We start from the raw sequence: 72,089 nt of genomic DNA, 5'->3' as shown, positions 1-72,089 counted from the left end.
TGCACAGTGCAGATACGTGCCGGAAAATGGAAACAGTTTAGAAAACACCACCTTTTCTATATACGTAGTGAAAAACACAATGTAGCCTGGCGATAACCTAAGGGGCACGCCCACCAGACCTCTATAGATACACAATAAATGTACTGATACTTATAGGCATCAGAAAGAAATGCACAGCAGACTCGCCATACACCATTCCTAAATGAATCCAGTCATAAAATGTTATAACCCAAAGCAGGGGCGTAACTATAGAGGAAGCAGACCCTGCGGGTGCAGGGGGGCCCAGGAGCTATAGGGTCCCCATGAGGCCCTAATTCATATACAGCTTTAATAAATATTAGTAAAACAAGTCAACCTCTAAACATTTTGGGGGTCTGAAAAAGAATTTGCTGTAGGGCCCAGTAATATCTAGTTACACCACTGACCCAAAGCCTTTCTAGGTTATATCCACACTGCTTATCCACTTCATATCCACTACACTGCATATCATGCACCACAGCTGATAATAATACAGTTACTGCAATAAAGTCTGTAAAGCTATCACAGTCGAACTTCGATTTTATGTATTCCCAGAGGTTGAGGGAAAAAAACATATATTTCAGGAAACCGTGAATTCCAGGAAGGAAAAAAGCCGTTTACCTGTATAGTACCCTATTTAAATTTGTAATATTATGTATTTATAAAACCCTGACATATTCGGCACTGCTACAATAGTGGGGTATAAGCATCAAAGCATCAACAGAGATTCCATGAAAATATTGACAAATACTAGCAGTAAATAGAGCCATGTGCAAATAATCTTAAAGAAGGGGTTAAGAGACATCTATACCACATATTTAATGTTTATTACATATATAAACCTTTCCCTTTAATTCTTCATTCTTGAATCTAGTAATTCATTCCATACCCATGCTGTATGGATCTCAGTTTATCCAAGCTGACAGTCCATATTATATTTGATGTTAGCACACATCTCCATCAATAATGGCACCCTAATAAATCTATATTCTTCACACGACATCTTCTTTTGACTCCATACACTCTAAAGCGCACTTAATCATCTGTTGAACAAAAACATCTCTCCTTTACCCTAATGAACGGCATATAAGTAGATCGCATATATCCGTGCTATAGCAATGTCACAGCTGACTGGGTGATGGGGGGCACATAGCTAGGAAAGAAGGTGCAGCAGTCACCTGCGGTTATCACTGTGCAGTGTTACTGTCTTAGCAACTAGACATTCTCCCCACCTGCTATGGATGGAATATGGAACAAGCCAGCATTACTCTCTATTAAGCCATGATTCAGAACATTGTCTTTGAAGCTATAATAGGCAAGTATGGAACTTTATACTACTTTATAATATTGTGAATAAAGTACCCCCTCTTGTAAAATATAAGGATATTATAAGTTACCGAGGAGTTTCATGACCATATAAAAACACAAGACCAAAGGCTGAGTGTTTTTATACTGGTCATGGAACTCCGAGGTAACTTCTAATATCCTCATATTTTACAACTGGGGGTACTTTATTTATTATAATACACACATTTCAGTGAGTCATGTGACAGAAATGACATCAGAACTCATCGTTTATAACTGATGACATCAGAACTCATCGTTTATAAGGATATCATTTACAAGATATTCATGGCTTTTGTGTATTATATATACTATATACTATATATATATTATATGTATATATATATTTCCTGTGCAGAGACATATCCTTTCCTATGTGTAATGAACCTACTGACTAACATTTCACTCCATTCCATTAGCTCCTATAACTGGGGCACATCTATACACTACACGAATTATCCCTATGAATTAAAGAATTAAAAGTCCCCACCAGTAACTGCAGATTAGGTTTGTGGCTTTTTAGGGTCAAGGTCCACGGAATGCGATTTTGCAAGAGAAGCCCATAAGTGGCAGTAATTCAGGATCTTATTAACTGGCAGCAGGATAGGAAATACGCCTCATTTGTTTCACCTACTGCCCCAGCCTTTGCCTCAGCGCACTCACTGCCCTCGTCTCCGCTCTCCAGCAGCACCTCACAGTGGAGTATGTTGTAGTTGAACATGCCGGCATCCTTATTATTATTAACCCCCCCCTCATACACCCGCACCCCAAAACAACTTGCTCCAAGCTGCCCCAGACACGTGTCTCACCTGCGGGCTGGGTATGTGGACTCTCCCACTCGCGCTCTGTCACCTCAGTCCCGGAGCAGTTTGTCTGTGAGTGAGGGAATCGCTCTCCCACTCCGAGTCTCCCCCCTCCTCTTTCCTCTCCCTCCCTCCTGTGTGTCACACACTGTCAGTCCCGTCCCTCGTCTCACAGACGTCTACTTCTCTCTCACCGTCACGTTCTCTGCTGGTTCCTCGCCACAGTTACTTTGACTTTCCCTCTAGTCTTATCTGTGCCATACACTCTTTCCCATTCATATCTGTCTCACACACACTGTTTATCTAACTGACTCTCCTGCCTCTCTCACACATTCCCTTGGCCTCCATATCAGAGGAGCCTGTCACCCCCTTTACCATTTGCCGTCACCTCATATGAGTCTCTGTACAACCCGCTCTTTGGGGTAAATTTACTAAAGGTCGAAGTGACTAGCGCTGGCGAAAATTCGCCAGCCTGACGTCATTTCAGTACTTTGCTGATTTACTAACTGTCGCTGGCGTAACTTCGCTAGCAAAGGAGATAGACTCTAGCGGTACTTCGCTCCCTAACTCCTGGCAAATTTGCGCTCTGGCGAATTGACGTAATTACGCAAATTCACTAAGATGCGGATTTTACGGAACATTACCAGACTTGCCTTCGCGACATCAGACCAGGCAAAGTGCATTGAACGTGAACTTCCTGCCGTATGCAAATTAGCCAACGCTAGCGAAACTTTGCCTCGCTTGGCACAGTAACGTTCGGCACCCTGGACGCAACTTCGGATTTTAGTGAATAAGCGTTGTCCTGGCGAATCTATGCCTTGCGAAGTGAGCAAAGCCGTCACTGGCGAATTTTCGGAGGTTAGTGAACTTGCCCCTTTGTTTCACAGCTCAATCCTTGGCTCCCTACATATCTCCTTACTCTCAACAGGTTTCACTGGAAATCTCTATCACATCCTCTCATGATGAGTGGCAGGGTGGGAGCTCTGCACCACTTTATATTACAATGATTTTCCTTTATTTATCAAGTGACTGTATATTCGACAGAGCCTCCACATTTAGAAGGAAACTCAGCTGGCTCTGCTTCTTGCCGATGAGATAATATTCACAACCATGAATAAGTACAGCAGGCACTCAAATGAAGGCAATCTTCACCAGGCAGTAGAATTCAGTAAAAAAGTTATGATGTCATTATTAGCCTTACAGTTTTGTGTTAAACACACTTAAGCAGGGTTGCCAGGTCTAGTTTTCAAAACCAGCCAAAGTCAGCTACAAAACCAGCCCAAAACTAGCCAAGAGGAACTTCAAAAGTAGTCCAAAAATGCACAATATGCAGTGAAAAAAAGTCTAAAAAATATATGAAAATATATGAAAATATGCCTTTTTCAAATTTTTCCATGAAGCAAAATGGGACAGATTTGCCGTCACAGTCTAAAAAATGTTTGGCTACTGAAGTCTCACATTTATTTTTTAATATTATTTATATGTTCTCATGCACGTTCCTTAAAAATTGTAATATTTAAATATATAAAAACCTTGTAAAAGTATGTAATATAGCTCTTTGCTTAAACCAGGCAGTTCCTTATTATTACTAACACAGTTTATGTAATTTTCAAAGTATTTTATAATACTTCCTATTTACGAAAATTATGTATTAAATGTGTCCTGGTTCCGTTTAATTGTATACGTTTGTAGTTTTGTAAGTTGAATCAATGATTTAAGATGAACTGAGATATAAAATAATGGTTCACTAAGCTGAACATTGAACTTTTAGGGATGACAAGGTTTCATATATACTTATATTATAAACACGCTAAGATTGTGGATTACATTTACTTTGATCCAGTCTTTTTTGCCACTATTATTATCACTTTTGATTTATCTTTGACTGACCCTTTTTGTGAGGCACTAATTAGTTTGTGTCTGATCCTTCCGATAATGGATCCCTCTCTTTTTAATAGAAACAGAAACTTGGAAAGAGTTTTTTCCACACTAAGTTGTATTGATACACCCTCCAGTTTACAAGATATGTTTTATAAATATGAAAATCTTTCTAAGATAGAGTTAAAAATGTGATGGGAGTTAGAAACCTTTGAAAAATACATTTCCCTCAACATGATACCTAAAGGTTTGAGGACTATAACATTTCCAAACTCTCTAAGGGATGATGTGAAATTTATGACTATACAGAATTTGGTATTATCAGACTGGTCATTCAGATTAATGCAATTGATGGTAGAGAAGCAAAGTTCAATGCATATGGAAATTGAAAGTGAACTAGTAAGTGGTCTCATTTAGTGAACATACAGACTACATTTCCTTGAAGAAACAAATGGAAGGAAAGATTAGACAATTTGAATCAGAAATTATGGATACTAAAACCAAAAAATTCAACAGAGACTAGGATGATGTCTTGGTCGGCACCCTAAATCCAGAACCAATGCTAAGCACCCTGTTCACGGCTCTTGCTTCTGCCTCTAACAGCTGCCTTTCACCTTGGGAGGAGCCCTCGGCTAATCGGATGCCGCGAGAGGTGCCAAGCTAAGGGTTCTGGACGAGCAAAGGGGCACGACGGTAAAGCAAAGTCTTTTGGGCAGAAGGTCACAGTACAAGGAGTAAACAGAAGGCATAGTCAAATCAGGCTGGGTCAGGGCAGGCAGAGTACAAGCGGAGTCAGACAGGCAAGGCTCAAACCAGGAGATCAATCAGAAGGGATACGGATACAGAAGAGTCGGTTACCAAGCAGGGGTCAGGATACAGAAGTCAGAATCGTCAAAACATGCAGGGGTCACAACAGGTATCAGATATCAGACAGGATTACAGCACAGAAGCACCAGGAACTCACTAAGAATGATCCTATAACAGGCAATCAAAAAATACAAAACGTCACTTTAAATACTTTTGAATTTCGCACCATTACGCACTGGCTTCATCACACCAGCGCAAATGCGCCTATAAATACAGAAGATGCGCGCCACACTTGCCCTTAGTTTGCAGCGCACAGAAGAAGAGGAGTGGCGTGCCCACCAATGGCGCGGCAGGCGTCCCCGCCGCACCACTAGACCACCAGGGTAAGTTATTACAGATGATTATGATAAAAACAGAGTTTATGGATGGTCCAGATTCCAAAGACATAGCTTTAGTAGCACCCCTAAACGATCAAAAACGAAGAAAAAATATGTTAGCTTTATATAGAATCATCAGATGACAACTATGATGTAGATATGGTAGTCAGCGCTTCTCCTTCTGTTTCCCCACAGCAATCCAGGAACGTACGAGCACTAGATGTGTTCACCTTGAATGAACCAAAGAGAAAGGATCCAAAAAATTACCCAAGGCAAAGACGTTTTCCACACTCAGGAACGAGGAGGTTTCATCAGAAGAGGTTACAAAGTAATACTTTAGGAGAGGACGAAGACACAAGACCCCCACAGAAATACACCCTTCAGGAGAGACACAAGAACAGACGTTTATCTTCACGTTTATTTACAGTCACTGAATTTCAGTTAGGTTTATTATTTTGCCCCAAACAGACTTTTGATTTGTTTCATTCACTAGTTGATGTGAATAGATTTGTAAGAAAACTCTTGTTAAAGAAACACTTTCTTCTTGCTCCTTCTATACTCTAACTTTGCAAAGGATTCTAGTAATTCATTTATTCCTGTTGATTTGAGTAGCTTTCAGGAGATATAGTATAGCTTACTAGATCTTACAGAACTTCAAAGGAAAAAGGATCCAAATGCGGGTAGGGTAGGAGCAAATCCCTCAATACTAAAAGATTTCCTTTTCACTTGCAAGATGAGACTATCAAATTATTCCAAAAACAAGTTGAAAGAGAACTCACTAACCTTAAACTTTGTACCAATACACAGAGTACTAAACATAATCTTCCATGGGCTGAAATGAAAGCCCTTGATCAACTTCAAAATGATTATGATAGACTTATCCGTCCTGCTGATAAAGGAGGTGCTATTGTAATTCTGAATTCTAGTGATTACATTAGTGAATGGGATGGTGGGAGGAACCGGTCATATTCAATGAACTCAATCCATCTAGGGGCGATATACTATTTTATGCTCCATTTATTGATGATATTATCCTTATATGGCCAAGCATGGATACATTTAATTTGGTGTATACCTGAATTATAATAACTTAAATTTGAAATTTACTTTTACTAGACATTCTTTGCTTATTTTGTTTTTGGATGTAAACCTACTTGCAGATGGCCATACCATCTCGACTTCATTGTATAGAAAAGAGTACAATGGCAACACTATAGTAAGAGCAATATCTTCACATCGCCCTCATCTGATCCGTAATATACCTGCTGGTCAGTTATTGAGATTGGAAAGATTATGTTCTAACTTCGATGACCTTCTTGGAAAATCTTGTACCCTAAGGGACAGACAGCTCCTGGCTATAAAATGCCTGAGTTAACTCATAGAGCTGTATACACCCCACGAGATACACTATTTGCTAAATGTAAAACTGGATCCAATGACAATGGTAAAGATACATGACCCCCCACACAGCACCCTCTGTTGGTTATATGAAATATTAACAGTGATGGCAATATCACACAGCGCCCTCTGTTGGTTATACGAAAGATTAACAGTGATGGCAATATCACACAGCACCCTCTGTTGGTTATACGAAAGATTAACAGTGATGGCAATATCATACAGCACCATCTGCACATGGTAGTGGGACAGTGGGACAATGCACACAGTAATCCGTTTGGCAATTCTCTGTCAACATCAACTTTGCAAAGAAGTCCAGTTGATCGCTGGGGGGGTCGCTTTGGCAGAATGTGCGCTGCTGGGAGACAGGGCTGTAGTTGTGTCTAGGCTTATACTTGAGTCAATAAGTTTTCCCAGTTTTCGTAGGTAAAATTAGGTACCTCGGCTTATGCTCGGGTCGGCTTATACTCAAGTATATACGGTACATTATATATGTTTTGTGCTATATATTATGCATAATACTTTTTCCTGATTTTACATTTTCCAGAATTTTACACCATTTTTTTCTGGTCCCCTGAAAAACAAAAATGGGAGTTCTACAGTATATCATTCTAAACAAAAGTTGCAAGTTTTACTCCTTAGTGGAAACAGCTAAAAGGACCCTCTGCCCTAGAACATAGGGTTAGACAAGAGCACAGACTGCAAGATGTATTGGGTCCATACCCAGAATTAATCTTACACAAACTGGGATAGTGGTCCACATCACACGTGGAGTATTTTAGACAATCTGATTAATTCCTAGCAGTTATGCCCAAGATTTCCTATGGCTTGCGCTTGTTCCCAAAAATTGCTGCACCAAATCTCTCCCTAATTTGCACCACAAAACCTTCACACTCTGTATGAGAATGTGAGTTTCCTATTTAATGAAAGGCTTAAGATTCCAGTCACACTGGGGCCACCTCTACACAACCCTGCTGGAAGGCATCTCGTGGAATATTTTCCTCTGGCTGTGGAATATCTAAGTGTCAGTGCCTGTAGTCATCACCCTGCCCAAGGTGGAAAGGTTACTGTTATGTTGTCTTGGACAAAAAGGCGAGAGGCTATTGTGACATTAATGAATCTGCGCTGCCCCAGGGTCTGGAATCTGCTTTTCCACTTCTTTAATGTACATCCTGCTGGGGCATGTACAGACTCAGTAGTCTAACTGAGCTAAAGACAAAGTTTATGACATTTGTAACCCTTTCAGTGTGGCAGGGTCAAGGAATGGGTCGCTCAACAATCCTTGGTTATCAGAACAAGCTGCAACACGTTGTAAGTTGCTTGGTGAAGTTAAAGTCACAGACAAAAAGAAGAAAAATACTAATCATGCCCTGGGAAGATGCACGTAGTGCTCTATAATGGTACTCATAACAAACCCTTAAGGGAAATAAAGGTAGGGGCCATAACCCTGAGCCCTGTTCTTTCCAACAGAAAGTAATTAAAAGTAACATTAAAATGGCTATAAGTTGGAGATCTCTTTTAATAATGATTCCAGATAGTGGGCCTCCTTCTTGTGTTGGGTTCTTGTGCCAATTTATTAAAGTCAGAGACTGAAGCACACTGTTAGGTTTAATGGGTGTAACTCCACAGTCTGATGAGTAAAAATACAGCTATTATTATTTTTTAGAATTAATTTGTATTTATACAATGAAAAAAGGAGAAAAACTGCTGGCTCCAATCCGACTCAATTAAATTATATCTGAGGTTCTAAAGCACTAACTATAGTTGTGCTTAACATTAGTAGTGACAAAACTACCAGGTAATAGCTCACCGAGTAGAAAGATTGACCTGAGTGTACAAACCCCAGGTCCGGCACTTTTGTGTACAACCAATTAGATGTTTAAACTGTATAATAGTCAGCAGAGCTTACACTCACCAAGTAGATCGGACGGCCCGGGTGCCGTGCCCTGAACCCGTAGCTTGGGCAATGTATCCAAAGAAAATAATTGTGCACGCACTCCTGCAGCCAAAGCGGTTTGAGGTAAAACTTGAAGCTTTATTCCATCTTGTTAAAAGAGAAGCGTCCTAAGGCGTTTCGTATCAATTGATAAGTAATCATAGGCACTCAGTCACTAAAATCTGAGGTTGCGTCCAGGGCGCCGAACGATGGCGAAGTTTCACTAGCTTTAGTTCGCCCTTTAGTAAATTTGCCCCTAAAGGTCTACTGGTATATCCCAATCTACCTTTTGGACACCCCTTATATATAAATATAATAATGCAAATTCATCTTGTAAAAAAGGCATACACAAAACTATATAGGAATATAAACACCTTTGTTAGCTGCCTGAGCAGTTCCTAAGGTGTCTGTAATATCCAAGAAGTCCTCACTGTTCTCAAAATTGGAAGAACTGATCACTTTTCCAATTATAGGACTGATGCAAACCTGTAGTCCTTTAGCTGTAGTGTATAGTGTGAATTTTTTTAAGCTTTCTTACATAACTAGGCTTTTCATTCTTACCTTTTCCAACAGTCATCAGGATTGCATATTTGTGTGAAAGTGTCTGCTCACATTTCCAGTGCTATACTGTGAGCTGGGATATGAAATAGTAATGAGACACCTCTGGAGAGAAAAAAAAGGCAATTTTGAGCTGGATTTATGGTGCCAACAATTATTTTGTCTCCTTTAGTAGCACAGACACAGGTAAATGCTGCCCATGAAGCTGCATGGCTGGAAAGACACATGGAAAGTCAGAATATTATTCACATCCATAAAGTGAGAATTATGTGAGATTTTTAATACCATCCAGCCCACTTAAAGGGGATGTTCTTATTTGAGCTAGCTTTTAGTAGGACGTAGAGAGTGATATATATCTTATTACTTGTGGTTTATGGGTTATTCAGCTTTTTATTCAGGGGTTCTCCAGTTTGCAATTTCAGCAGTCTAATTGCTAGGGTCCAAATTACCCTAGCAACCATTCATTGATTTGAATAAGAGACTGGAATATGAATAGGAGAGACTTAGAGTATTAGAAAAATGTGTAATAAAAAGTAGCAATAACAATACATTTGTAGCTTTACTGAGCATTTGTTATTTAGATGGGTCAGCGGCCCGCATTTGAAAACTGGAAAGAGTCAAAAGAAGAAGGCATATAATTCAAAAACTATAACATATAAATACTTAAGACCAATAGTAAAATGACTTGGAATTGGCCATTCTATAACATAATACAAGTTAACTTAAAGGTGAACTACCCCATTAAAGGCACAATGTGTCTGTGGTGGAAAAAAAAAACATTGGCAAATCATTTTAGGGTTAAATCCAAATGTCAGAAGGAGGATGTGTCTTTTGACAAATCTACAAGCAAGCAACAGCAGCAGATAACAGAAAACCACACTTCATTCAACACCTTTGTTGCACCGTGAAAACCTGTTGCCTGTAGGCGCCCTGTCATCAAAAAATAACACAAGTATGGGATCCAGAAAACTGCTATTCAGAAAGCTTCAAATTACAGGAAGGCCATCTCCCACAGATTCAATTTTTTTGGTAATAAAAACCCCTACCCCCTCCCTACTCCCCCCCCCCAGGCAACCTGGTTGCTCATGGCGCCAGCTGGCTGCGGCACGAATGCGCAAAATGATGGTCACGTCTCATATGCGTGAAATTCTAATCACAGCGCGCAATGACAAAATGGCAGTCGCTGTGTGATTGTGCAAAATGCTGTTCACAGCACGCATGCGCCTACCCCATGTCCAGTCCCCTGCAGATGGAGAGAGGGGAACGGACATGGGCAAGGCGACAGAGGAGGTATGTGCCTGGTGCCCCCCAGCTTTTGTGCCCTAGGCACGTTCCGGTTCTGCCTACCCCTAGTTCCGCCCTGCCCCCCAGCACAGGTATTAACACCTGTAAATGCCCATAAGCCTGTAATTACCCCCCATTGCAGAGTCAGCACAGCCCCCAACAGGGCCACCTTCAGCGATCGGTCACAGCTAGGCTGCATGAACCCAGGTGGGTGGCCAAATAACCCTGTTGAGTTTATTTGGTGTTTAAATGATTTTTTATTAGACTTAAGGATTACAGAAGGACCGGATATGGAAAACCCCAGGCCCTATGCATTCTGGTCTGGATAATAGATCCTATACCTATAATACTATCTGCCCTAAAATAATGCTTAATGTTTCTTAAAGTAGGATTGTTTGGGAGAAAATTATATCAGATCACTTACCTGCATTAACTGAGGGAGTGATTTAAATAAAAAATAAAAATATATATAATATATAAATATAACTATCTATATGTATATAAATATAACAGTATATCAAATCTTACCACTGCAAAATAAACTTTGTGACAGTTTTAAATACATGCAATTTTATCCACCCTGGATCTTCTTTGTAACACACATTGTTGGCCAGTAATTAGAAGTCAACATACAAAATACAGAGGGAAATGTTGAGATAATAGTATCAATTCCAATGTAGTTCTGCTTACCCCTTAGCTTCTCATTTGAGCTTCTTCCAAGAAAACAGCAGTTAAGCATAAAACAATTCACTCTTAAATTGCTTTTCTCAAAAACTCAGTAAATGCTTATTTTTGTTTTAATTTATTTCCATGCTGCCCAAGTGAAGGACCTCATGGAAACTCTTTCCTAACGGAAGGGACGTGTCTATTGACTTCAGCTGCAACTGTGAGAAGCACAATCAGCGTACAGGGAAAAGAAAAACCATAAGTTCCCATTTAAACATATGTATTTGTTTGACTCCTTTGTGGGTACTACAAGGGAAAAGGAAAAATCACTAGCACATATTACCGGGAATCAGCATGAACATTCAACTGGGTATATATTTATGAGCACCCGCAGATATGGAAAAATTACTTCCTAAAAATTTGTTTTTAGAGAAACCTCTAATGGCTAACCTTGAAGGAGGTAGGAGGAAGCAATGTCCTTGAGGCTAGACTCTGCAGCTCCTGGGTGCTTCCTGGCAGCTATTATAAATAACAGTATTGTTTGTAAAAACCTGTAACTTTAAATTTGATGGTTGTGTTTAAAATGGGTGAGGCCTCGTGTTAATAAGCACGTGAAGCTTTGGTGACGAAATGACCACAACTCAGGTTGTAGCTGCATTTGAGTCCACTTTAGAATTAACTTTTAGTATGACATAGAGCATAATATTTGAAAATAATTTGCAGTTGATCTTAATTTATCTTGATTTTTTGTCTTTTTTTTAAATAGGTTTTCTTTTATTTTTTTCCTAGTAGCACCCTAGTTTGGCCTTCCACCCACAATCTGGTTGCTAGGGTTCTTTTTAATCTATCAATAAGGAAGCAGTTTGAGTGACAAAAAAAACCACACTAAACCTTAACCGAATGGTGAACTTCCTGTTCAAGGAATAGGCTATATGATTTTCTAAATGTAATGTTTTATTTCCAGTATGAAATAGTAAATATCCATGAAATAGTAAATATCCATAAAACCTCTAAAATTGCATTTTCCAAATTCCAACATCTGTAAAATTGTCTTAAGTCATGATCTTAATATCCAATGTTTATAAACACTTTTATATTTCTGGTGTTCAGTATCAAGTCTAATCGAACAGTTCCAATAACTACTTCTTTAAATCAAAACTATACTCCCAAAATGAATACATGTGCAACAGATCATGTGACCTAACAAGCATTGTTTGTTTGGTTTGTTTGTGCGCACCGTGAATCCTACAATCCCAGGGGACGGCCCTTATTTTTTGAAATGGCAGTTTTGTAATTAGGAATACCCAATGGCAAATACTACTAAAAAGGTATATTATTATGAAAATGGTTTATTTACATGATGCAGGGTTTTACTTATGAGCTGTTTTATGCAATATATTTTTTTATTGAGACGTACATTGTTTGAGGGATATATTTTCATTTAACTGTTCAATCACCAGGCCTGTCCTTATTGGGGCTAGAGGTAAGCTGTCCAGTACATGACTCCCATATTTTGGAGGAATCAATTAGCAAGTGATTTGCAGTCAGTATGGGGTCCCCACTGTCCTTCTGAAGAGCAAGGCCCAGAGCAACTGACCTTGATTTTTACCTATAAGGACAACTCCAGCTATTTCAGATGTGGGGGGGAACAGCTTGCAAAGACCAGACCTTACTAGTTTCCCATTGGATAGATGTATAGACAAGAACAATATGGACACCACTCTTTATATGATTCAGTCCATACACTTGTTTCTGAAAAGATCGACTGCTTTTTATTTTATGAAAAATATCTTTCTTATTTTTTTTTGCCTTATTTTATTGCCTTTGTCTAAATGGCCTTTTGGTTCCATAATTAAAATGGAACGTCATTCAACAGAAACAAGTCCTTATTAAATAAAAGCAAAGCGTTTTTCCCATACCCACAAGGAGATGCTGACCACAAGACATGGATTCAATTACTTTTCACTGACAAGAAAGATTAAATGCAGACAACTGAGAACAAGATTTATATATCTGCCATTTCTTGCTCTTTGTGGGAATTTTGCCAGCTTTTCCTCTTCCCACCTCTCTATTGATTTCCATTGTAATTTTTCCAATTATATTTATATATATATTTTCTAATATCAAGCCAGTTACAGGAAGGGAGTTGATGTAATTAAAGGGAAGTTATTAACCCATTCATTTACATTTTAGCTTAAGACTTGCCTTAAATGACACTGGGTAGATCTTAGCTGAAGACAAGCTTACATACAATGTATATTTTACACTTTTGATTGTTCAACCCATGATTTTTGGTTAGGAAGTGAAACACTGTGGTAGCATAGCAACTGTGGGCTCAGATCACTGAGGGTGTGTGGGAATTCAAATTATAGCAACAGTTTGTGCTTAAACTGTTGTGACTCTTTGTTATCCCTTTACAAGCCACTAATTATCTTTAAGAGCAGTTTCTTTGTCTTATTTGTGGACTAGCCAAGAATGTGGATTATCATCTTTATGTCCTCAATTAATGGAACTTTTGGAACATTAGATGATAATTTAAAATATATATTACCACATTTTAAATCTCATCCACGATCTGGATAGGAATCTATAAATTCACATCCACTACATACTCTTATTATGGGACTATTTAATTTGAAATTTGATGTGATGCTAGCCATCGCCCACCAATTATAAACATTTTAGTTGAATAAGTTGGTATCGGGAAAAATTATTTCAAAGGGATTGTTCACCTTTGAGTTAACTTTTAGTATGATATAGAGAGTGATATTCTGAGACAATATACAACTGGTTTTCATTTTTTATTATTTAAGGTTTTTGAGTTATTTAGCTTTTTATTCAGCAGCTGTTCATTTTGCAATTTCAGCAGTCTGATTGCTAGGGTCTAAATTACAATAGCAACCATGCATTGATTTTAATAAGAGACTGGAATATGAATAGGAGAGGGCCTTACTGGAAAGATGAGAAATAAAAAATAGCAATAACAACACCTTTGTAGCCTTACAGAGAATTTGCATTTAAATGGGGTCAGCAATGCCCTTTTGAAAGCTGGAAAGTCAGAATAAAAATGCAATAATAATATACAATAATAATAATAATTATAAAGCTATAAAAAATAATCCCCATTTTAATCCCCAACAAATACACACTGTTGTTTATAATAAGATAGTGTTCGTTCTGCAGGATTTAGCACTACAATGTATACACAGTATTGATTCTGAAATAAGTAGCATTATTTTAAATATATCAGTAGGTGGGACTTGTGTGTTTCCAAATATTTTCCTTTGAGTGAATTCTTACAATACACAAGAGATTAGAGCAATAGCGCAGTTGCAAATGCATAACAAGCACCTAGCAAGCATTTCTAGAGTATAATTTAAATTGTGAGGCTGCTATAAAGAATTTGTACCTTTCTGAAATGTGTGAGCTTATTCTGTTTCCTTCTCAGTGGCCAATAACTATCTTATTTTATAATGGCAGATTTTATCTGGCAGTGCTTCTTTCTTCTTAGCACAGGAAGTAACTAACATCCTCATTAATGTCTCTGGAAGACCCCTGATTAATGTGACCCATTGGCAATGTAAGCCAAGCAATATTTAAATTGATTTTTCCCTCTTTTCTGTCCTTTCAGATTGTTCATATTTCCCATACTGACAATTAATAACTCAGAAGTGTCCTGGCTACTAATACCACATTGGAGCTTCTGTGCCATTTGCCTTTATACACTCATCGTGAAAGTGCTATCTGGATCCTGGCTCTTACAATATCTTGAATTCTGTAAAATGTGCTGAATTTGGGGTAGAACACATGGGGGATTACATGCAAATATTGTACCTTGCATTTGCTATGTAAGTAAGCTTTATACTCTTTATTTTCACATTGCTTTTAAATAACCCCCTCCCATACTGTACTTTAACTCTTTATTGCTATATTTAGGACAAATATTCTGACAAAAGTTTTCATGTCCTTTACTTTAATAGCCATTTACTAACCCCAATAGTTTTTATTCTGACCAGTGCCGGACCAAACCAAAGCAGCAGAGGTGATGCCCTGATGACCAGGGGTAGGGTGGTGGCTGGGGCGGGGTGTTAGGAATCAATTCAGCAAAGTCAAACTGGAGGCCCCCATACACGGGCCAAATAAAGCTGCCGACAGACCAAGGCTGCAGCTCATCGGCCATGTTGGGCAATACAATGGACTTCCCCGATCGTTATCTGTCCAAAAGTTGGCCAGATCTCGATCGGGCAGGTAAAAAAATCCCTTCTGATTGCGGCCGCATATGCATCTATGCGGTCCCGCGATCCGACCACCGTATTGGATCCATTGTGATCCAATCGTTGGGACCTAGGGCTCACAATCAGATCAGCCCGATAGCGCCCACTTCGCCAAACGAGCGGATCTCTACGTCTATGGCCACCTTAAGGGTACACAGATGAGAAGAAGTACAAGCCTAGCTTCCACCCCACTGTTGTGCCCAAGGCACGTGCCTCTTCTGCCTTCCTCTAGTTCCAGCCCTGATCCTAACCTAAAAGGAGATTTAGAAATGTTCATTTTATTTTATAGTTAAACAGAAAACTGAAGACCAGTAAGTGCATACCTCCCAACATTTTGTAAGTAAAAAGAGGGACATTTTTTTTTCGCACGTAGCGCAGTGAATTTTTTGACCACACACCTTTCTGTGGCCACACCTCCTAATTACCATGTTCATTTTACAAAATTTGGCAGGTTATGAAAGTTTGAAAATATTTCTCCTTATCTTAACTGTTTTTTTTGTGTCTGAGAATTGTTACAAAGTATCTTATTTGCACTTGTTAGCTGTTCTGTGCTCTCTGCTATAAGCCAATTAAGTTTTAAGAAAATAGGGACTTTCCAGTACAAATGAGGGACTGCAGGTTGAGCTGTCAAAAGAGGGACTGTCCTTCCGAAAAAGGGACAGTTGGGAGGTATGAAACAGTTATGACCCATATGACCCCCCCTCAAGTCACTTAGTGCCTAGTAACCAGTCAGTGGAAACCAAAAGAGCTGCAAAGCAGGACGTAGTGTTCTGGCTATTATGTTAGACATCCAGTCACTCCAGCCTTTATACATTACATTTTTGTCTAACTAACTAAATTAGAAAATTTCTTTTATTTTGCACAGCCTATTTATTATTCTATTATTTTTAAACTGAACAATTCCTTTAAGGGTTCTTAATTTGAATCTCCATACCTTAAGGCAGTGATCCTCAACCAGTAGCTCGCGAGCTAACCCCTTGGATGTTGCTCCCAGTGGCCTCAAAGCAGGTGCTTATTTTTGAATTCTTGGATTGGAGTCAACTTTTGGCTGCATAAAAACCAGGTGTACTGCCAAACAGAGCCTCTTGTAGTCTGCCAGTCCACATAGGGGCTACCAAATAGCCAATCACAGCACTTATTTGGCACCCCAGGAACGTTTTGCATGCCTGTGTTGCTCCCCAACTCTTTTTATTTTTGAATGTGGCTCACAGGTAAAAAAGGCTAGGGACCCCTGCCTTAAGGCTACTAAAAATTAAGGCTATTTAAACATTCAATAAATCCAATAGGATTGTTTCATGCAGCTGTTGATCCAGAGGAAGGCAAAAAAAAAAAAAAAACATTTGAAGCCTCTCCAATTTGCCTCAGAGGGGGAAAAATTCCTTCCTGACTCCAAAATGGCAATCGGACTAGTCCCTGGATCAACTTATGCCCTCACTTGCTAAAAAGACATCCAATCCCTTTTTAAAGCTATCTAATGTATCAGCCTGTAGGACTGGTTCAGGGAGAGAATTCTACATCTTCACAGCTCTCACTGTATTTGGGAGTGTTTATATTCCTGCTTTACCAAGGCTGTGGAAGACTATCCTGTTTGTAAGCTTCACATATAACCAATTGGCTGAAATAAAAAATATTTAGTGGTATTTATTTTCTCTGGGAATAACACAATAAACCAAAATTTTCATTTCAACCGTAGGTTGCATAAGAGTTTTTTGAAGATGCTTGGCAGGGAACTGAAAGATTTTTCCTCACAAATACCATTTGGTGCAAGGGGCAGTCCTGATTTTGACAGCTCAACCCACAGTCCCGGTTTGTTACTGAAAAAACTCTCTTTGATCTCCTGCACTGAACAGCCAGAAAAAGATAAAACTTTCTAAAACGTAATTGGCTTTTGGCAGAGAGCCCAGAATACATGACAGGTGCACGACAATACTTTTGTAACAATTTAAGATCAGTAAAGAGACAATTGTAACTATTTAAGATAAGCCGGTCTCTTGGGGGAAATGAGATTTGCAGCTTAAAGGGCAATTCGCCTTCTTTAGCAAAACTGTAATAACACCACAGAAATGTGTTTAAAATTTTATCACCTGCCAAATTGCGAAAAATAAACATGGTAAGTAGGGGGTGGGGTCAGAAAAATGGGCGTGGTCAAAAATAATGCGGCAAATGTTTTTGTCCCTCTTTCTATTTCCAAAATGTTGGATGGTATGCTGTTTGCTTTTGAATCTGAGCTGCATGATAAGGATCAATTGCAAACTCACTGAACAGTTATGTCCCATGTGCCCCCCCCTTAAAGTCACTGACTAACTCAATGTTAGAGAGCTGCAAAGCAGGAAGTAGTGTTCTGTTCTGTTCCACATAAAGTCACTCCAGACTCAATACATTACATTCTTGGCTAACTAACTATATTAGAAACATTTTTTTATTTTGCACATATTTACCCAGTTTTTATTTTTACACTGAACTGTTCCTTTAAGCATTTTTTGTATAATCCCATACCTGTACCATTCTGTGCATGCTCTAGTGCACCATTACCTACTAGTCAGTACAAAGCAGTGCCAATTCCATTGCTGACCCCCTCAATATGAATATGGAACTCTACATGGAACATGAAGTTTTGCTGCACAGCAGAAGTACACGTAGCCCTCCTACCCCAGTTACCTGAAAAAAGTATAGTTACGGTCCACCTTGAAAGATGGCAGTAGCGTTGATTCCACTGCATTTTAATTGCACCTCCTTACAGGTAATCCAGTTGTGTTAGTATGGTTGTGTGTGCTACTGGGAGCCAAATCTACAGCTCTTAGTTAAAGTATTGGAGTGTGCTCAGCAGTGGTGCTGTTAGAGACACATGTATGCTGGATACAGTTACAGTCCCTTCAGCTATGTCTTTGTCTTGGCTAAACATTGCACACTGTCCTCAAGAACTAATGCAAACTGGATTTTGGTGATAGAGCCTATTTAAGAAAACAACAGGTGGCAGGCAACAGCTTGGTATGCTTTTCAGCTTGGTCAAAATGTGGAATGTCTATGTCCCTTTAGAAACATATATCCTTTATATATCATGGCAGGGGGATGGTAAGTACACAATGAGCAAATTGTCCAGTCACACCAGCATGGATGAGGAAATGTAGTAGCTTGATGTGTCCATTTTAGATTTTAGATAATCCAAAATAAACCTTCTTAATTCCCTCAATCCTTTCTGACAATTTCCTGGCAAGGATCCGGGATGGACAGTGTCAGTAACAGTCTCAGGCCTCGTGTGTGAGAATTCACAGGAACCTCATGCAAACTGCCCAAAGCCCTTATATATCAATATACATATAAAGATTGTAGCAGATTGTAGCAGAATAATAAAAAGTTTAGAGAGCAGCACTCACATTCAAATGAGATAAAGGCCACAGTGTATTATAAAAAATAAATAGAGTTAAACATTTATCTCAAGGTATAACTTTCACAGGAACTTCGTTTTAATGCCTAACTAAAGCCTAACTAAAGAAGTAGCTAGAAATGCTGTATATCATGTTTTGGGCTTTTGTACCAGCCCAAGGCAACCACACCCCTTTAGTAAGGAAGATCTGTACCTCCAAAGATGCCTCAGAAACTCCCCATCTTCTTTTCTGCTGATTCACTGCACATGCTCTGTGCTGCTGTCACTCACTGAGCTTAGGGATCAACGCAAATATCCTGAATATATAATATGAATGTCACAATATAAGGCTTTATAATTAATACAGATAATTGCTACATATAGCACAAAAACCAGTACAATCAGCATCGGCTTATATTCAGTGGCATAACTACCGAGGGAGCAGGGGGTGCGATTGGGCCAGGGCCCGCACCCCCTCAGGGCCCCCGGCAGCTTGCGCGCCACTGACTCCGGCAACAGAAAATTGAGTACGGAGGGGGGCGGAGGCCCGGCTGCAGGTCCTGCCCCCTCTAGTTACGTTACTGCTTATATTACAGACAAACCTCATTTTCTACTTAATAATTAGTGACGACCCCTAAGCTTAGCTTCTCAACAGCTGCTCAGAGCTTGCACTTTAAGTATCTTAATTAATTTATTTTTAACACCTATGCACTTTAGGCAGTGGATCAATTGCAAATGAATTAATTGTTAATTAATGAATTGGTAGAATTAAATTGAATTAGTCTGCCCTTCTTCAATGAAAAATCAATGAATTAGCACTTTAATTTAAAAACTATAAATTCTGTAACTTAATAATGACATTTTAATGAATTGATACATCCACTATTTATATTTTTAAGATCACGTAATCATACAGTTAAGGTGTAATCACTTTCAATTATATGTATTAAGCGAGTTGATGAATTTGATTTTTAGAAATGAACCATAGGATTATTGGATAGAAGATGAGTCCATATATCTGAAAAGACACCCCAGCCATCATCTGCTTGGCCCACAATTTATTTATGACTATGAGATGTACTAAGCCAAAAGATGTACTGCCTTTGTTGGCTTTCGCTGCATGGGTGCTCTTGATGCCTGTTTGTTCTCCCCACGCATGAAGAATAAACCGCATTAACTATTTAGCTTGTAAATTTTGGGGTCCCTCCTCTGACCAAAAACACCCCATTTCAGATACAGCTTTGAAATGGTCAAATTACCTTTTATGTGACATCACTCCTACCCAGTTAACCTTGTCAAGTGTTAAATTTAATAAATGTTTTTCTTCGGAAGTCTAAAGAGCTCAACACTTTAAACTGATCCATCTTGGATATGGGAAGCTTTATCGTTCCTGTAAGGGCTTGGGTCAGTAATAGTTTTGCCCCAAAGGCAAACAGGAAAATGTGAATCTTTTCCATTACCTTTGGAGTTGTCTTCACATTACCCTAGTTTGGCAAAAATTAAGAGACTTTATCTGCTCAAAGTTTAAAATAAACTTAGTTCTATCCCCATTTTCCGGATATAATATAGTTATGGTGCTTATATTTATATTATTGTTATACACACTTGTGATGTAGGCTGCATGACTTATACATTTATTTCATCTTATCGTGCTTAAAATGATCTGTTACAATGTAAATCTTTTATGATTTGGAAAACCCAATAAAAGTGATGAAACACAAAAAAAAAAAAAAAAAAGAATCAACCACAGATTGGAGAAGGGAGGGAAAGCAGGTGCTGGCATCATCTCTCAAAAAAAAAAAGGAATGCAGTTGTTTTGAGGTGTCCAGTAACTTATGGGGGTGGGTTGGGACCAAGTTAAATGATATAGCCAGTAATAACAGAAGCTCCTGATGTTTGATGATGTTTGATGGCCTGTAGGTCAGGTGAGCCATATTTTTGGGGTAATCCTTTGAAAGGCATATTATACTTAAACCAGAGCATCACCTTAATCGTTTTGTTTGTTTTCAGTCTCTGGCAACTTTTTTGTTATAGCAGAGGGAATTCTGACTGTACATGTGCAGTCAGAGTGAAGTCTGACATTTATCAGAGTGAAGTCTGAGAACGCCACAGTCCACTAGAGTGAAATTCCACCTCTCTCCATTCTTTTCAATGGCATTTTAAAGGTGTATTTATCAAAGGGTGAACTTTCACTTTCATCCATTGATACTCATTTAAAATTGCCACAGAAATTAATGGAGAGTGGCGGAATTTCACTCTGGCGGACTGTGGCGCTCTGAGACTTCACTCTTTGATAAATACAGTATACCACTAAGTGCTTTCCTGATCCACCCAATGTTAGGAACGAACCTGTTCCACGGCCCAATGCAATCCCTCTAACATGATATTTTTTTACCACCATTCTGACCACTATTTGACCCCATTGGTTGGGATGGCCAAACTTGGCTCTATAAAAGGGCCCATACGCTGCCAAGAGCAGCAGTCAAGTGCAGTTGAGTTAGCAGCCATGTTGGCCTGTGTATAGCCAGTTTTAAAGGAGAAGAAAAGGTAGCGAGGCAGTTTATTGCCAATAGATGAGGCACAACAGTGCAAGCTAGAATGCTATATTTCTTCTGTAGAATTGTTTACCATGCCCGAGTAAACTGCTCTAGACACTCTCTGTTTGTTTAGGATGGCAGCTGCAGTATTAGCTTGGTGTGACCACTTCCTGCTTGAGTCTCTCTCCCTACTCACTTTACAGATTACAGCAGAGAAGGGAGGGCAAATTAAGCATGCTCACGTCCAGGGCAAGGAGGTTTAATCTGAAGGCAGGAAGTCTGATACAGAAGCCCATGTGTACACTTTGAGGGTTTACTGGTGTATTTAGGTGGGCCTTTCTGATAAGACTTAGTCTTAGTTTTAACCATTCCTTCTCCTTTAAGTATTCAAACTCTTCTATATATATATATATATATATATATATATATATATAATATCAAAACAGGGGGGTTGTGGGAGCACTCTAAAGGCTTTAAAGTATATATATATATATAAGTATAATAAATGCTATTGCATATGTACCCAAATAGGGGTTATTTTGTTACAAAGTTATGATCATAAAATTGATAAGCCACCATACCACGTCAAGGTAAACCCCGAATGGCGGTCCCTAACTTATTTTATATGTGCATTCTAGCATTACCTGTAATCAATGTCCATTGAACGCTGTTTTTACACTGAGGGCTAAATCCTCCCCAGCCAGCAATCAGGCTTTTAAAGGAGAGATATTCCCAAAACAAACGCCCAATTTTAAAAGCATAGGATCACCACTAGTTTAAAGGGGGGGTATGGGGTGCTACAACCACTGAAGCTATGCCACAGCTTCCGGCTAAATATACAATATCAAAACAGGGGGGTTGTGGGAGCACTCTAAAGGCTTTAAAGTATATATATATATATATATATATAAGTATAATAAATGCTATTGCATATGTACCCAAATAGGGGTTATTTTGTTACAAAGTTATGATCATAAAATTGATAAGCCACCATACCACGTCAAGGTAAACCCCGAATGGCGGTCCCTAACTTATTTTATATGTGCATTTTAGCATTACCTGTAATCAATGTCCATTGAACGCTGTTTTTACACTGAGGGCTAAATCCTCCCCAGCCAGCAATCGGGGTTTACCTTGACGTGGTATGGTGGCTTATCAATTTTATGATCATAACTTTGTAACAAAATAACCCGTTTTGGGTACATATGCAATAGCATTTATTATACTTATATATATACTTTAAAGCCTTTAGAGTGCTCCCACAACCCCCCTGTTTTGATATTGTATATTTTGCCAGGAGCTGTGGCATAGCTTCAGTGGTTGTAGCACCCCATACCCCCCTTTAAACTAGTGGTGATCCTATGCTTTTAAAATTGGGCGTTTGTTTTGGGAATATCTCTCCTTTAAAAGCCTGATTGCTGGCTGGGGAGGATTTAGCCCTCAGTGAAAAAACAGCGTTCAACGGACATTGATTACAGGTAATGCTAAAATGCACATAAAATATAAAACAAGTTAGGGACCGCCATTCGGGGTTTACCTTGACGTGGTATGGTGGCTTATCAATTTTATGATCATAACTTTGTAACAAAATAACCCCTGTTTTGGGTACATATGCAATAGCATTTATTATACTTATATATATATACTTTAAAGCCTTTAGAGTGCTCCCACAACCCCCCTGTTTTGATATTATATATATATATATATATATATATATATATATATATATATATATATATATATATTCGCAAGGAGGTAATTCTGCATTGACAGTGTTCTCCAGCTGGATAAATACCAGTATAAATAAGGACAGGGAGAGCACACTGGTAAATCTGTCAGTGTTCAGGTATGGGGATGTATCTTATTGGGCTTCTCTGACCTAAGGATGTAATTATCTTTCTATTGACTGAGAGGGTCTGGATGTCCATACAAACACGAGAAGAAAGCTTTATTAAAGGTGCACTAAACTTGTGCCAGTTCCTGCTGTAAAACAAATTGGGTCTCAATAAAGAAGTTGGCATAGCCCACACCACACAAAACAGAAGCTTATTTTATTTAAAAAATGCCCTTTTGCACTGCAAAGTAAATGCATGTGTACATATATATATTTATATATATTTTTATATAGTAATAAAATAATAAAAGGCAGCTGTTAACCACTTGTTATCAGAAGGCTCACAGTGCATATTCTATATTCATTGCACAGCTTTTGGATCCATCTGAAAATGACATGGTCAAAGCCTCATAAATATCAATGGGAAACATTTGCTTAGAAAGCATTCAGCATATGTATGACTGTCACGTATAATCATTTGAAATGTTTTACATACATAACGAATATCAGGCACAAACTATGCAACTTTACCTCTCAGAGAAGAAAACAACAACCTGGGAACTTTAAAAAAAATGTATAATATTTAAGGATGACTATGTTAGAGGTAAGGTCAATGAATATTTAGTATTTATGAAAGCATGGGTAAAAAAAGAGAAATCAAAGTGGGTGCAAGGCTTCTTTGTTACTATAACACAAACGTTTCAGCAGGGTTTGTTGGCTGATGATTGCCTTTACATTTGCCAAATGAAACTAGATGTTATATATAGTAAATACATCTGTTTATTTATTAAATAACTAATTTAATATCGCTTCACTGACACAGAAGAATAGCGCAGTGGTTTGTGATTTGTCTTTATAGTTACAAGGTGATTGCAAGTGTCTCGTGATATCTTCATGGCATTTGGAATGAAAGAATACACAACGTTACAGGGAAACAAGGTTTTAAAAGATAACTTACATTTCCCATAATAAAAGAAAATATAGTGCTAAGCAGCTTCCTATTATACATTCATTTTCAGTTTTATTTGTAAATGTTAATTTGTAAATTGCGATCGAGAGCATTAGTTGTCCCATCCCTGCACTGCTGGTTGCAATTACATTTACCACTGAAACAAGTGCCAGTTTCATCCAGCCAAAACTCTTCGTTCCCTTGCATGTTCTATTATTCCTCTTCTTTTAAGGAGAAGGAATACCATTTTAGACTTGGGGTGCCAAGTGGTTGTATTTACTTACTCGACACCCTGGGCCAGCGCTCCTATCAGCAGAAACTGCACCAGTCCGGGGTTCTTCGAGCGAGCACCACAGAGCCATCCTCTTCCTGCTTCTTTGGTTTTCAAATGCATACGCATGCGCAGTAGAGTTAAATAGCGCCTTTTCCATTTAAGATCGGCTTAACAACTGAAGAAGCAGGAAGAGGATTACTCCATAGTGCTCAATGGAAGAACCCAGGGCCGGTGCAGTTTTCAGGGTGTCAGGTAAGTAAATACAATCACTTGGGGGTGCCTAACTTTTGGCACCCCAAGTGTAAAATGGTATTCCTTCTCCTTTAATATCACAAAACATGTACATCACTATGGCAACATGAGTCTTGGCCTGAAAGAGTGTGGACTACTGGAACATTGTTTAAAGGTAGGTTTATGTTAGGAAAAGCAATACACAGAATAGCATGGAGCTGACAAACACTGCTAATGAACTTTAAAGTAACTGAAAAGATTTAATGAATGAATATTGGAATGTTGCTAGAATAACATTTTCTTTCATTGTGGTCTGGACTTCACCTTTAAAGAGAGAGACACATTAGATATGTTATCACAATTGGTCAGTGTACTTTAAAGATTCTTTCCTGTGCTTTTTTCCCCCTCCCTCCAGCCCATTAATCTGGAAAAGGGTCACAATTACTTTAAAGGTAAACAGTACCTTAAAATTGTTCTGCTGAATTGTGCTTCGTTGCAGGGAATGTTGTATGACACACGAAAGTGACATCAGGCCTTCTGAGCTGCCGGATTGCGGCCCTTTTTATTGCATTCACCAAAGGATGGTCGGAGGTTGTAAGGAGCTTAAATTATTATAAAATACAAGGGGCAATCTGAAAAGCTAAACCTCAAATATCTGTAAAGGGCCAGTAACACCAAAATCTATATACATTTATAGATTATATCTCATTCTTCAACAACTGCAAATTAAATATTTATTGTCAGCAACTGTTCTTGTTCTTAAAGGGATCGTTCACCTTTGACTGAGAGAGTGATATAACTGAGAACATTTGCAATTGGTTGTCATTTTTTATTACTTGTGGTTTTTAAGTATTCTGCTTTTTATTCAGCAGGGCTGAAGTTTTCAACTTCAACAATCTGGTTGCTAGGGCCAAAATTACCCTAGCAACCATGCATTGATAGACTGGAATATAAATAGGAGAGGGCCTGAATAGAAAGAGGAGTAATAAAAAGTAGCAATAACAATAATTGTGTAGCCTTACAGAGAATTTGTTTTTAGATGGGGTAGTGAAAGTTGTAAAGAGTTAGAAAAAGAAGACACGTCTTTCAAAAAGTATAATAAAAATAAATAACGAAGATCAATTGAAAAGTTGCTTGGAAATAGCCATTCTATAACAAACTAAGAGGTAATTTAATGGTGAACCACCCCTTTAATAAGAAATATTTTTCAATCAATAGGCTTGTATTGAGCGATGCCAGACCCCTTCTTTTCACCACTAACATATAAAATCCATGTATTTGAAAAAGCTTAACAGGTACCACCCAGTTTCTTAACCTGGGGTCCCAAATGTTGTTGGGACTACAATTCCCCAATAAAACCCTTCTTTGTTAAAGAATGCAGGGATTTGTAGTGCAACAAAATTTGGGATCACCATTTAGTAACATTTCTCCTACACAGAACGGTTCCTACAGATGCCAGCATGGCTGCTTGTATAGCAATACAATAGTTATTATAAACTATATTAGTGTTGTCACTGTATACAATTTATACAAAGCAGGATATGAAGGCCTTTCAGTAGCTGGTGTTACTAGCCCTTTGACTATACATATCCTTCTCATTGTTTCCAATAGCTAAAAACAAAAGCAAAATAAAAACATTTAACGTGGATTTCCATTATGACAAAGCATAGCCTGGACTACCCAAAAAGGTCCCACAAGTATCATTACACTACATTAGCTTTAAGTGTTTGTGTGGTTACACTTCAGCAGTGTAAGATAATGAATGCACTGTAGATTGTTAAAAACAAAAAAAATAACAGAGTTTACCCGCACCACGGCACAATGCCCATATTATTCTCATTCATCCTTAAGGTTTTGTGCTGTTCTTGGTTAGTAGTGGTTAAGCAAGTGAATAAAGATACCTTCCAGAGAAGAGGTGGTCTATAACTCTTTTGATGGGCAGCGAAAGGTTGAGTTTTAGTCAACAAAGCTTATTGCAAGTATCAACACTTCCCCTCATTCGCCCTTCAGATCACAGAAAGCTGTTTGTGCTGATCATTCTAATTCTGTCATTCCGAGCAGCTCACGATAGCCTAAACATTACACACTATGAGAAAGGCAGAACATCAGCTGATGATAACTAAGCTAGCATAAATCCATGTTGATGGCAACAGTCCTATTCAATTGTTTTTGAATGTCTCTTAGTAGCCTTAAGGCATGGTGCTCCACATTATGAAAGACCCCTTATCCAGAAAACCCCAGGTCCCAAGCATTCTGGATAACAGATCCCAAACCTTTTCTCCTCTATCTGCTTTGCCACAAGCTTGGCTTGTACAGCTTTGAGGATATACTTGTTGATGGAATGGTTCTCTAGGAAAAACATTACACTTTGCTAGCATTAAAAGAATACATCTGGTCATTTAAGAATAGTTATTTGCTGAGAACTGTTCCTCAGTTTAAAAAGCCATCGTGCCCATCAGTTCACGTGTGCCAAATGCCAGGAAAAAAAGCAAAAAATGTAATTTAGTGTTCTAGGCACAAAAAGCAGGAGACAATCAAGAGTCACAAGGCAGCAGTGGAGCAGTTGGCACAAGCTGTGCAAAACTACGTGGTCCTCATTTTGTTGGCAAGTGATTTCTTGTCATTACGCATCCAAGGAACACTTGAACATTCCTGCTTGGAAAAACGGACGGAGAAGCAGCTGTAAAAGGCGATGACTTTGCTAAGGCACTGGCATCACATCGATATTTAAGACACAGTCACAGTACTACTGCTCTGTATAATGTCTTTATGTTTGCCTTCTATCTGGCTTTACATATAGCTGTGTCCTGTGACCGGCAAGTTGGCAAACCTATACCCGTCATGCAGAGGGAACCAAGTCGCTGTAGACAGGCAGGCACAACAGGGTGAGAGCGGTACATCTCAGGAGTATACATAGATCTATAAATAATGCTGGAAGAGGATGTTATCCCCTCACACTGTAGCCCTGAAACAGCAGGCATGAAGAAGCATTGGTGTCTTCTAATAAGTCCGCAGTTGGAAAGGCAATATCATGCAGGGAAAGAGATAACAATACCAAAAAGTACTCAGGTCTCAAAGTACTTGTAGATAGCTGTGACATACATCATAAGACACTGCCAATCTGGTCGTTCAGTACGAACCATTTCGTTAAGGTCCTGCAAAGAATCCAATTCCATTTAGTCAGGAAAATTATAAAATTCAACATCCCTTTACCACTTTTGTCTGATAACTCCCCAAACTCACCAGAGTAGATTTGATTCCAACACTCTCAGCTGCTTGGAAAGCCAAGGTGAAATTTCTTCTCTGCAAAGTAACAGTTGCAAGTGTTAAAACATATGCAAATGTGTTGTTCAAATTCTAACTATTACTTTAAATCAATAAGTGGGAACTTGTTCAGTACAAAAACCTGTGACGCGATCAGATCCATAGCAGACCTTTTAGCTCAACACAAAGCAGACTTTACAAATAGACTATAGATTTCTCTGCTCTGACCCACATCTGACCTAGTTGTAATGTCTGTAGTGTTAATAAGTTCTGTAATAAATATTCCTACCGCACACTCGCCTTTCCTCTCACTGCGTTGGTGGTGCTGGTTTCTCCGTTGACCCCGGCCAGGTCCCTTAGCAACAGCAAACAAGAAACGGATCCGCACACACGCTATTATCAGCAGTTGGGGGGACACCCCTCTTTATTATATCACCTCGTGATCAACGTTTCGGGGGGATAAAACATCCCCCCGAAACGTTGATCACGAGGTGATATAATAAAGAGGGGTGTCCCCCCAACTGCTGATAATAGCGTGTGTGCGGATCCGTTTCTTGTTTGCTGTTGTAGTGTTAATAAGGCCTTAGGCAGGTCATACACAAACCCACTTGCCTCGTATCTGTCCAAATGAAAGTATAGGAAGATGTGATCTACTTAACCTTACATCAGAAATTGCAGAACAAGTGCAAAAAAATGGAATTGAAGGACAGTTTGGGTAATATGCCTCCAAGTTAATCATAAAGGCCCCAATGATCAGGTACTTAAAGGCATACTGTCATCGGAAAACAGGTTCCTCTTTCAAAACGCATCAGTTAATAGTGCTGGTTCAGGAATGAAATTTTACATTAGAGTGAATTATTTGCAGTGTAATTTAGAAACAAAATCTACACCATAAAAATCGTGACAGAATCGCTTTTATGTTGAAACTGGCCATAACAAAACCAGTGGCATAACTAGCCAGGGACAGGTCCAGGTGCAGTGATCGCACCCCCCTTAGTTACGCTACTGAACAAATGTAAACAGGCACGGTCACTAAAACATGAAGCATAGCACTCTAAATGGGCATTATTCTGACCTGCAGTTGAGAAAACAGAATTCAGAAGTACCCACAGGCTAGAGTCCTGCGCGGGTCCATTTTTTGGGACCCGTACCCGACCTGTACCCACAACCTGCAATCCGCAACCCGGACCTGCATTCTTACCCGCTTGGAACCGCTACCCGATCCTACCAGCAAGTACCTTATCCGCAACCCATCAAGAATAAGGTGCTGTCATTGTAAACCGGAAGTGACCTCATCGGAAGTAGCCGTGACCAGAAAAAAGAAGTAAATATCACTATTGAGAAGACCCGCGGCCCGACACGCGACTCGCAGAACGCGTCTTTATCCGCACCTGGAATTTCTACCCACAACCCGCAGGTTTTTGGATACCCAACCCTCTGCAGGACTCTACCACAGGCAGTGTTTTACCAATGAATTATTTTGTAGGTAAACATGGTTGCTTTGTGTGCATGGACATTTTTTCTTCCATGCACAAAGTATGTAAAAACAAAGAAACAGCAGTGAGACCACATAGGCAAGTACCACTGCCAACTGTAAGAAGTAACAATAGCTAAAGGTGTGTCAGCAGAAAGGAAGCAAAGTGCTCATTGTGTTGTTACCTTGTCCTGGTTGGTCAGCTCTTGGTATGGAATGTGTGCTGGAAGGTAGGTGTGCAGCAATGCGCAAAATGCTAGCCCATCATTCCAACTGCTGCTGAAATTTGTAATGTCAATATTCTAATAAAGAAAAAATAGACAGTTAAATGAATACTTATGAGAGAAAATGTACAATATTCTAAATCAAAGACAGATGTTTATCTCAAACTGTGCAAATTAAACAGTGCTCAGTTTCTGTGCCAATTTATTGGTAGTCGAGAAGTGTCCTATGAGCTAGGACAGTTAGGGAAAAATTAGAAATATTTTTTAGTGTATGGTGTGGTATGATTTTTACCTTTTTCAGCAATTAACAGGAACTTATGTCTCCAATATAGACATGGGATCGGTTATCTGGAAACCCGCTATCCAGAACGTTCTGAATTATGGAAAGACCATCTCCCATAGACTCCATTATAATCAAATAATACAAATTTTTACAAATGACTTCCTTTTTCTCTATAATAATAAAACAGTACCTTGTAATTGATCTAAACTAAGATACAGTAGAACCCCCATTTTTCATCCCCTGATTTTAAGTTTTCCCTCATTTTACATTGTTGTTTTGTGGTCCCACCTATATATTGTGCACAATACATTTTCCTGATTTTACATTTTCCTGGATTTTACATGATTTTTTTCTGGTGCCCTGAAAAATGTAAAATGGGGGTTCTACTGTATAATTAATTCTTATTGGAAGCAAAACCAGCCTATTGGGTTTATTTAAATCATTTAGTCTTAAGGTGTGAAGACCTAAATTTCCGAATTACCGTGCATTCTGGATAATAGGTCCCATACCTGTACTTATAAAATCCCAGCAACATTCATACTGTATAAAGAAGATTTGACTATGTTTGCTGACATTTTGCTGATATTGCAAACAATAGTACATACAACAGATGTCTGTGTATATTTCACTTTCAGATGTGATTTGTTACCAATAAAACAGGAATCTTCATTTTAGCATTAAACCAGTAAATGGAAAAGGTGAAGACTATCTCTAATGTCTGTAGAAATGACTATACATGACAATCAGAACCAAATATCCCTGAATTTGAAACAGGAAATGCCCTCCCACTGTCCCTCTCCGCTCTCTGTCCAACCTCCCCTCCACCCACGGGTCAAATTCATTTCTGGGAAGAAACTAAAATAATAGCAATAATAATAAAGAATTCATTTCCTGTCCCTTGTACGTGCAGACACACACACACATATACACATACAGAAAGGTTCTCCCAGTTAGGAGCTCACAACTAAAATCCCATATCTCTCTGGATGAAGTGAGCACATTGTATAAAAAGGTGCTCCTTCTGCAGAAAAACAAAAGCTGGCAAATAAAAGCAAGACGAGGAATACAATCCTCAGCTTGTCATTGCAGCAGCCGTCAAATACATATGGAATTATACATCGACTTTAAAAATGGGTGTTTATCTTCACTGAATTAACTGTATTGGACACTGCTCCTACGAAGGTTAATTGCAAGTGAAAACTTAGTTTATACTGAAATTAACTGTTTCAGCTTTTTGTAGGTGTTGGTTTCTGTCTCACTTCTCATTTTCAGGGCTTTGCAGACAAGGCAACACTGTTCTGTACTAAACACCACCAACACTTGTGGGAGTCGCACCTGCCACCAATTTCCCGCAAGTTTCATTAGTCACAGAGAATTTATGTCTCCAGAGCTCTCTTTATGGGGTGGGGGTCCAAGCAGAGGCGACAACCAAAGGTCTCACTGATGAGTAGCAGAGGGAATGTAAAGAATCTCCACTTGTGCCCAACAGATTCATTTCAGGACTGTTCAGCCTTCAGCTACAACTCCCATATTCACCATCAGCCAAAAAAAAATATTTCAAAGGATACTGTCGCAGGAAGACATGCTTTTTTTTTTATATTTCGTTTTGAAATTTGGCATGGGGCTAGACATATTGTCAGTTTCCCAGATGCCCTTAGGTCATGTGACTTGTGCTCTGAAAAACTTCAGTCACTCTTTACTCATACACTGCAAGTTGGTGTGATCACCCTCCCCAACAGCAGCCTATCAACAGAACAATGATAGTAATTAGGAGTGCTCTACACTCATTAAAACCTATGTAGGTTTCAGGTGCTAAACTGGAAGACCCTCGCTTGCTTTTTGGGTCAACTGATACATCCAAAGAAATATATGGGCTAAATAAATCACTACAGATTTTGCATCAATTCAAGTGTGCTACTGGATTTCCTTCTTTGGATGTATAAACAGAACAATGCGCAGCTAACCAGACAGCAGCTACCTGACACCTCTGCTGAAGGATTTGTTTGCTTTGCTAAAAGTGCTCCCTAGTGATACACATGACAATAACACCACGGCCTAGGTTGTGGTTAAATGCAATAGGAAGGAGAGAAACAATAGTGGTCTAAAAGCACTTTCACCCTGAAGTGCCGGTTCCTTCTCAAAGCTCAGGATCAGGCAAAATGCACTGAGATGGCTGCCTCCGCACCAATATTACAGCTAAAACAAAAATACATTTGTTGGTTCAAAAATACAATTTTAATGACAGAGGAAATTATTTGCAATGTAAACAGTGTAATTTAGAAATAAAAAGTAAAGCATAAAAATCGTGACAGAATCCCTTTAAAGGAAAACTATACCCCCAAAACAATGTAGGTCTCTATAAAAATATATTGTATAAACAGCTCATATGTAAGACCCTGTTTCATGTAAATAAACCATTATCATAATAATATACTTTTTTAGTAGTATGTGCCATTGGGTAATCATAAATAGAAAATTGCCATTTTAAAGGATTGTAGAATTCACTGTGCACACAAACAATGTAAGGTCACATCAGCCAATAACAGACAGAGTTCTGTCTTTTGTTTCCTCGCTTCTTCCTGTTACAGTTAGAGTTGTAGTTTTTCTGGTCAGGTGATCTCTGAGGCAGCACAGAGAATATTTACTTAAATATATATACCAGTTTGGTAAATGTCTTTGAATATGTCACTTAATATGATATAAACTATCTGTTGCTTAGGTATTCATTTTGGAGGTCTAGTTTTCCTTTAAAGGGATCCTGTCATCGGAAAACACATCAGTTAATAGTGCTACTCCAGCAGAATTCTGCACTGAAATCCATTTCTCATAAGAACAGATTTTTTCATATTCAATTTTGAAATCTGACATGGGGCTAGACATTTTGTCAATTTCCCAGCTGCCCCATGTCATGTGACTTGTGCCTGCACTTTAGGAGAGAAATGCTTTCTGGCAGGCTGCTGTTTTTCCTTCTCAATTTAACTGAATGTGTCTCAGTGAGACATGGGTTTTTACTATTGAGTGTTCTTCTTGGATCTACCAGGCAGCTGTTATCTTGTGTTAGGGAGCTGCTATCTGGTTACCTTCCCATTGTTCTTTTGTTTGGCTGCTGGGGGGGAAAAGGGAGGGGGAAGATATCACTCCAACTTGCAGTACAGCAGTAAAGAGTGATTGAAGTTTATCAGAGCACAAGTCACATGACTTGGGGCAGCTGGGAAATTGACAATATGTCTAGCCCCATGTCAGATTTCAAAATGGAATATAAAAAAATCTGTTTTAAGAAATGGATTTCAGTGCAGAATTCTGCTGGAGTAGCACTATTAACCGATTCATTTTGAAAAAAAAAAAAAACATTTTCCCACGACAGTATCCCTTTAAAGGAGAAGGAAAGCTACGGAGGCATTTTATTGCCAATAGATTAGCTGCAATAGTGCAAGCTAGAATGCTATATTTATTCTGTAGAATGTTTTACCATACCTGAGTAAAAAGCTCTAGAAACTCTCTGTTTGGTTAGGATAGGAGCTGCAGTATTAACATGGTGTGACATCACTTCCTGCCTGAGTCTCTCGCTACTCTGGGCTCAGATTACAGCAGAGAAGGGAGGGGGCGGGGGAAGAGGAGCAAACTGAGCATGCTCTTGCCCAGGGCAATCAGGTTTAAGCTGAAGGCAGGAAGTCTGATACAGAAGCCTATGTGTACACAATAGAAGGAAAGAAATGCAGTGTTTCTTTTGACAGGGGACTCAGAGCAGCACTACTTTGGGGGTTTACTGGTATATTTAGATGGACCTTTCTGATAAGGCTTACTTAGTTTTAACCTTTCCTTCTCCTTTAACAATTCTGATTATAAAAATAAAACTGATAAAAATGTAACCTTTTTTAAATACTTGGAGAGCAGGAGGAGTTTGCACAACATATTCTCCTGTATACTAGTAAACAGCCATTCCACAGCTCAGATCTTGTACTAAACCTACTTTCTGTTTTAATCTTAAAAAATCAATTTTTGTTTTTCTAGAGATTAACAATGCAAAGAGGGGAAACTTTTCTTTTGCATTAGTTCTCCTTCAACTACTCTTCTTGTTACAACCTCATTTTAAGTTTTACAGTTTTTCTCGTAAAACTATTCAGGCTTTCATTGTCGCACGTCACATGTGCCATTAAATTTCTACTAGTTTATTATAAACATGACTGTTCAAAGGTGATGTAATTAAAAATGGCATTTCTCTGGCATATACTTTTAGTCACATTATAAATGCAGTCTAACATTTGCTTCTTCATTATGCCTTCCAGTCACGAGCTCTCCCTTGTACAAAACCAAAACTCATTAGAACATGTTCAAGGGAAACTGAAAAATACATATTAAATCTGAACAAAATTATCCCTGTGAGGCCACAACCAAATTTTTTTTATTCTTTGCTTTAAGGGAAAATAGGTCACTTTATATAGAATGTATTCTCATTTCTGCCTTGATAACAGCAAAGCCCAGAAAATATGGACATAGTAAATGCTGAACACACTTCTGGCAAGCAGCTGAACACACAGGAAATCACGTAATGGACCTCAGTCTCAGATCTTATCTCATGTTCTCCCGACTGATCTAGTTCAGGATCTGAGACTGCAGACACAAAATTCCCCCATTTAGTTTCAGTTTTTGAGTGATTTAATAGATAAGGTTTAATGGAAGATTCTTTGTTGGGACTCTCTTTACCTAATGATACATCTTGAAAACTTGCTTTTAGCTTGACCACTCAAAATAAATATTAAAGTGCTTACAAATACATGGATATGAATAAAGGGTAAATTGACTAAGATGACCAGTAGTTTATTAAAATTAGTATCTGCTAATTCTTTTTCAGAGATGAACAGATGGTGATCCAGGTATCCCAGTAACAGTCATCCATCCGTTCCCAGAAGAGAAAAGTGCTGCTTAATAACCCAGGTCCTAATTAACCAGCCAGACTATTAGCATACTCCTGACAAGGTACAAAGCAACATTCAAACAATAACTCCTTAAGTGCCAAAAGCACCAATCCACACAGGGTAGATTTCCACAATTGTCTAACTCTTCACATGGTATGTCCCAAATGCTCACCAGATATCCTTCGGTCTTCTTCTGACACCATTTCAGCAAAGCATTGCGTTTGGAGCCCCCATATTCACGGGCCAAGGCAGCCAAAGGGTCCTTCCTTTCCTCCCTGCAGGGTACAATGTATATCATCTTACATATAAATGTATATATAAATATATATATATCAGATGGCACCCATCCAAGTTTGGATATTATCACATTTACAAGCTTATAGTGGTACAATAGGCTAAAAACAACTTTCATATTACTTAAATGGTCTTCACTTGGCACATGGTAATTTTATGCCCTAAAAATGTCCATGGGCATAAAATGACTTTAATTCATGCATATATATCTGGACGGTCCTGTGAGCATTAGTAGATTAGTGAATGTATATGGGGTGGTAACTATTTTTAATATATATTTAGAAATCTGAAGCCTGTGGGGAGTTACCAATTAGTAACAGTCACAGGAATCTGGTTAAACATTGTTTTGCTGAACTTCAATCAATATCTCATTTTGGTAGTAGGGGTAAAGACAGAATTTTTAAGATGTGTCTGTCACTTAAGCATTGATTAATAGGTACTCCCCTTCTAAGCCCTATTACTTTCAATGCACGTCATGTGAAAAGAAGAAAATCTGTATGCAAATGTTTTCCTGTACCTGATGCGGCTACGGGCAGTGGGTGTTACAGATGCAGTGGGGGAGGATGAAGACAGAGAAAGCTGGGGAGAGGGTGAAGTCATCACCATCAATGAAGAGGCAGAGCCTCCATCTGACACTGTGATGTCACGTTTCAGCTCCTCACTACTACGCCGTGATACTAAGAGGAAGCAAAAACAAATACTACTAATAAAAACATAGTTGCATGCATTGACAGGCTTTTGTGTGAAAGGAGCAGCCATGTTTGGCTCCAAGTATATATTCTTCATCACAAACTAGAAATAGACCTACTTCAATAGCAAAATAAGTTTACACAATTAGAAAAAAAAAAAAGTTTATTCATAAAAAAAGTGTTCAGTTTGATCTTCTCTGCACATTACATATTATCCAAAGAGAGGAGAGCCAAACACGAACAGGATGTGGAAAGGAAGCTGTGTGGAAGTTCAGGTCAGACACTTCCTCTCTGAAAAAGTACTGTGTCTATTTTGAGGTAAGGAAGTAAACTTGTTTGATTCAAACATAAAAAAGTCAATGACTTTAATGTAAGAACACTGAAAACCTAACATCATCATTAGCTATTGCTGATAAAAGGTTTGGTCCTTACCTGAAATAGATATGGCATTATCTATTGCTGGGACACGGGGCAATGAGGCTGTACTTCTGCTGCTGGATGAACTTCTCAGCAAATGTTCTGCAAAATTTTAAGCAACAGCTCAGAAATTAGGCAGAAAGGTTTTTATCAGCCCTGAACAAGGGCAAGGGAGCTACTAGAGTTGGAAAAACCTATCTCAAACACCACATTTTAAAGGAAACAGCAGGTGTTAAGACAGCTCACTTAAAGGGATACTGTCATCGGAAAACAAGTTTTTTTCAAAACACATCAGTTAATAGTGCTACTGTTGGAGCAGCACTATTAACTGATTCATTTTGAAAAATCTTTTTTTTCCCATGACAGTATCCCTTTAAGAAAGATAAACACCTATCAGAAAAAGTAGTCATAGGAGGAAATAACATTATCAACTTTCGAATACAGTATTCGTAGCAAACTAAAGCTTACCCTATAAAGGGTGATGGTCTGCTATATAGGTAACCAAGCCAAACAAGAGTGCAATTACTTGTAAAGCTGATATTAAAGAATCAGGATTCGTGGCTGTTGCTACTACGATACTACAGCTCATGATTAACCTATAGGTTAGGTGGATTAGAGTGGGATTCAGCCAGTATATGGCTGTACATTTTTCCTGTTATTTAATTGGTGGCTCCTCCTCACCTGACTTTTTAATGTAAAGTCCCAGAATTGTTTCTGGATCCATAAGTTAGCGGTTTATTGATGAAACTAACAGCCTTATTAATCGACCCATAAATGCACGAATGATAAATAAACGAGTAACTAACTACACCCCTCTAATTCATAAATAGGTAAAATAAAAAAAAAAACTAATAAGGCTAACCAAAGCCACAGTTATACTCGTGATCACCAACTACACCTGAGTGGAGCTTATTAACTGGGACAATGAGGGATATTTATTCATACATAAAGAAGGATCTTTAACTTACCGAAAAATCTTTTTCTAAATGGCCCGGACTGTCAGACGCTGTGGGGTTAAGTATCCACCTCCGGAGGCAGGACAGAAGAAACATTGCCATTGTCTGACTGGATCCTGAGTGGTTGTCCCGTCAGTTCCTGTGACCAATGGAAAATGGCATTCCTTATTGCTCTGATCTCCAGAGCATTGATTGGTAACTTGGCTTCCTCCAGAGACCAGACTCCTTGGCAATTGCGTGGAGGGCAAGTGGCCCCCCAGCCTGTTAGACTGGCATCTGTCGTAAGTACTGTCCATTGGTGTAGGGTCCATGTTTTCCCTGAGGCAAGGTTGGGCGTCAATTTCCACCATTTCAATCATCGGCTGATGGCCTTGGTGACTGGAATTTGTTGTGACAGGTTGAAGTGATCCTTGTTCCAGTGACGCAAGAAGTTATTTTGAAAAATTCTCATGTGGAATTTTCCGAAGGGCAGGGCCTCCAATTCCGCTACCATGTAGCCCAATAATCGAAGGCAAAGTTCTGCGGACACTGTGGTCTGGAGGCGAACATGGTGAGCTGTGAGTGAAATCGTCTGGATTTTCTCTGATGTCAGTGAGATCGTCTGTAGGGAGGAGTCGAATCACATTCCTAGGAACTGGATCCTCTGTGACGGTGTGAGCTGGCTCTTTTTGTGGTTTATGAGCCAGCCATGTTGTTGGAGTGCGGTGACGCAAATCTGAGTTTCTCGGAGACTCTGTTCGTAGGATGTCGACCTGATCGGGAGGTCGCCGAAGTATGGGGAGAGTGTGATTCCTTGGCGTCTGAGGTATGCAATCAGAGGACTGAGAATCTTTGTGAATACCCTAGGGGCTCTGAGGGCCAAAGGGAAGAGCTCTGAACGGATAGTGTCTCTCGAGAATCGTGAACCTCAAGTACTTTTGGGATATCTTCCTGATGTGAACATGCAAGTACGCATCTTGTAGGTCCACCTTTGTCATGTAACATTGGTCTATCATAGACATCAGTACTGAACGAATTGATTCCATGCGAAATTTTTGTTTGGCGACAAACAGATTTAGAGGTTTCTAATTGAGTATCGGCCTGATTTTTTGTTACTAAAAACAAATTTGAGCAGAAGCCCTTGTAGCGCTCTTGTACAGGCACTGTGGTAATTACCTTGTTGTGTAGTAGTTCGTTGACTATGTTGACGAGAGCTTGTAATTTGATGGGATTTTTTGGCATGGAAGAACGTTTGAATGTGCTGGGGGGGGGGGTAGAGTGTCGAAAGGGATTCTGTAACCATCGCTGATGATAGAGAGAACCCAATTGTCCTGTATGGGTGTCTGCCAAACTGGAAGGAAGTCGTGAAGTCGGCTACCTACCCCTCCCGACCTGCACTGTCAGGTGGAAGTGGTCTTGGGGGGACCTGGCTTCCTATTTTGTTTTGACCCAAGAGGGTCTGCCCTTCTTGGGGTCTGCATTTGTTTGCGAAGGCCTAAAAGCGAAAGGAATGATTCTCCGGAGGTGGATACTTAACCCCATTGCGTCTGCACTGACAGGAAGGGCCGGTCTAGAGAAATATCCCTTATTGTCCCTTTAAAGTGGTTGTTCACCTTCCAACACTTTTTTTCAGTTCAGTTGCTTTCAGATAGTTCACCAGAAATAAAGACTTTTTTCCAACCACTATCTATTTTCTATATGTGACTGCGTTTCTAATACTGAAGTGTAAAACTGTTACTGTTCTAAATTAATTCATTTAGTTGATACATTTCTTATCATTGTCCCTACTGATATATCTATATATGTATGTATGTATGTATGTATGTATGTATGTATGTATGTATGTATGTATGTATGTATGTATGTATATATATATATATATATATATATATATATATATATATATATATATATATATATATATATATATACACATACTAAAGAATGGGCTGGCATCTGTTCAATAATGTAGTAGTCAGAATAATTAGTAAGACAATTAGTAAAGGCCATATACTCCCAGTCACGTTTTATAATTAATAAAATATATGCTTTTCCATAGAAACCAGTGAAGCTAGCAGAATGCTTCACTTACTAGCCTTGCAACATGGGGTGTCATCTTCTGATGTGCAGGAAGAAATCTTTTGCGTTTCATAGAAATTAAGAAATTACACAACCACCGATCCTTTGAAAATTTGAATGAAAATTTAAGTTTAATAGACATAACTTTCACTCTCCACTTGAGTGTAATTCTTTAATTTCTGCTGACCAATAGCAGGGAGAGTACAATGTGCACGTCCTATGCCTGAATAAAAGATGCTGCATTACTGTGAAATGCTGGGAGACACACATATGCTATGTGGTGCTGTATACAAGGACCAGTACAGAAATGTGTAAACACAAGGTAGAGCATTTCTAGCCTAATTCATTGTCAAGCTTTATATCTCATTTAAGCATTCCATCATCAATAAACAAATTTTTGACAAAAATTTGACAAATGCATTTGGGGTTTCCTACCTGTGTTATTTGCTGGCTAACAAGCAGCAGCAATTACATATATGTAACATGTAATACTACACAGATAACCAGTCATTAACTTATCAAGGTTTACAGAATCTTCCAATTTTATATACCGACCCTGAACTGGAATCTCAGCATAGCTTGGTCTCTTCTCTGATAAGCCTGGTAAGGATTTTGCTGCAGATATAGGTCCACTTATAGAATGTCTCTGCAGAAAGAGAAAGTGATTGAATGATATAATTAAACCAAAAGTTGCTAAATACAACGTATAGCAATAAGACAGCACAAACATACATGCATGAAAATGCATACATGCTCTAGCAAACAGACTTTAAGTGTTAATTTCAGTAAAATCTGAAATCGGTTGGTACCTGCATTGGAGAAACAGCAGCAGCTGGAGGTGTTTTCATCGGACTTGGGCTGAGAGGTGTCCTGGAAATAGGTGTTGCTGCAGTTGCCGTTGCCGCTGCCACTGCCACTGCAGTAGTTGGAATTGGAACTGACGTGAAAAGTAAAGAATTAACATAAAACCACAAAACTTCGATTTGTTGAATGGCTACTAAATAGGCTACCAAAACCTTTATGTTAACACATATTTACCTTGGGAGGATGCATTATCAAAGGATTTAATCAGGGTTTTCACAGTGGGCGTGGGCTCTGATGATGCAGATGATCTACGGGTCAAACCCATTCCCTGTCTTAGTGCTGCTAAGTCCCTTTCCACAGCATTCATGTAGTTAAAGACACGGCCGCGTTCCTCTTCCTGTCTTTAGAGGCAGTAGAAATAAATACACATAAAATAAACTCTTCTCGCTGTAGTAGACACCCTTTTTTTATTTCAATGCAGTACATACTTGCGTGATGTTGAATTTTCCATCTCTTTTGCAAGCTTCTCATTCCTGTCTATTGTATCCTGGAGTTGCCTCTTCAGTTCCCCAATCTCCTCCTGTGCTTCAGATTTGATATCATTGGCAATCACAACAGCTGTCTGCAAGTCAGCCTGGAACTGGCGCCATTCTGCAGATTCCTCCTGTTATGAATAACAGCGAGAAAAAGATTTTTTTTTTTCAAAAACACACCTGTGAAGGATTTTAGTGATATACATTACGTAAGCTGATTATACATCAATGTGTTTTTGGTTATTACAACTTTGTTGCCTGCCCTTTTGCAGGGGCACCCTTAGGGTAGGGACACACTGGGCGATTTGGGGAGATTTAGTCGCCTGGCGACTAATCGCTGCGACTTTCCACGACCAATCTTCCCCGAATGCCTCCCCTCGCTCTGCGCCTGGCTAAAATGAAAAATCGCCTGCGCTAATCACACGCGGCGATTCGTTTTCCGAAGTCGCCCGAAGTTTCCTCGTGAGGCAACTTCGGGCGACTTCGGAAAACGAATCGCCGTGTGTGATTAGCGCCGGCGACTTTTCATTTTATCCAGGCGCAGAGTGAGGGGAGGCATTCCGGAAGAAAAGTCGCTGCGATTAGTCGCCAGGCGACTAAATCTCCCCAAATCGCCCAGTGTGTCCCTACCCTAAGGAGGCAGTCTGGAGAGACTGTCCTGCAGTCCTATAAGATAACAATCGGTCTATCCAGACAAATAATACAATCTGATTAGATCCACTTGTTCATAACCCATCTGACCCATGTACCACATCACTTTCTGTATAGCTTGTCTTGTGAAAATAATGAACTGTTAAAAACACAAAAGGCCCACAATATTTTTTACAATATTAATTTTGTTGAATATTTCCATATTTCTACTGCCATGGTACTCAGAGTAATAATCACAGAGGTGTCACAGAAAATGGACACCGAGGAGCTATTGCTGTGTTCTTACCCGCAGTTTCCGGTTTAGTATTTTGATCTCACGCTCCATGTCGTGTTTTTGGTCCTGAAGCTTCTTAACTGCATCTGATTAGAAACGACTGAACAGTCAGAAGGAAAAGCACTGGACCCCAAAAAGATTTTGAAAACATTTTAAACATCTAGAACACATAAAAATGACCTTTATGATTTCTAGAAATTGTAACTTTATATAATTTCAGATTTTCTGATAAGATCTGTGTGGACCTTGCAAAAGATACAAAAAAAAGTCAGATTCCCAACCATACTCCATAAGAGACGTTCCCCCTAAAATGCTCTGCCACAACTCCACCTCCAGGGAAGATTTATTGCTGTCAAGGTCAAGAGTGCTAGAACTTCAGCTTCATTGTTTCAGTCAGGAAAACAGAAAAACAGAGAAGGATGAAGGACTCCAGCACGTACAGCACAGGATACCACCTCTAGGCAGTGTCACAAAACTACTTGACTGCTCTGTAGTTAAGAAACTATGTAATTATAATGCTTTAGCAGGGGGAAATACATTTCCTACTCTTCTCTCAGAGCTGGAAATAATTGCAGCTACTAAAATGAACGTTGCTTAATTTTGCATAATGAGAAGAAGGTGTCATACTAAATATCTTGGGAGTAAACAATGCTCAATGGTAACATGCTTCAGAACATACGTATATGTAAGATAGCTGTAGTAAAACACTCCCAAATTACCAACTACAAAAACTCTCCCTTTCATAAATGTCACTTTGTCTAAGATAACAAATGTTGCAAACTTGACATTAAAATGGGCAAACAAATGTGTAAGACAATAATGCATCTCTGAATTGATTCACTCTTTTTCCAATAATGAGGTGCAGTACACAGAATTATGAAGTAAACCACTGACATTCAGTGAAGAAACTGCCTTTGTCACAATGCCCTCTGCTGGCCCAGTACTGTATGAAACTTACTTTCAAGGTCTGAAATGATCAAGTTATCGTGAAGCTTTACAGCTCTATGCTGTTCAACTTCATCCTCCAGCTCAAATATTGTCTCCTTCATGTCGCTGAGTTCTGTTTCTTTCTCTTCCAGTTCATGTCGCACTTTCTCTAGTGTCAAAGTCAATTCTGACACCTGCTTTTGGGCCTCTTCCCTGAAGGCTCTATACTCATCCTCCAGCTATTAAGGATAAAAAAAAGTGTGATGCATGCATAAAAACAATAAATAAAAAGAGAGTGTTGACTATGTCAAAGCAAAGGGTTTTGCTTTGGAGCTTGCATGAGGCTAAAATTTAAGAAAAGAATGCTTTTGCTACCTTTGAACTCGAAATCTGAATTTAAAAAAAGTTTTTTGTGGTGCTTAAACCATGGCAGACCATCTGTACACAAAAGTCACAATCATAGGAGGGTGCACGCATTTAAATTGCAAAATAGCCCAAGGCTTGTTTATTAGCCATAGACATCACAAGAATTGTAAGCATTGTCACAATACGTGTTATATCCGTGGTTAATAAACCGGCTATGACCCATTTTGCAATTTAAGTGTGTGCACCGTTCTATAATCCTGAATTTCGCTCTAATTTAAAGGAACAATAACATCAAAAAATGTGTTTAAAAGTGTTTAAATAATTAAACTTTATAAGGTACTGTTGCCCTGAACTGGTACAACTGGTGGGTTTGCTTCAGAAACACTACTATAGTTTATATAGACAAGCTGCTGTGTTGCCATGGGACAGCCATTCAAAACAGGTTACATAGTAATAATAATGCACTCTGTATAATCCCTTTGTATTCTATTACAGAGTATATCTTTCATTTGCCAAGTAGCCTGTGTCTTTTCTCCTTAGCTTGAATGGCTGCCCCCATGGCTACACAGCAGCCTATTTACTTAAACTATAGTTGTCTTTCTAAAGCAAATATGTAATTTTTAGCAATGATTAGCAACAGTACATTCTTTTTTAATTACTTTAAAACACTTAGGTTTTAGTGTTACTGTTCCTTTAAGAACACCATAAGTGCTAGTTGAAAAGCAGAGAAGGAGTAAGCCATAAAATTATCTTTAGAAAACTAATTTTTTGGCCTGTAATTGCGTTAACCAGTTTCAACCTCACCTTGCCAAAGGCATCCTGCATGCGGTTGACATCACTGCGTGCATGCAACACCTCTTCCTGTAGACTGCTGGCTAGGCTCTCTGCCTTCTCTTTGTCACTACGCACACTTTCAAGAAGGTTCTGTATGTGGGATGCATCGCCAGAGCTATGTATGGAATACAGCTCCGCTACCCTTTGTTTTTCCTGCTCCAGGTGTGCCTTCAGTCGAGCACATTCAGCCTGCTCTGAATTTAAGGTAGCCTTATACTCCTCCAATGTCACAGCTAAAGCTTGTTTACCTAGCTGCTCTGCCTCAGCAATGCGTTCCATGTGGTGATTTCGCTCCTTAAGAGCCCGGATAACATCTTGGGCATCCTTGTTATCCTGTTCTGCCATCTTTAATGAATTACTTAGATGCTGCTGTACCCCCAAAAGCTGCTCCCTCTCAAAACGCCCATTTTCAGCCAGTTCCATGTAGCGTTGTTCTAGATCCAGGTAGCGGCTACTCTTCAGATCATCATCAAGAGAGTAGGAAATATGATGTTCATCTAGCAGAGCTTGAGCATACTCTAGCTGACGGCTAAATAACTCCAGTTTGTCACTCTGCTGGCAGAGAGAGTCCATTAATATAACCTTCTCTTCCCCTAGTCTCTCGTTTTCACTGTTTAACTCCTGTGTTATCTGCTGAAGGTCAGCCAGTTCCTGTAAGGTGGCCTGTAGTTCTTCTGATGTGCTATGTTGATTTTCTTCCATTTGGTGGATGCGCTCAGTAAGGCACGCAACAGAAACTTCACTGGCATTCCCACTGCTTCCTTTGCGAGATCGATCAGTACTAGGAAGGCCTTCTGATTCTGAGGAAGATGAGGGTGCATCTAGAGCATCATCACTAGAGGTCAGTGGTTGGTAAACCTCACTACACTCACTATCTAGGTTATCCATAGAGCTGCTCCTCCTTTCACCAGTAAGGGTACTTTCATCTTGGCTAAGGAGATCCTCCATTGATCCAGGTGCTGAACCCTCTACAGAAGAGGTTAGAGTCCCTCCCCCACAGTCACTGTGGCTCCCTGAATTGATGCCCAAGGACTGAAAGCCATACAGCTTATCTGGATCATCTGGTTGATGTCCTAGTGAAAAGCCCAGGGCATTTAATCGATCCTTCAACATTCGATTTTCACTTTTTAGTTGCTGCATCTCCTCGCGTACTGTTGTATTCTGCTCTTGTAAATGTACTAATGGGAGCTCATCGGGACTCTTGTCAGAAACATCCTGTCCCAGTTGTGACCGGGTGTCCCTTAGCTCTGTACGAAGAAGAAGAATCTCAGAGTCTTTATTCTTAGCTAGGTTCATCAATTCTTTGACTTTGGCCTCCAGAGCTGCACGGTCACTTATCTGATTGTCAGATTTGGACTTGCTCATTCGAATATCAGAATCTGTTCGTCCACGTGATCTTTTGCTAGGAGCAGACACTTCTCCTGTGCCAACTCCTGATGCCTGTGGCTTCTTGTTGGCAGTCAAACGAGATCGCTCTCGTAACCTCTCTCGTGAAGAGCCAACTTCCTTAGCACTCGATGAACCACTACGCTTGGTGTTTGAACTACTTCCTGCAAGAAATTTAAAAAAAATGCTCTGAAAAGGTATAAATGATAAATTTACATCTGCAAGGATTCATATTAAAGGAATACTGTCATGGGAAAACATCAGTTAACAAATCAGTTAATAGTGCTGCTCCAGCAGACTTCAGCACTGAAATCCCTTTTTCAAAAGAGCAAACTGATTTTGTTTTATATTTAATTTTGAAATCTGACATGGCCTAGGCATATTATCAGTTCCCCAAGAGCCCCCAGTCATGTGACTTATGCTCTGATAAACTTCAGCCACTCTTTACTGCTGTACTGCAAATTTGAGTGATATCACCCCAATCCCCCCCCATAGCAGCCTAACAGAACAATGGGAAGGTAACCTAACACAAGGTAACAGCTCCCTGGTAGATCTAAGAACAGCACTAGAAAATTGCAGCACTAGCTATTTCCGAAAGTACATGACCATGCAAAATGAGGTTTGATGGCTGCCTACACACTTATTGGTTCAGGAATTACATTTTATATTGTAGAGTGAATTATTTGCAGTGTCGTTGAAATAAAAACGACACCATAAAAATCATGACAGAATCCCTTTAAAATACAAATGGTTACATCTCTGACTAAAAGCAATCATAAAGTGCAATTACTGTGTAGCAATAGAAATATTTTCAGCAGTGCTTAGCATTAACCTTTGCTAGTGCCATTTTAGCGATGAAGCAAGTTGAGAACCTTACCACGGGGTAAAAGGGGTGCGGTGCATTCGGGCTGCTGTTATTAGAGAAGTACCGGTACTGTGTTAATTTAGAGGTTCTAGCATCTTACCTGCACTACTTCTTGTTCTGCCCTCCTGTCCACTCATTGCTGTGCCAGAACTGGAGTAAGACGTAGTGCTGTTTTTCTTTACCTTCACAATATTGTTTGCAGGAAGGCCACCAGCCATGCCAGTTGAAAGATCATCATTGCTTTTAGCCTGGGAAAAGAATAAAAAATCCAGCTACCCACAAAGAAGAGACAATGTATTTTGCTGCCAGATGTTTTTTTTTTTTTAATTTTATTTTTATTTAGGAAATGTGCTGAGGTATCTATCCTCCACCTTTAAAAAGAAATATAAACCCACCACATCAATGACATTTGGCAAGTGCTCTTCTGAAATTTATACTGAGCAAATGTTTAGGTATATGGCTTTTTGCAGCTAATTCTTGGGGTCAGCGCAGAAGTTCTCCTTAAATTCTACTTTGTTGGCAGCCCTGGATTTAATTAAACATGCAGGAGGTTTCTTCCACTATACACTGCAGGATAGAATCAATTTCCTGCCACTCAGCATAATTCTCATGAGCCCAAAGCTTTATTCACTTACTATTGGAAACAGCACTTTTCCTACTGGGTATTCATTGATTTGCTAAAAAAAAAAAAAAAAACCTTATGCAAAATGCAGACAGCTGTGCTGGACTGTCCTGGAGGAACACATCTCTTTCAGCACAACCCCTGAATTCTATGGGTGGGGGTATCATAGCAATGTATATGCAGAGTGGTTTCATACTGAAGAACAACCTGCATTTTAAATTAAGTTTAGACTGCCAGCTCAGTAGCTACTTTGTCAGCTCTGTCAATCTTGCTATCAAAAATGAACAAAATACCTTAAAATGGCTTAAAAATATAAACTGGTATAATTCATATGAAATTAAATTTACTGGCCAATTTATAAACCCCATATAAGAGTTAGTCTAAGCCTACAATCTCATACTAGTCAGACTGTTAGACAGTTTTGAATACCATACAAAAATGTTGAACCTTCTCACCTTTGATAAGGAAGATCCAGGTCGGGAAACCTTGGAAGTGGTGGGTGCGCAGCTCTCGGACTTTGACCGCTCTGTACCCTGTGATTTATTATTAGCAGGTACTTTTGGGGCAGCGCCTACACTCCTGCTTGCTTTCCTCATCCTGGGTGGTCTGTTTGTGATGCATTTACAGCTGAATCTGTGGAGTACAAACAAAAAACAAAAGAGTTCTTCATTACACAAAGTGACTCTACTTAATGGCAGTGCTGTTAAATCTCCACAGCTCTCCACTACAGTAGATAATATCTTTACTAATGCAAAGTATAGCATTTCAGGCTGCTAAATAAGTCAACAGAATGACCTCCCACAACATACCAAAACCTTTTAAAGATTATTAACAATACAATACATAAGGGAAAAGCTTCTAACTTACCAGGAAGGCTCCATCTTAAATCAAGTATCCCTCCTCACAAGCTTGTTCATGATTCCTTTTGCTTATCCCAACCACCAGCGTCTTACATTTTTCCCACATGCATGCGTATAAGCTTTCCCATAACTTAAAAATAGATGCGATATGTTCCACAGAATTCAACAATTACATACATCTCGCTAGTCAGAATGTAAAGACAAGGGTCTGGTACCTGCTGTGAACTGGGTCACTGGTGTCAGAAAACATCAAAACACTGTTCTTGTCTCTGCTTGTCTCACACATACAAAAAGATATTGAAAGCAAGCTGCTCCCTGCCTTCTCACACTAGTAAAATCCTAAAGATAATTGGCCACTTTGTGTATCACACGTCACCTCATGAGTAACTGTAGCAAAAGTCTCACAGCTGTGAGAGAGTTAAAAAGGATGATGTTACAAGCCTATGTCAGCCAAGAAGGGGGTCCTGAATTCCTTATTTGGAATATATCCTTGCTCTACAAGTATCCTGACAGACATTAAACGGTTTTTAATGCTTTGCATTCCTTAAAAACAACAGGCTTGGAAAGGTTCTTTAGCCCCTCCCCTCCCCCCTGGGTCTGTCAGCCATATTCCCTGCACATCTGGAGAAGTGAAATGTGAGGTGCAAAGAGAAATGTTCCAGTGCAGCACGGTTAAAACAAATCTCCCCATAGTTTTCTCACAACTGCCAAATGATACAACAGTAAATATTATATCAAATGGATGCCATTTCTTCATATACAAAATAAGGAAAAGCATTATTGACAAAAAACCACACTTTTTTCTGTAATCCATGAAATGATTTTGATGATGGTTGAAAACATTAAAATGTAACCATACCCTCACTTTTTTTTTTTTGAAAGCTGCAAAGAGTCAGAAAGAAAAGGCAAATAACTATAAAAAATAAATAATGAAAACCAATTGAAAGGTTGCTTAGCATTGGCCATTCTATAACATACTAAAAGTTAACTTAAAGGTACAGTCATATGAAAAAGTTTGGGAACCCCTCTCAGCCTGCATAATAATTTACTCCACTTTCAACAAAAAAGAGAACAGTGCTATATCTTTCATTTCCCAGGAACATCTGAGTGTCGGGGTGTTTTCTGAACAAAGATTGTTTAGTAAAGCAGTATTCAGTTGTATGAAATTAAATCAAATGTGAAAAACTGGCTGTGCAAAAATGTGGGTACCCTTGTAATTTTGTGAATTTGAATACATGTAACTGCTCAATACTGATTACTGGCAATAACAAATTGGTTGGATTAGCTCTTTAAGCCTTGAACTTCATAGGCAGGTGTGTCCAATCATGAGAAAATGTATTTAAGGTGACCAATTGCAAGTTGTGCTTCTGGTTGACTCTCCTCTGAAGAGTGACAGCATGAGATCCTTAAAGCAACTTTCAAAAGATCTGAAAACAAAGATTGTTCAGTATCGTGGTTTAGGGGAAGGCTACAAAAGCTATCTCAGAGGTTATAATGGTCAGTTTCAACTGCATGAAATGGAATCAGGAAATGGAAGGCCACAGGCACAGTTGCTGTAAAACCCAAGTCTGGCAGGCTACAAAAATACAGAAACGGCATATGCGGAGGATTGTGAGAATGGTTACAGACAACCCAAAGATCACCTCCAAAGACCTGCAAGAACATCTTGCTGCAGATGGTGAATCTGTACATCGTTCTACAATTCAGTGCAATTTGCACAAAGAACATCTGTATGGCAGGGTGATGAGAAAGAAACCCTGTCTGAGTCGCTTGTTTTATGCAAAAGACAAGCCACATTCATTTTGGAACAAAGTGCTTTGGACTGATGAGACAAAAATGTAATTATTTGGTCATCATAAAAAGCTCTTTGCATGGAAGAACAAACACCGCATTGCAAGGAAAACGCCTGCTACCTTCTGTCAAATTTGCTGGAGGCTGTGGGGCTGTGTGGCTAGTTCAGGGACTGGGGCCCTTGTTAAAGTCGAGGGTCAGATAATTAAACCCAATATCAACAAATTCTTCAGGATAATGTTCAAGCATCAGTCACATAGTTGAAGTTACGCAGGGGTTGGATATTCCAACAAGACAATGACACTAAACACTTCAAAATTTACAAAGACATTTTTGCAGAGGGAGAAGTACAATATTCTGGAATGGCCGTCACAGTCCCCTGACTTGAATATCATCGAAAATCTATGGGATGATTTGAAGCAGGCTGTCCATGCTCAGCAGCCATCAAATGTAACTGAACTGGAGAGATTTTGTATAGACAAATGGTCAAAAATATCGCCATCCAGAATCCAGACACACATCAAAGGCTATAGGAGGTGTCTAGATGCTGTTACATTTGCAAAAGTTGGCTCAACTAAGTATTGATGTAATATCTCTGTTGGGGAGCCCACATTTATGCACCTGTCTAATTTTGTTAAGATTCATATTGCATATTTTCTGTTAATCCAATAAATAACTTTATGTCACTACTGAAATACTACGGTTTCCACAATGCATGTTATATATTAAAAGAAAGTTGCTACTTTAAAAGCTCAGCCAATGATAAACACAACTCTAAAGAATTAAGAGGGGTTCCCAAACCTTTTCATATGACTGCATATATTCAGCTTTCAAGATTTACATCAAGCAAGCCCATAAAGAAAAAACAAAAACTGAAGGTATACTGACTAATACTGGATAGGATTTGTTGCTAACTGGCAGATACCAAACCAAATGCTACCTGCCTGAGAGTGCCCAAGCACATTAAATAAAAGTCCAAAAAACAAACAAGCCAAACTCATCTTTTGTGACCTTACACACAGGCATTAACTTGCGATCCGATGCAGAGACTTTTTTTTTTTCATTTAACCATAGAGAATTATTAAACGATTAATTACATCAGGGATTCCCAACTTTTTCTGGACCGGGGACCAGTGCCAAATTTTTTTTCCGAGGACTGGGCGGTGGGGAGGGGTCGGCAGCAAATTTGGACGTGCCGGCATCCAATTCGGCGAGCCTCGTTTGTGCGCACTGGGCTCGGCGGTCCCAGTGCGGAGTGTCCGCGGCCCACTTCTTGGGGCCCCTGAATTACATCTTCACAAAATAGATTACGTCCTGCACTGCCTGTGGCAAAATGCAGTAAATTCCAGCAAGAACCAACAGTTTGTTAAGGGACCTTGAATTTCTGTTTAATTACTTTTAGATGGGTAGGTCATGCCCAAATACATGATGGTATCTTGCACAGGAATTGCACATGAATAGCCTTATAGTCATAGATAGTCAGAAAGGCAGGTAAATATCAAGGGCTAGTACGACTGCTTTGGAGGTTAATTCCCAATCCCACCTGCAACTGTCCCAAGTTTTATTCTTGACATGAGTGAAGGAGATTTACCTGCCAGAAAATGCAGAAAAAAATATTTGCGTTTTCTGCAACACATGCCATAAGCCTAAATTAGTGTTGCTCTTATTTCTTAACCAGAAACATGGGGACATTTTCAAATAAGGAGCATATGGGTTGAATAGCAAGAATAACCAGAACTTGTAGGCACGGCCCCTCAGTATTGTGCCTTACTTCAGCCTCTTAGTATTGTTGTGGAAATTCAGTAATTCACTATTTCAGTATGAAGAATATACAAAAGATGGATCCTTATGCACAATGATAATCTTCAGCAGCTTCTCCATTCTCCATTTTACAGGGCTCCATTCTGTTAATGGATAGGGATTTCCAAATTTTTTCGCCTTGTTTCGCCGCAGAAATTACGCCCATAGACTTGTATGGCGTTGTACTCTACCTCAGCCATCGGTTACAAACAATAGGTAAAATAACTGTACAAAAATAGCAATTTGAGGTCCACATTTTTAAGTAGCCCAAAACCATTCAGTAGGCTGTATTTTATGGCGAGTCACTTTAAGGAAACACTTTTGTAATTTATTGGTTTAACCTCTATTTAAATCTAAGTTTACAAATGGATAAAAAGATTTAGAAACACTGTATTATTATATTTTGTAAACACAATATATGGTTCAAACGAAGGGTAATAGATGATGGAATGCCTTTAGCATAGGTTTACCAGATCACTTAAAACCTTTGGGAGAATCCTGCTAGAAGCGATGTAAGGACTGCAATGTAATTTGGCAGCAATCAATGCAGCCCTGCAACATGCATTTTTAGACGTGTCCCTGAATTTTCAAGTGATCAAAATGTTACCTTTACTGCTGCATACAGTACACTAGTTCTGTGCTCATGAAAACCAACCTCCTCCCATTCTAATTTCCCTGGAAGCAGCTTTGCCCTAGCTGTGTACATATCCCCAAGAAACTGCACTTCATCACAAGCCACAGAGGTTGCCTGAATGTGTATACAGTGAGAATGGCATCCTGTGCATTTGTCATCACTACTCAAAGGTGGAACTATGCTGTGGCTCATCAGAGTGGCTGTAGCTGCTTAAGAAAGAGTGCCTCATAAAAACGAAAGACACACTAGAACCTGTTGACACCACCAAAGAAGCAAAAGGAAAATAAAAGATGTGGGTTTTTACCCAAAGGGATTATATAAAGATTATTATAAAGATCATTAAAATGGACTAATTGACAAACCAATTAAAAATATATATATTTTTTTTTACGATAGCTCGCTAAGTTAGGTGGCCTAGTGCCTTCCCCATCAAATGCTGATGTTTAGTGGATCTATCACAATAATCTTTTTGCTTTGTTGCACCCTTCCACACAGGATTAGGCCCAAGTGGTTGTTACATTGACTATCTTAGGCTAGGGCCACACAGGCAACTATGACTAAGTGCCGGAGGGTACAAAACGCGTAAGGTGGATCATGTGGGGTCAGTATGTATCTATCTTTTAACATGTGAACATTAGTAAACAATTTGTTTTTACTGGATTCAAGCCTTGGGACATATATCTTTTGATATAAATATTTTGTGTTGACTGCCTTCGGAACCGGGGCATGTCCCTTTGGCTGTGGTTGAAGATACATGGTAAGCAGCTGTATGGACTCACATAATGATTTAGGGCCACACAGGGGCCGAAATCCTCTGGCTAATTTCTGCCCTACAGCGGGCAGTAGCCTCCTCTCTTCCGCAATTGACATTCTTCAGCAATCTGTCTATGGCAAACAGAGATTCTGGCTCAAAATGCAGGCACTCGCAGAAGAGAGAGGAGACTATTGCCCGTGGTAGGGCAGAAAGCAGCCAGAGCAGAAGCCGATACAAAGGCAAAATCTGCAGGAACAGTAGTTTCAAAAAAACAGACTGTCCCTGGAAATTAGGCACAGCTTGCAGCCATGATGATCTGAATCTTCACTAGAATGAAGAAACTACCTTTATCTAGACACAATTGTTCAACACATTTGTTCAGTTATGCACCCATGCATTCTCCTGTACATAAGCAAATACCCCCTTTTAACATGAGCTTCTTCAGTTGGGCATGTGTAAAAAAACAAGCATAAACACACATTTGAATTTCCTCGTAGTTCCTTTTAGGGGCCATTTTTTAACCCATATAAGGCTCCCGGACTCATTAAATCCTTCCATCGCCTTGTTACACTGTGAAGTGAGATTCTGGGATTTGAATTCCCTCTGCTTTCCATAGTTAGCGGCACACAAATTCTCAGGAGTTTATTATTTGTTAACGCAATTGCTCCTGACAGCAGTATCCGTGTCTGTTCAGGGCTGGTCTTGACTACATGTAACATGAAAGTAATGTAGCAAATCTAACACAGCGCATTACAGAGATTATACATCATTCACATGATCAACTCAGTTGATCTTATAGCATAAGGTCCCTATTACATTCATACACACCATGGTCAATTTAATCAGAACTTTTTTCTGTACCTAAGGAAGGGGATAATAAATAACATGGCACAACTTGGTAGAAGCCGACAGTAACAGACTTATAATACTTATATCATATTACTTTATCCCAGATATATATTCCATTAAAGGACCTGTAAAGCCCAAACATGAATTATCTTTAAAAAAGCAGCTGTGTTACTAAAAGTCTGCTGGTGTGTTACATGTACCTCTGTGTGCTTTCTTGTAGCAGCTCTGTTGATCCGTTTCCTCTGATAGTGTAGAGTAGGAGAAGCGTTTTTCCCAGCATGCCTATCTTCCCATTGCGACTCACGACGTGGATCATGCGCAGTTCCTCTCTGTAGTACTGCTGAGCATGCGCATATTGAGCAGCTTCTTCCCTGCTTACGTCGTTACTGCCCTCCCTCTATGTTAGAGCAGCTAATCACGCTGCAGGAAACGGGTTGCCATAGCAACAATCGTTTCTAAATGGGAGAGCAGAGCTGTGCAGCTTGCTGACCAGATTTGCTATATGTAAAACACGCTGTGTCAGTGTGCGAGTATAACCAGCGTATTATGTAGCGTGATTACGCAATGGGGTCAAGTAAAAAAAAAAATAGACGCATGCGCATTTTACTAAAAACGAAGGAGGAAGTGATGTCGGCGGATTTAAAATGGCCGCCGCGAAGGAAGAAATAGCGTCGGTACTTTGAGAAGTTGGACACCGAATATGGCAGCGCTTAAAAACTTATCAATATGGCGGTTGGGGAGGCACAGATGTGGCTAATCTAATGAAGGTTAGCCAATTTGAACCCTTTACTTTTCCTTTAACAAACCTATATTACTAGAGGATATCCGGACATATTTAATTAGGACACTTGATTATTGACAATAGCAGGGTTGGTTGGTAACTGAGCTATGTATGTTTCTAGCCCAGAGCTCAAACCCTTTATTCTCATATGTCTTTTTTCTCTATTCAAGGAACAGTTCTTACAAATGATGCAATGAAAAGAAGCCACAAAAATATTTCAAGGAGTTCCCATGCAAAGTAGTATGTTTTCTCGATTTCTTTGTTTGACTCTCATTTACTTAAGGTTCCTGGGTGTAAAGGAAAGTCTTCATGCTTCCCCTCACCTTTAAGTCTACTAGAAATTCATTTAAACATGCATAGGGCCTTCCTCACCTTTTGTACCGGTATTGATTGTGATGTATGTAACTCCATATGTTCTATGTATATAAATTCATGTGATTTAGTTGTATAATCACATTTACTTTACAGTGCTACGCAATACGTTGGCACTATATAAATACATGATAATAATAATAATAATAAATAACCCCAGTAGGCTGGTGTTGCTTCCAATAAGGATTAATTATATCTTAGTTGGGATCAAGTACAAGCTACTGTTTTATTATTACAGAGAAAAAGGAAATAATTTTTAAAAATTTGGATTATTTGAAATATTTGGAACAATCAGATTACCCCCGATATAGCCATGCCTGTTAATGGCATATCGGGAAAGATCCGCTCGTTTGGCAACATCGCCAAACGAGCGGATCTTTGCATCTATGGCCACCTTTAATCTCTGCAAGTACTGTTGGGAGCATTCCCACATGCTAATACATCTTAGAATCAATAATAAATCATTAAACAAAAAGGTTTAAAGCTGGCCATAGATGCAAAGATCCAATCGTACGAATCATCGTACGATTGGTATTTCCTATCTCCCGACCCGCCACTAACCATTCAGATCAAAGTCTTACCAGTCATATATATCCAACCAAAGCTGGTGACAGTCTCCCACTGAAAATCGTACGATCGGCAATACACACAGAGATATTATCGGCAGCCGACAGAAATTTTCTAACCTGTCCGATCGACCAAACGACCGATCTGCGCCGGACGAAAAATGTCGGGACTCTCCACACATGGTCCAAAAATCGTACGAATCCACGATTCGTACGAGCTTAATGCTGACAATTTGGTAGTTTAGCACTTATGGGAAACAGTTGTCTAAGGCAAGGCTGTAGGTTTATTTCTTGCAAGACACCAACACAAACGCATGCCACCTGAAGTCTGCATAATGTGAAATATACCTTATTTTTTGTCATAAAAGAGGTTCTATGTTATAAATGACTAATGGATGTGTTCTGTCTCACCAGAGTACTCATCTCTTCCACATTCACCATCATGATAGAAAAAAATCGCCGAAAGCTAATGGTACAAACAGGTTTTCTCCAGCCTGTGGATCTCCATGCCTCCTGTCTTTAACATAAATGGAAACCCCTTTCACTAAATTTACAGAGAGAGAAAATGTTACGTGAGCCATTAGTCAGCATGAGCCTTTCCAAAAAATGGAAATTGATCCTTCTCTTCTCTTGTGAAACGAGTGCATTCCCAAGAGTATATCTAAACTCTTTGCCATAGAGCAAGAAGGGATGCTTTTTCTGCCAGCAGAAAGTCGAAATTGCTATGAGTGCAACGTGAAATATTTCTGCAGATAAACAGTTTAAACCTTTAAATGCAGCTGTGGCATTGTTACCATAATATTAATTATTCATAATTCCTAAGAGCCATGAATATCTTGTAAATTGAATACTTATAAATGGTGCTTAGTGGTGCAATGCTAGCAACTCCACCAGCGTTCGGCGCACTGGCCGCAACTTCGGATTTTTTTTGAATTTGCGTTGTCCTGGCGAATCTACACCTGGTGAAGTGTTGCGATGTGAGCGAAGCCATCGCTGGCAATTTTCGGAGGTTAGTGAACTTGCCCCAATGAAACTTGTGTATTATAATATATAAAGTACCCCCCTACAACTTTTTAATATGAGCCTATTAAAAGTGACCTTGGAGTTCCAATGTTCTGTATAAAAGTACTTGCCTTTATATGGTCATGAAAATGTAGATAAAATGTCCTAGTCATAAAATGGTCTTTGAAAGCAAATCAATGCATACTATAATAATATGTGCTGACAGAGAAGCAGAATGATAAATAATGCAGAAGGAAGAAGTGAGGAGTAAGTACAGCAGGCACATATATCTGATCTGATTGCCATTTGTCCTTATAAGAAAGTTATGTGGGGTATTGGGATGATGGAGCAGTAATACAATAATAAAGATGCCAGACACATCACTGCACGTAGTACATAGACATTAACAAGTAACTGATGTACGAGTCAGTGTATCTTTTATGTAGGGATAAGTCGATGAACATGAAACACAATTACACACAATCAGCAGTAAGTAGAAGATGCATGTGCCAACATCAGTCACACATCACGCAGCGTCAGTCATATATCATCTCACACTAGCAATCTGTCATACAACGTCACCAGCCATGTTGCGGGAGGGTTGCAAATACGGCTAGTCCATATAAAAGCAGTTTACTCTATTTATGCATGTCATATTATTCCGTTCCACTCACCGAGTAGCCGCTCCGGTTCTCTAGATTCTGAGCCTCCTCAGGGCACTTCCGGTTCCGGCATCTCACAGAGCCTGACAACGAAAACCAGCACGCCAAGGTTCTCTGCGCATGCGCTTCAGAGACCCGCTTGACCGTGTTCATTACAGGCCTCCGCCCACTGTGAGCTGATCTAGAGGGACCAGCTGTGCAATGATGTGCAGGCGTGGCCTCTTTTGTTTACACTGTGGAGCGCCAGTAAAATGCATTCCTAGAGAAAGAATGTTTGGATTGTAGGCTGTCAGGAGACAGTCATTACAACCCTGTGATCGTTTCTCACACGCTAGCGCCTAGTTTCCCAAAGACTCTCATTTCCAGGGAGAGTCCAATTATGCTGTTAGACATCTCTTAGAGCATTATTCATTGTCTGTGGGGATATATTATTTGGCGTGATTAAAAACATAAGAGGCTGCATAAAAGTAATAAAGTATACGTGTATGTGTCCTATTTTCCTCTGTATTATAGTCTTTAGGCTGTCTACAGTGGGCTTCTAAGTTCTTAGTGTCCATTATAACATCACAAAACTGACGTGGTGTTAACACTGGTCTATCCACCCTCCATATACAAATGACACAAGACATGTTCTTACGTTGGCCAATATTGCATTTTGCACTGTGTCCTTATTAATTGCCCAAAGCTCTAAGGCACATAGCAGGCACATAGAGACAAGCAGAATTAAAAACATACTCTGACTAGCTGACTAGCGCTGCCAGCTGGGCTGTTGATGCCTGATGCCTCTATTAGACGGGAATAAAGGTAAAAATGTAAGAAGGCCAGTGTGTGGGTTTTTGATTCAGAAAAGGAGGCAATCTTGCCACTGGCATAGGGTTGCCACCTTTTCTGGAAAACAATACCGGCCTTCCTACATATTTATCTTTTTTTCCCTATTAAGAACATTGGGATCAACCATCATTTTTACCGGCCAGTGCATGAAACGTGTCAGGCTGTTCTTGTCCTAATTAATGAATTTTAACCTTAACTGATTTCACTACTGCGTGAATTACTGATGGTCCCTTGCATTAAGCTGCTCTAGATAGATTGTGGTTAATGTGGACATCATGCCAAATATGGTTCATCTGCTGTTCAGCTCTACTCAGAGCCGGATTTACATAGCGGCCGCCCCTAGGCCTACTGCCGTTTGTCACCCCTGTACCCTTCCCTTTATTCATGCAAATTGTCATCATCTGGACTGGAGCAATGGGGATTTAAAAAATGATTGTATCTCCAGCGTAGCCCCAGTGTTTTTGAACCAATGTGGGTGTGGTTGGGCAGCATGCAGCCCCCTAAAGTCCTGCCACCCGAGGCCTGGGCCTAAGTGGCCTTTCCACAAATCCGGGCCTGGCTCTACTTCTTGTATTTTAAATTGTTTGGCAATCATTTATCAAGAAACTGTAAAATGAATGAATGTAATTGAGGCTACTTTCATACTACTAAGTGTAAAGTCAGTGCTATCTGATTGTGCTTCCCCCATATCAGATACCATCACTTCAATCTCACTATATCTCAGTAGTTAATGGTAAAGAGTCAGAGCCAAGTTGCTGCATACCCCAAGTTTGATCCACAACACACAAACCATAGTCTATTAAAGTGAAGAAGTAAGATCTGAGTTATATAGACTTAGGTTTTGCTGTTAGATACTGAAAACCAATTTAGTGATAAAGTTAAAATCTTTAGCCTCTCTTTATATTCTGTATACTGTATCTATCATCCGAAAATGAAGAAATTGATTATTTGATTAAACTTCCCTTTAAGGTTACTGTCATATAATACACAAGGGCCATGAATATCCTGTAAATTATATCCTTATAAACTGTGCTTATATCAGTTTTAATCAGAGATTAGTGATGTCACATGACTCACTGAAACTTGTGTATTATAATAAAGTATTCCATGTTGAAGAATATGAGGATAAAAACGATCGGCCTTCAGCCTCGTGGTTTTATATGGTCATGGAGGTCCTCTTTAATAATATTTAAATATTTTACAAGAAGGGGTACTTTATTCACTATATATCTTTTGGTTTGGAGGCTACTTTTATTTGGATTTGTAGGACAGATTCTCCAGAAATGTTTTCATATTTAGCATGGGATTTTCTTAAGATATATATGAGAATTATCTGAGATTTTTCTGTGGTATTTGCCACAGACCTGTTTAGAGAGAATAACTCTCAACCCTAGTAGACTCTCTTTTCACTCCACATCACTATCTCTATATCAGTATCACTTGAGGAAGGGCATACTATTTTCCTAAAACATCTGATCCTATCCTGTGTGTGTTTCCAGAACATTGAAATAACATTGGGAACACACCACTTTTTATTAATCAATTAAGGTATAGGAGTTATTACTTGTGAATGGGATCATTTACTGCTAGGCCAGCACCAATGCCTACATCCCCACACCTGCTAGTGATGTTGACAAAAAGTCGACACTCACTTGACCCTAACCTGCCCCTCCACCACCCACACACGACCCTAACCCAACGAGGGACCCACTGTCAATGCCGGCCCAGACATCACTACCTGCATTTCTTTAAAGCATTGCGTTTGGTCACCACTGACATGGCATGGTTCTTCACTGCTAATTTCTGGTACTGACACATTACTTAGCATGAATGTATTTAGTGTCATAATTCTCTGGTCCAAATGTTCCAAAAAGTGTGCTCCCATATTTATTGTATCACTTATAGTCCTGCCTGGAGAACAGCGGAAACATTAAATAAAACATATAAAGAGTGGCTTTAACATTTCTTATAATACCCATTCCCCCACTAGAAGCCAGTTTTAAGTTTAACTTTTCCCTTTTCCCCATTTCTTCACACATCTTCACATTGCCCTGCATCCAGCTAAGCCTGCCACAAACCACAGCACAGTTTATATAACACACCCTTCTGCCCCCATATGTAATTAATAAAGACTCTCTTCAACACACTGCCCCCGTCATGATATTACATTACAGTTATGAAAAATAAACGTTTCCAGATCACATGCTTAGCAAATGGAAACATGCTTTTTATAATTATGCTGCAGCCTTTTGCCACTTCTTGAAGCATTCCTCCACTCTGGCATTCTTTACTTCATTTAGTCATTCTATTCCCAAGCCTCCAGGCCTAGAAACATTCTCTCAAGTCTACATGTTCATTGAAGCTTATTAGACTGCTCATTTCTGTCACTAATTCACTCTTAGATTTCCCCACCTCTGATCACTCCCTGTCTCTGGGTGATTTGTCTTGAGGCTAATTCCTTACAAATCATTTCAGCCACAGATTTAAATTGATAGATGGTTTATTAAATTAATACAGTTAATCTGTATTAAATCTGCTTTGCACCCTTTCTGTGATACTGTTACAGTATGTATACAGGGAGTGAAGATGTAAATGATGCTGCAGTTATAGAGGCAGTTTACTTCAAAAATTGCCTTTAACTATTTATAAGGGTTTAATTTTCCTTGCAACCAGTCAGTGGTTTGAATGAGAGACTGTAATACGAACAGGAGATGACCAGTTTCTCATTAAAATCAATGGGAATGCTGCAAGGGCTACTTTTAGACATGTTTCAGCTGGTTGCGTCACATATCTTTATTTGAATTAGAGTTCAACATGGAGTGTGAGAGTTATTAAATGATAGTGGAGTAATATTCATATGTGCAACGGTTGAGTATGGTCACCAAAGCCTCACAGTTACACTCTGTTCCCTTAACCTTTGCCATTGTTTTCTTGTATTCTACAATTAAGCAAAGCAGAACATTTCTTACTGATGTATGAGATATAAATTTACTTTGGCTAAAGTGCAACTTCTTAGACCATTTCACCAGTGGAAGAGTTTGTTTTTTGAAGTGCAATAATATATCATCCAGTTTAAGCCTTACAGCCATATTGACAATGAAAAAAGACCCCAAAGCAACAAGTAACATTCTCTGAAAGCAAACAGAAGCAGCATCTTTAATCTATAGTTCTTGCTATACTAAATGAAAAGTCCGATGAGGGCTGTCTTGCTTTATACTCATAATTGCAGAGGATCTTGAACACCTCACACCACAGTGCAGATACTGCAAGACTGCTTTGTCATTGTATATTTATTGACTTGGGAGAACTTACAGCTGGTACTTTATAATTTGCTACAGTTTTTCTAAAATATAAACCAAGTGTTACGAGAGATGCTTTTCTCTATTTTCCAACTTTATTTTAGAGCATATTTATTAAAAAAAATTAAAATAGAGCGCCCACTGTTTTTAAATAATAAAAAATTCTAATCCCATAAAAGTGAATAGAGTTGGGAGTGTTGACTGACCAACTATGGTGAGTTCTATATTGAATTTTTTGATAAACATGCCCCTTTGAGAGATGCCAGGCTTATCTACTGTGCTACTATCCTTTTGATGTCACCTGAATTAAGAGAGAAGTTCCATAAAAGGAAGCAAACACACAGTTACCATGAGGAAGGTGTGTGATTTGATCCAGTGGATAATGACCTTGACTTTTCCTAGAAGCTGCCATAATCCCTCTATGGTGCAGCATTCAAACACTGTACTAAACCCCCCCTGTGTCTGAGCTATGTGCTGCTGCTGATTTATTCTGGAATTACAGGTTTACATTTATGCTTATTGCAAGCAACACAAATCTAACCATTCCTGTTTTTGTGAAAGCTTTACAACATGCATATTAACCCAAGTCTGCGCCTGCTGGAGCACACCTGTCTGGACACTTGCTACAATGTCTTCCAGCACATACAGGCCATAACACTGTGCTGTGAATCTGACAATCCAGATATACCCAGGACTACCTACCATAGCTGTACAGTGTATTTCAGTTTGTTGATCAAGGAAGTTACACAATAACCTGTGTGTTGTGCATAGTATGGCACCAGTTTAGCCAACCAGAGGAAGTTCCGTTGCAGCCTTTTGTGGTCACCTACCTAGGTAAAAAACGGTAAAAACTGAACTAAAAAAATGAAAATCTAAATTCTGCTCCTGGCAAATTAATCACCAATTCACATGTGTTGTCTTCAGATATTTTATTGAATAGCTTGTGTGTACAAACAGAGGCTACAAACAGTTTTGAATATTTTAACAAATACAATATATTCCCTTTTTAAATATTATTTTTTCACATTAGAAAAAAAAAACCCCTCAATGTTTCTGAGACATACTGCACTTCTTGCCTCTAGGACAGAGGTGTAGGACAGTACCTTCCATGCTTACGCTGCTGTAACTCTAGAGTCCCTGAATCCTCCCCTATAATAAATAAAGCACTGGTGTAAACTGCATGGATCCAGTCACAAGACAACTGCATGGCATCAAAGCATGTCATGTCAGTTCAACTTCAACAGTGCAACTCCTGTGTCCTCGAGAATATATATATATATACATATATATATCTCAGAGTTACAGGCAACTGATACCGATACCATCATACTCTGAAGCTATGCCAGTTTGGCTTTAAACGCACTAAACTCTTAAATAGGAATGCTGCATTGTGATAATACAGACAATCTTATGACAAATATCTGTATTCCTGGGTGTATATGTATACTTAGTAAGTAGGCACTCAAACACACAAATAAGTGATTCTCAAACTCCCTACAAAGCTAACCCAGAAAGCTCTGGTCCCAAATGAAGCTGTATTACAAAGTGTGCTCAGCAGTGAACCAATACCCCCAGAAATCAGGGCACAACTGCATCATAGCACTTAATGGCTGACCCAGTGCACAGATCACACAAAACATGTCTGTAACAGAAGGAATGTTAATAGAACAGGTCTGACTTTGGCAGTGCATTTCTGTGGTCTGACTTTGAAAACAGAGACCAGCTCTGCATGCAGATAGCGGGTAGGTCCCTTGATACTGTTGCCTCATTGGCAAGGAAAGGTAATGCTTGAGCAGCTCAACGGCTTATTATTTAGTAAATAACTTTATGGCTTCCGGTCCCCGTGATATGATCATGATCTGGGTTATTCGCACCAGCTGCTCACCCCCTCATCTGGAGAATTCAAGATTAGCCCTGAATCCTGACTCCAAGCAGCAAGTATTTTGCATATTACACAGAACTGTGAAGGCAGAACTTGGGGAAGGTCTTGGGGTTGGGATACAGGCACCTTTATCTTTGTAAAATTATTTTCATGATATAACCTTGCACTTTGTATTATTCATGGAAAATTGATGTATACTTTTTTTTTTACTTTTCTTTTTTAAATAAACCTTTTGCTGATGTTTTTGGCTAATAAAACATCAATATTTAAATTCAGCTGTAGAAGGACATCTTTAAAACATGCTGCAAACACCACAATCTATAAAACTGTCCTAAAGACTATAACACAAACACCTGAAATACTTGAGAAAGTCAGCCACCTGCACAGTGCCTCCCATTGGTAATGAAATATTAGGGGGCGCATTTATTCATATTTATAATGCCTTGGAAATACACCAGACTGCCACATTAATGGCTCAGGACACAATGGAAAATTGGACGTATTTATAAAGCTGTGTAATAATTTTAGGTACGTTGAGTTCCATTTGTTTTTAAAAAATATTGGTTGTCTCTATTGTTTTACACCAGAATTTGTTGCCTTTTTTTTTTTTTTGCCCCCATTGACTTCAGTGCACCAGATCATGTTTTATGTGTTGCAAAATAATCCCCAGACAAATAAATGTAACGATCCATAAACAATAAACCCAAAGCAACTGGACTTGCTAATAAATCTTGAGATGTTGCACAGATGAGTGGTGAAATGTTATAAAATACTGTTTCTTTGGACTTCTCACTATAAGAAAGTGTTTACCATGTCCTGGATGAATGAAATCCTACATTATTAGTGATTAATAATGACTTCTAGGTGCATGTTGTTAATTCACTTATAAGGACAACAGTTATTCTAAATACACCATTTTACTTTTTTTGATATAGTTTTCAAAGCTTTATAAATATGCCCCTTCACATTTCTCCAGAACCGTTCCATTTACAAACGTGACATGTAAAATTGTATTATACTGACACCTTGTGGCTGACAGTGACAAAGCAGGATACAAACTCCCATTAAAACAGCATTGGAAATTTAGCCCTTACTAGAGAAAAGGTAAACATCTTAAAAAACAGCCAGGGGATGATACCCCGATTCGTGTCAATTGACATGTTTGAATGGAAAAACCAATATATACACAAAGAACAGGTTTTCCCAATGATATTAAGTATGCCTTTTACTAGAAAGACCACTATGATGGAGCCCCAGAAATATGATGGATTGTGGCACCGATCCATAGCCCAGTCTGTATAAAATATAGTGTTTTGGTCCAAGACAGGATACATACAGTATAACTATTGCTATGACCATAGAGGGTACTGGTCTAGATACGGGAGCAAAGGGAAGAACCATCAGCTGCTCTACATATTATTTAAACTGGAAAAGACAGTCATCTAGTAACTCCCTACTGTTAAACTACCTGTCCCAGCAAGCTGTCAGCCCATGGCTCCCAGCTGCAAACTTAACATTCTAGAATTAGCAGTCCTACAACAGCTAGAGAGCCAAAGATTGCCAATTTCTGACTAAAGACTAATAAATAAATAAATTAAAAAAAGTTTTTCTCTTTAGTGCTTAGAATTCCCTGTTGCACATCTCCTCCTGAATACTCAGTGTGTGCAGTGTGTGGGAGGGAACAGACTGCAGGTCCCTTCCATCACAGTGTGTGCCTGTTGCAAAGGGACAGGCAGGGTGGTGCCCTGTAACAGTGACGGTATGTCAGTTCTCTTTCTGAAGATATCACAGGTTCCATTGGGATGACTTCCGTAGCAGTTGGCAGCAGAGAGCAGAAATCATACTTCAGTAGAAAAGAGTATACTCTGGCGCTTGCTGTCTGGTGTAGGGATAGTGTCTAACTGCAGAAAATACAGAAGAACCTGCACCTGTAAAACATAATCACATATGTTGGAGTAAGGATGGCATGGCATCATCAAGCAAGGCACAGCACCACATAACCATCACAACAAAGCTAAGGAACACTGATACTAAGGCCACCTTAATAGCATGAAACCATGTTTGAATCAGCTTATCTGATCGTGTACCTTTAGACTTCCCTGTGAAAAATGGAAACTGTTATATGATCATATGCTAATATACATAAATCTACAGAAGTCTATAAAGGTACAGTATATAAAGCAACATGCGACTATACAGGCTCACTCCTACTGATTGGATTATCTTTCAAATACTGTTAATTAAATTTGTTAGACCTGGGTCAAGGTGGTTCAACCTGGTGCAGCTTTCTCTGGCTATCAGCAAGGTGAGTTTAACAGCATATGGAAGAGTGGTCTTAATGGAACAAAAAAAAAATGAAATTCAGTGTCGGACTGGGCCAGCGGGACACCAGGAAAAAAACATCCCAGATCCGCTGCTCAGTGGCGCGTCCCCTCTTTGATGAGGTCGCAGTAAGATCAAAATTTAATGCATGCGCACTAGTGTGGACTTGCGTGCATGCGCACTGATGCACATATGCACATACCCAGCACCGCGCGTACGCACAGACGCGACGCACTGGAGCATCAGGGGGCCCCAAGTCCCCAAGTCCCCCAGTCCGAGCCGGATTAAATTGCTTTAAAGCGATTAAACTATAATGTACTGTTGGCCTGCACTGGTGTGTATACTTCAGAATCACTACTATAGTCTATATAATTCTGCTGTGTAGCCATGTGGGCAGCCATTCAAGATGGAAAAATAAGGAGAAAAGGCACATCTTAAATATACAAATAAGCTCTGAACAATATAATGTTATTTTACAGAACTTCCCTGTTATCTGATATGTAACCTGTGCCATTTATCCCTATTTCAGCTTGATTGGCTGCCAAAATGTATACACAGCAGCTTTGTTTATATAAACTATAATAGTGCTTCTGAAGCAAACACACAACTTTTACCATGCTAACAGTATATTATATTTTAAATAATTTGATACGTTTTGGTGTTACTGTTTAAGAAGACAACAACTATCACTTCTGTAAAGGTTAATATGATATGCTGATATGATATAGTGTTTCAGCTGAAAGGTAAGCTTTTCTCTAATCAAGAGCTCATAATGCACTGCTTGGCTCAGCTCCTCTTTTCACTCAGGGCAGACAAGGTTGCCATAAGTAGCCCCAGTCTAATCTCTTGGCATACTTCAATTCAAAGCAGACCCACCTCATGACATTATAACTATAAACATAAAAAAGCCACTCATTTTATTTACAACATAAATAATCAATACAATACTACAGAAAAGTTTGTCCTTATAAACACAGTAGTTAGAAACAGCATCCTAAATACCCAAAAAAGGGGTGAAAAACCATAACACACTTTTACAAAAGTCTGGTCAGCATGGATTCTCCTTCAATCTACTACACAAACATCCTCTCTGCAAGCAGGTCTTTACAGGGTCAAACATAACCTCGAATTTCTACCCCCACTAAATTTAATATACAGTACAACCTGATGAAACTGTGTGGTTCCTTTATTATGTGATTTGTCTTCTCCGTGTTTAATTTTATATATGTATTGTATTTTTATGCACTGTACAGTGCTGCAGCTCCTCAATAGTGCTTTGTAAATAAAGTTATACGTACATACTGTATTTCCACCTTCACAAGTTTAATCATAAAAAAAACTAAATAAGGGGTATGCAAAAAAAAAAAAGAGTCAAATCAAATTTTTCTTCTTACCTGTGACATTACTTCTAGGCTCCAGCTATCAGCCATGCTTATTGGCTGTGTCGGATTTACTGGGATTTTGCTGTCTTTTTCTGATGGTCGCAGCAAAGTGGGCCCAAAAACAGTGGCAAGGTTGTGTAGGGACATCTTGTTCTGACTCTCCTTATCTGCAACCCTAATAGAAGAAAGAAGGTGTTGGAAGATAAACATTAGGTGTGGTATATTAGACTGACCAGACTGCAGCTGGTGGGCTCCTAACTGACTAATCTCTGAATATATACAGATAATGCCTTATATGTACTGCAAATATACATTATTACATTACCCTGCAATGAAAGTCCAAATGTATTACTACAGTACAGATGTGTCAAGGTACAGTATACTGTTAGAGCTGCATTTCAAACAAAACAATGAAAAGTTGGATACCCAATCATCTATTGTGGTTTGTAGCTGTTTTCTTATCTTACTTTCATGACAATTATAATAATAATAAAGTATTAATTTTGAGGATTGGCCACATCTTAAGTATTCAGCTGAACAGATTTGGAAACAAAGTCATACTTACACTTAAAAAACTACTTTTTAAAATATTAATGTACGTTAAAAGTTACCTATAGGTCATGTTGTTCCTTTTTTGTTTGTTTATTGTTACTTGAAGTTTCTAAACCTGACTGTCCCATCTCAGCCTGTCAGTTAGAGATTCTAATGCTAACAGACTCCTGCTGCACAAATATGGCAGCCCCTCATACAGGGACATGGGGCATCACACTGGTAATGTAAAAGCATTGTGCAAATACTTTATGGCAAATTTATAAGTAGCTTTCAAAGGCAATATTATGATAGATGTAAAAAAAGAGTTTAATTTCTGGTGTAAGTATCTCTAATGTCATATGACTTTAAAAAATAAATAAATGATGAAGTATTGTTTATACAGGAAATGGTCTGACACTCGCCCAGCATATAGTTTCCTCACAGTAAAGATACATTTTAAGATCATCATGTTAAGTGACTAACAGAGCTCGAATTAGTAACGTGGGTAAGAGATGGAAACAGGAAAGCAATATTTGCTTGGTGCTGGGTGTGGGCATGGAAAATATGCAACTCCCAGAACATGGGAAGAGAACTGGCTTTGAGAGTTGCACGTTAACATAGGTACACCAAAACAAACACAAACCTCTATAATTTCATTCTGTAGCATTCTGTCTTTTCCATACTGTGCTGCTAAGTCTATTTGGTTTGTGAACAATATCGCTCCATTCATTATTATAATTATGCTTGTTTTGTTCATTCTCTCCATTAAACTGCAATCTTTGAGTTAGTTTATTTTTAAGGAGCATTTTATAATTATGCTATGCTCAGAAATGACCCTGCTTAGTAATTACTGTTTGTCATGTTTCTCATTAGTATTCTGAGATCACACCCCAACCTTATGATGCAAGAATTTCCCACAGTACCTCTTGAGGTGATCAAGCAAGAAGAGAAATGTGAGCAGGTTGGGTTCCGGAAGAGAAAGCAGCAGGTTCAGCATGCAGCTCTCCTTGGCCACAGGATCTGACAGGGCTGAGGAATAAGAATAATTACATAAATTAAAATAAATAAATGTCCCTTTAGTTTGTGTCTTTTTGGCTGAGAACTATGTTAAATATTACTTACCAATACCCTCTGCAAAGTTGGGGTACAACTCATCAGTGAAAAGTGGAGCTGGAAGCTCCCTAAAATACAGTTTCAGTGTCCCAGCAATGGCGTTAACATCCATGTCACTCATCATGACAGAGACATCCTTGTTATCTGAGAGAGTGATATGGAGATAATGATTTGATAAGTGACAAGATGTGAACGATGTACTGTTCTCTTCTAGTCAGTTCCCTCACTCTACTGCTTTCAGCTTTCCCTTGCACTTACTTGCATCAAAGGCATTCTTCAATGCTTGAATATCTGTAGCCACTCCAGATACCCGGTAAATGCCAACTTCTTCCAATCCGCGTCTTTCAATTTCTTCCACACACTGGCGTACGATGTATGGCACCTTGGAGCGTTCTCTTCTACAGAAAACAGACATAACATGCCAGAAAAGGAGAGTCAGTCGAGCACATTAAACACTGAAAAACAAATACTGTGCATACATTAATAGGGATCAGAGCATGAGTCTCTGCTTTTACTGCACTTACTTGGTAACTATAGCAATTTTAACACCAAAGACTCCAGTCTGTTTGCGTGAAGGGAAACGCTTTAGACTGAACTCGCGGCTGGTAAACTTCATTGACAATTTTACTTCAATCTGCAGGCAAAAAAAATTTCCTTTAGAAAATAAAGGGACTAAAATGTCAGGGAAAGGCTTGAGAAGACAGAGGATGCTTCATATATTATAAAAGTTGGGGCAAAAAAAAACAATACAGTCCATTGGAAAGTTTTGGGAATATGGCTGCCATGCTTACCCCATTCATAGAGACAACAGAACGATGCCAGTCCTTCCCAAGAACCAACTGAGATTCAAGCTAGAACCAGAAGTGCAGAAAGAAATAAGCATGTATGGCAGACAGCTGTATGTGCACATTACCATGCTATTTACTTCTTGCCCATTCACATGTCACAAAAACGTATGTAATCTTTGTACAATGTTGAATACCTGTGTGCCCCCCTCCTGTCTGACGTACCTGCACTTGCCCCTTAGCTACCATGCGCTCACTTGTGTCTCCCCCATCCTCCTTCACAGGTCTGTTCCGGTTGCAGCTCTTCTCATAACACAAGATGCGCAGAGTCTGTGATCCCTCCAGCTCAATCTCAAACTCCTATATGTGGAACATGGAAAGTGAGTGAGCAACATCTGAATGAGAGGAATCAGATGGAAACCTGTGAAAATGTTGGGTATTAACAAGAAAAGGAAAGATTAAATCTGAAGCTATAGTAGATGATAGATCATCCTGTGGTGGGGGGAGGATAAGAATAATGATAGAGAAGCTAGTCAGGTTATCATAGCAGGTAAAAAGAACTTATGGTTCAAAATTGTAAAGAAATCCATTTTCATATATCCTTAGAATTAAGCCATAATGGGAATCCTGACATGTCTAAAAACTTTCTACCTGTTTCTGGAAGAAATATCAGATCTAAACAATAACTATGGATAAAACCCAAAGCCAGAAGTAGAGGTACACAGAAGAGACACTTGCTCAACAAATGCAATAGTCAACCTCTTTTGTTTCTGTGACTCCACTCCCTGCACATTGGCAAGCATTGGTGCTATACATTAAAATATAAATAACTTTGTTATTATCAGCCAAACCAGCTACATGTTTAATATAATTTATCCACCAATTATTTGCCTGTTTTCAGTGTATCCAAATTAGACAATAAAGAAGAAACATCTGCATATTTTGCTCTACACAACATTATATCATGTGAAAAGTTTAAGAATTTTAATTCTAGAATTAGTTCTGTCTGCTAGCATGCTATGTAATATGCTGGGTTGCAAAATGCGTGTTTTCTGGGTTTTGTATTGATTAGCAAGAACAATGATCTAAGGTGAAAGGCATGAGAGAGATTATAGATCATCCAATCCTCCTGACCTCATTCCAGTTGGGCTCTGTAGTGTTGCGATATACACGTGTTTTTGCCTTGTTCACAAAATAACCAAAAGAATCCACCTCGAGTGTGCAGAAGAGATCTAAAGAGAATATATGAATGTAAAGCATTCTGTGCCCTGAGCACTTAGTGTTCTATGCCTACAGTTCCCAGAACAGAGAACACACAATATAAATGAAGCACTTACTTGAGCTCTGCTGGAATCCAGTGGCTGAGTGAACAATAACATTTAGGAAGCCATAAAGTCCAGAAGACTCATCATCTGTAGAAGGAAAAAACAATACATTTGTAGGATCTTTGTAGGAATGATTTATTATAACACACATACATATATCCCCATCCATCACTCACCCTCCTTGTTAAGTGTCAGTGGAACCCTATGTACAGTTTGCAGTTTAACACAAGAGTTTGTCAGCATCTGGATTTCCAGTGAGGACAGAGAGAAACTTTTAAAACCTGTAGGGAAAAAAGGTGATAGTGACTAGCACTGAAATAAACTATGGAATATGGCATCCCTTAATAGCACACCCTAAGAGCACTCACACTTCTTCTGCTGTTCTCGGATATGCTCTCCCCACTCTGCTCGTTCATAGTCAGACCAAGTGAGCAATGTGTAGCTCTGCAGATAAACAGCAGGAGGGAAATTATTATATGTATCACGCTTCACATTATCTAGGTAATGCTATACGACTTTTTTTTAGAAATAATGGCATGCAAGTGGTGAAGCTTACTGAAAATAAGATGGAAGGACAAATTGCAATATGTAGTTTTCCCATAAAATATATTTATCCAATCTCTGGTGAGAATTATCCAAATGAGTGTGCAATAAAAACAAAGTTTCTTAAAGGAACAGTAACACCAAAACATGAAAGTGTTTTAAAGTAATGAAAATATAATGTACTGTTGCCCTGCACTGGTAAAGCTGATCTGTTTGCTTCAGAAACACTACTACAGTTCATATAAACAATATGATGTGTAGCAATGGCAGAAATTGAAAAAAAAACTATATGGCACAAGTTAGATAGTGGATAACAGATAACACCATTATGTTCTACACAGCTTATCTGCTATCTGCTGTGTAACCCGAGCCTTTTCTCCTTTGAATTGCTGCCCCCATTGCTACACAGCAGCTTGTTTATTTTGATGTTACTGTTACTGTAAGGCTTATCAGTCTGCTAAATAGTATTATTTTCACAGCCTAACCAGAGAAGATGTACATATTCTGTAGAGTTGCTGTGGCTGTGCTGGATGGCTGGGAATGCCCTAGTATTAAGTCATACAAGAATACCTGGGTGTACTGGTTGCTGTCTAAAAGGTAGTTTATACCTTTGGTCAAAACACCCTAAAAAGCCGCTTAGATGACTAGAAGGGTTGGTAGTACTGCTAGACAGAGAAAGTGGTTTAGTTGAGAAAGTTACCTTGCCATTGCGGTTCTGGGTGCGGAAAGCCATACTTGGTGATACCAAGAGTAACACAGATTCCTGCTCTGACAATTTCTTGCGCAGGCGTTCAAGTCCCTTACCTCCTTTATGAGCTTTCTGTAAAAGGGAGAATTTATTAAAAACAGGATCTAGTGAAATTCTAAAACCAGATATGAACATGGATGCAGAATTACATATATGAACATAACTTTAATAGATACATTCATGCACAAGTTTTCAAATATATGACACCGCTTGGTTGTACCCCCCACTACTACTGCTGTTTCCCATATCAAACCGTTTTCTCTTGAGACTCCTTACATTTGGAATGCCATTCCTGAATCTCTCAGGAGAGAATCCTCCTTCAGTGTTTTTAAAACAAAACTCAAAGACTACCTCTGGGAGCACCTGGATAACACCTGAACTGGCACTTATATAACAGTGTAACAAACTGTAGCCCACAGCACCTTAAAACCCCTCTGAATTGTGTCTGTATGTTACCCTCCCATTTAGACTGTAACCCCTACGGGGTAGGGTCCTCTAGCCTTTTGTTTCCTTGGCACTGAGCACTTAATCTGTATTGTAATTATATTTTTTATCTTTATGTGAACTGTATTTCTAATAATGCACTTATTGTTACTTTTTATTCCAGTGACTCCTTGTTTGTTACTACTAATTTATGTACTAGTTTTGCTGTACAGTGCTTTGCCCTTGAGGAGCGCTTTACAAATAAAAATATACATACATACATACATACATACATACATACATACATACATACATACACCAAGTACATCTATACACCCTGCCCAACACAAGCATAAATTACAAGTTTTTAGAAAATAAGTAAGAACGATAAAATGCAAAGAGGTCATGAAGGACTGCACTGGGAAGAAGAAATGCAGGAGAGTGAACAATGTTATATCTGGTTGA

At 39.1% G+C, this 72,089-nt stretch overlaps 2 protein-coding genes across 4 annotated transcripts in view; both read right to left on the bottom strand.

The window, feature by feature from the left end:
- Positions 1-2,243, bottom strand: part of adora2a.L (adenosine A2a receptor L homeolog) — a 9,329-nt gene extending 7,086 nt beyond the window's left edge. The window contains 1 exon segment of the mRNA NM_001094867.1: positions 2,172-2,243. The gene's annotated coding sequence lies outside the window, so the exon portion shown is untranslated.
- Positions 2,244-23,278: 21,035 nt separating this feature from the next.
- On the bottom strand, positions 23,279-56,610 carry specc1l.L (sperm antigen with calponin homology and coiled-coil domains 1-like L homeolog). 3 transcript variants are annotated; one of them, XM_041566610.1, is made up of 17 exons: positions 56,453-56,610; positions 46,825-47,002; positions 46,383-46,424; positions 45,848-45,995; positions 43,467-45,046; positions 42,328-42,535; positions 41,382-41,455; positions 40,400-40,575; positions 40,146-40,312; positions 39,917-40,044; positions 39,663-39,753; positions 36,109-36,195; positions 35,505-35,664; positions 34,866-34,968; positions 29,456-29,572; positions 27,776-27,835; positions 23,279-27,687 (listed from the first exon to the last, which is right to left on the bottom strand). In XM_041566610.1, the coding sequence occupies exons 2-17, from the start codon at positions 46,963-46,965 to the stop codon at positions 27,598-27,600; spliced, it is 3,372 nt and encodes a 1,123-aa protein (XP_041422544.1). In that variant the 5' UTR covers positions 46,966-47,002; positions 56,453-56,610; the 3' UTR covers positions 23,279-27,597. The 3 variants fall into 3 exon arrangements, with proteins under 3 accessions (XP_041422544.1, XP_041422539.1, XP_018117293.1); XM_041566605.1 differs by lacking the exon at positions 56,453-56,610 and adding an exon at positions 47,445-47,574; XM_018261804.2 differs by lacking the exons at positions 46,383-46,424; positions 56,453-56,610 and adding an exon at positions 47,445-47,562.
- Positions 56,611-72,089: the final 15,479 nt, after the last annotated feature.

This window comes from Xenopus laevis, chromosome 1L, assembly GCF_017654675.1.
Source record: "Xenopus laevis strain J_2021 chromosome 1L, Xenopus_laevis_v10.1, whole genome shotgun sequence".
Taxonomy (NCBI): Eukaryota; Metazoa; Chordata; class Amphibia; order Anura; family Pipidae; genus Xenopus; species Xenopus laevis.
Note: the sequence above shows the minus strand (reverse complement) of the source record. Positions and strands in the feature narration are given on the sequence as shown.

Excerpts from the sequence above, each read along its gene's own strand:
- specc1l.L (XM_041566605.1), bottom strand. The coding sequence starts at position 47,515 with ATGTGTGAGACAAGCAGAGACAAGAACAGTGTTTTGATGTTTTCTGAC. Across the intron at positions 40,576-41,381 it reads TACTAAACCGGAAACTGCGG|GAGGAATCTGCAGAATGGCG; the intron begins GTAAGAACACAG and ends TATTCATAACAG. Across the intron at positions 40,313-40,399 it reads GAAAATTCAACATCACGCAA|ACAGGAAGAGGAACGCGGCC; the intron begins GTATGTACTGCA and ends CTGCCTCTAAAG.